Below are 72,089 nucleotides of genomic sequence, written 5' to 3'. Positions count from 1 at the left end.
TCGTTTTCAACGAGAAGATGCAAAGTGATGGTGATCTTCGCGAGTTTGTGCATCATCGGGCAAGGAAACTTTTTCTGTACTTTTTGACTTGATCACGCAAAAAAACCGATTAGTTTCATTTCTTATGTTCTCTATTCTAAAGTATCTGCTTTGATTGCTTCGATCCTTGTTTGTCGCTTTAAAAGCTAAGTTTATTTTTAAATTTTTTGTTTATATAATGTTTTTGTAGCTGAAAAGTATGTACTATATGCAATTTTGATGCTTTTTATCAATTTATAGTTTCTTGCCATCATTAAAATCCAAAATCATTTTAACGATAAGTTTCAATAAATAAAAATACATTCAGTGGAGTTTATTTCATAACAAATTATTTACTTCTAATCAAGATTTTAACTTTAATACTAAATTCTGCAGTTCTAACGTTGATATTGTTGTTAAAATTTCAGATATCCGTACAAGTCTTCTAAAACAGTTATTAGTTTATAAAATTATCTGATGTTTAAACATTTTGAACAGCAGTGTCAGAAAAAAAAAATCGTAATGATTTATATTATTTGTTAATCTTGTGATGCTTAAATTATTATATAGTAATTACAACTAAAACTGAATAATTAAATATATCATAAAACAAGTTTGAAAAGAATTTTTATGCATGATGAAAACATCTAAGTAGTTTGTATTAGTTTAAAAAAGATTATTTTAATTATCATCAAGATTTTATTTCAGTATTTACCAATCTTCTTCATTTTCAATAAAAATTTATAACAAAAAACTGTTAAGTTAGGTGATTTTAAAGATTGTTTGGCGTTTAAGCTTAAATATTCATAAATTTACTAGGTGCTATTTTTATACTTAACATGACTATAGTGATTATATATATATGTATATATATAATCACTATAGTCAATAACTATAGTTAAAATCACTATAGTCAATAACTATAGTTAAAAAGTATAAACCACGTTAGAAGGTAGATCGATTTTTGTACTGAATATTTGTAATGTACAATATTACGTCATACTGTTTTTTGTTTTTTTGCATAACTTTTGTATCTTTGTTTAGTACAGTGCTTTGTATTTTGAATTTAACTGGCTGATGATCAAAGCTTTATGAAAAATTAAAGCTTTGTGAAACATATGTTCCAGAATTTTTAAAATCGCCATTTGAATAAATTATATATATATATATATTTATTTATTAAAGGTTTTATACAAAGTTCTGATCGATAGTGCTCGACAAATTAAATTGGAGCTAAATATTTATCTAATTATATAAAAACTATAATTTAAACAGGTGTTTCACACATTGAAATGTAAAATTTCATGTGATCGTCAGTAAGTTACAGTTTATTATAAAAGTGAACAAAAATTTTGATTTTAAAATTTTTATAATAATTGTGACATAGAAATGGTACAGTTTATTGTACGATTAGCTGAATTTGAAATACGCTGTGATTGTTATTTTATGCTTTTTAGGAAAGTTTAAAAAAGTTATTTTGGAAAAATGTTTAAAGCTATTAGAAAAATTTTTTTTAGACTGTTGGGAAAAATATTATAAAATACTCGTGTTTGCCGCTTCGATTTTATTTTGTTTTAATATTTAGTTGGTTTTAATTTTGTTAAAAAAGTATTTTTGATAATGGATGCATATGTTTTGTCTTTCGCTTTTCTTGTTTAGTGTTACGTTCTTATCTGATTTTTCGATTTCTATTTTTTCTAAGTTACAAAGTTTGCAACCGAATTTAGTATTAAATTTTAATTTTGTCCTGTTTAATATTTCATATTTAATTTTGTAGTCTGTATTGTTATCTTTTAAGTTCCATATGTAATTCGCTAGTTCTGTTGTGTGTCTTTTGTTAATATTGTTGAATGATGATTTGTGGTTTCTGTATCTTTGTTTAAAGGTATTTCCTGTCGATCCTATATACTGCTTTGTTGTTTTATTTGATATTACTGTTGCTTTATAAATTATATTTGACACTAGGCATTCGTTATTTAAAGGGCAAGGTTCTTTACGGCAATTACAAAATTTATCTTTTATGGTGCTTTTATCGTCTATATTGCTTTTATTTAATATTTTGTTGTTGTGAGCTATTATTTTACTTCTGAAATTATTTGTGCAACTGTAAGATATTTTAATTGTGTTTCGGTTAAATATTTTATGGAATGGGTGGTTTTCGTCGAATAATGTAGTAATCAGGTTTAAGAATTGCTTGCCCATTTTGGAACTTATATTTAGACTGAATGGTGGGTTGAAATATATTATGTCTCTTTTTCTTTGTTTTTTATTTCTTTCTGGTAAAGTTGTCTTATCGTATTTTAAGGTTTTTTATAATTGACCGAATTTAATGCTTTTTGGTATTCATTTTTTACATTGTTGAAGGATTCTTCGTTATTAGATAGTTTTATTAGTCTTCTGTTTATTGTTTCGGGTAGTTGTTTTAGTATTCGTCGGGGTCGGTTGGAGTTGTAGTTTACGTATAAAATTGGTGAGTTTGGTTTGTTGTATGGTTGGTAACTTGAGTTTGATATGTTGAAGGATACATCTAAGAAGTCTGTTTGGAATAATCCGGATTTTATTGTTATTTTAAAGCCGTTTTGTTTGAACAGTTTAATTAAATATTTAGCAGGGTTTTCAGCTGATCTCGGTGATTTGCTTTTTATTATCCCTCGTCCGTCATCTCTATATAATCCGAATTTATTATGTATAAAAATCTTACTTTTTTTTTTATTTCATTTAGTAAAAATAACCCTATTAAATCGCAGATTTCTGCCCCGTTAAATGATCCCATACTTACATTAAATAATTGGTCTGAATTTGTTTTTTCCCATGTTTGGTTTTTATGAGTTAAAATTGCTTTACAAGAGTGTATAATTAAATTCATTTCTTTGTCTGTTATTGGGTAAAATTTTTCAGCGAATTCTAATGCTTTACTTAAATTATTTTTGGTTATACTAGGGTAAAATTTGGTGATGTCGAATTTTATGAATCTGTAGTTTTTGTTAAATTTAGAACTTTTGAACCAGGTGATCACTTCGTCTGTATTTTTCCATTGGTTTAATTTAGATGGTTTTCGTATTGTACAAAATGTGTGAAGCAGCTGTTTAAATTATAGTTTTTATATAATTAGATAAATATATATATACATATATATGTTTCTTTCTTTTAACTAAATTTAACAAAAATACTGTTCAGTACTATTGATTAATAATTTCTAAGCTTTTTAAAAGCGTGCAATCTTAAATATTAAAAACAACTTTTGTGCACACTAGACTATTGAAAAGTGTAATTACAAAATACAACTTATTAATGTTTTAAGACTTTGTACATAAAAAATGTTAATTTGTGTTGTAATTAACGTTTTATAGTACTTTAAAATAACAGTAGCTTTATTTTTTAACTTGATAGGCTGTCTGTGTACATTAAAACGATTTCTATGCACACTACTGTGCAGAGTACTAAACCTAGGATTATTTAGTCATATTAAGAAAATCAAAATAGTTTTGTACATAAACATCTTTTTTTATTTTAACGACGCTAATAACATTTAACTCTTTTTGCCGTTTACGTATATACTTTTTATTAATTTGTTAACAACTGAGGTCGGACTATGGTGGTAAGTTTCAAATAGTTTGCTACCACTTTATTAAAAAAATGGTTCGTGTATAAAAAATACGGTAGTTTGCGAGCGACTTTATTAATTTAATAGCTAGAAACTACTTACTAAATTATAAATAATTTATTTTATTTGTATTTTTTATATAAATAATTATATAAGTGTAACAAATTGATTAAACCCCTGTGCACACTTTATTTATATTTTAATATATATAACTTTTTGAGTTTTAGCTTTCATAACACTTTTTAAAGAATTTTAATTGTTATGTAACCAGTCTAGTTTTGAGAAACTGGCATAAAATTTCTTCATAAAATTAATTATAAGCTAAAAATAATTAAATATTTTTAAACTAACTTAACCTTATCTTGAAATTTAATTATTTGTATAAACGATAAGAAGGTTGCAAAGATTATTGCATCGGCTGCAGTTCTAAGGTCCCTTCTAATTGGCTGATATTTTGCTTAATTATTTTTCAAGTATCAAAACTTATTTTTCTTCAGTTTATTTCTTGGGTAAAGTGGGTTAGGGATAAGGGTGTAGATCAGGGTTCCAAAACTTTTTTTTTCATAAGGCCGCCTTTAAAGAAGTTAAAATAGCTATGGCCCCCTCCAACTAGATTACTCCAAAAACTAACGAAACGGGTAACTGTCAAATTTGCACAAGCGTACAAAATTGCACGAGGGAACGAAATTGCGCGAAGATAAAAATGCAAGGAGACACTTTTGCACGGGTTGAATTTTTTTACTATCACTGTTACCCCTAACCCTCGGTCGGTAGCTTTTTTTTCTTTTTAATTAACTTTTTTTTGTTTATTCATTCTTTATTTTCAAAAATATTTTTATTACTTATTTTTACAATCACTGTAACCCCTAACCCTTACTCTCAGTCAGTAACTTTATTTTATCTTTTAGGTTTATATTTATTTATCTTTTTTTTTCCTGTTCTTTTTTTTACTCTCGCGCAAAATTGACCCTTGATGCAAAATTTTCTTCGTGCAATTTTACCTGTTCCCTTAAACACTTTTTCTTTTTTTTATGTTTTGCTCTTCATCATCAACTCTAATGTAAGTTTGAAAAATACCATCAAAAACACCAAGCCTTTTTTTGCTCTTCGTCATCAACTTTAGAATATCTAGTCTAAGAAAATTTTCGAATATTAGCCTTACATTTGCGACTACTATTTTAAATTTTGGTCGAAAAGTTAAAATTTAATTAAAATATGAAAATATATGTATAGTAAACAAATCATTTAACTGAGGACTAAAACTATTAAAAAAAACACAAAAATAAATTAGTACGGAAGATATATCTGACAAAGTGCACAAAAACTTGAATTGAAAGTTAAATACTTAGTTGAAAATTCTTTTGAAATCTATAAAATAATTTGTGTTTTTAAATTAGTCAAAGTAAGAGGTTAATTAAATATTTAATTATAATTTTATAAAACATCTGTAACTTTTTTGTTGAACACTAGACTTTTTTTATTACAAAAAGCAGAAACTTAATTTTCTCGGCATTTAATTGAATACAAGTTTTATAATATTGAATATTTTTTAATATTTATATAATATTCAATAAAAACAAATTATACAGTTATCTTCCTTTAATGTACCAACATATGTTTCTGTGTGTTAACGAATCAACACACTACAACTGGGCTTTTAATGGAAAGAAATACTTTCCATAAAGTATTTCTTTCCATTAAAAACCCAGTTGAAGTTTGTTGATTCGTTAACACAGAGAAACATATGCTGGTACAATAAAGGAAGATTACTGTATAATTTGTTTTTATTTATATTACAGTTAACTTGTTTCACTAGGATTTTTGTTAGCAAACGATTAAATCTATATTTTGGACAGTTATAATATTCAATATAAATAAGTTGTTAGTTTCATTAAGTATATTTTGTAAAAATTTGTTTAAGTTAAAGAAAAAGGTAAGTACAATTAAATTATTACAATTAAGACAATATTCGTTTTGAGTACATGCTGTTAACCCAAACAAAATAATAAAAACATTAAACTTATACAAAAGTCTTAAACTAAAAAAAAAATTCCATATTTTATTAAAAACTCCGCGATCAAATTACAAAAATTTATTAACAAAATATCCTTTGAATAAAAAACATACTATGCAATACAAACACAAATATTGTTTCTTAAACTTTTAAAAAGTATACTATGGCTTAACTTTAGTTTAATGTTTATCAATTATCTTATGAGTTGATTTTATAATTGTTGACATACCAGCTAAAAAATTTCTGAAAAAGTAAAAAAGTATGTCAACTTAGTTTTTAACATTTCGTTACTTTTAGATTTAAAATATTTTTTTATATCAAATTATTAATTGCATAAACTTTTTTTTTTCAAACAAATTTTAAACAATGTAAAAGTAAAAAAATAATATTTAATTCATAAGAAAAAAATTGCTAAATTATCTGCTCAGTTATGAATCTTCAACATATAGATTAGAAATCTTCTTCGTAATTATACAATTATTCTAATTATTCTAATAAACCATCTGTAAAAAACTTTGTTAGCTAATTTTAATTTCTCAAAATTTTAACTTAAAATAGAAAAGCTTAATTTTAGTGTATTATTGATCAAACAGACTTCAACGTACTACATTATTTATTTTAATATTAAAAATATATAAGTATACATTTTAAATAGAAAAAAGAACTATTCTACATGAATCAAATATGCTGCACTAACCTTTTAAGGTACTTACAGCCAGGGTTGCCACTCTTTGGGGCTAAAAAGCCAGCATTAAATCCCAAAAACTAACCTGAATTTCAATAGACTAGTTATGTAAAAATTAAATTAAAAATATGAGCTAAATATTGAAAATTAATTTCTGTTGATTCAGATTAAACACAAAAAAAACTAAAATAAAAACAAAATGACTTATAAAACACAACTGTATGGAAAAAAAGGATAGAAATTAAATTAACTAGCCTAAGTTAAGCAAAAACTTATTAAAACAAGCCTGAGTCAGCCTGAGTTCTTCAAAAACTTTAAACTTGCCTGAATTATCCTGGATAGCATGAGTGTTAAACAATCCTGAGCAACTTATCAGAATTTTCAAAACATAATTTTTTAAATTTAATGCTCCTAAAAACAAGCAAAGAATTTCATGCTATCTAGTAATTAGTAGCAGCAAATTAACATAGCAACACGGACTTTAGGAAACAATAAAAAATTAATTATAATTTACTGATCACATATACTAAAACAATTGTTGAACAGTTTTACAAAAAAAAAATTAATTGCTACTTTTATATTTTTGATACTACTTTTCAAATGATGCTTACATTTTTCAATACTTGTTGAATGTTGATGTACATAATGTTTACATTTGTTTTTTGTACGATGTGTATAATGCTTTTAGGTACATTACAAACTGCATTAGCAATTAAACAGTTGTAGTACTTCAATTAACTTAGCTGAACAATATTGTAACATTGCTCACTTGCTTAGAGCTCTTTCATTTTTGTCAGTCAAAAATAAAAATATTTGCAAACGCACAACTAATTAAAAAAATATAGCTGAAGCGCACAGCTTAAAAAAAATATCGAACAATAGCTAAAGTAATTGTGCTGGTAACTGCAAGTATCCTTCAAAGAGAACAATTTCTATAATAGGGTTGTCAGGGTGATATTGCCCATTAGGACCAATTTTTGATATCAGGGGGAAAAGCTTACAAAGGCAAAAACAAAAAGGGTATTGACTAGTAAAAGGGTGATGTTAATAAGGAAGGGCGAATATTTTTTAGATTTAGTCAAGTGGGCGATTACTAACTTGGGAAACCCTGGTCTACAAGGATACAGTTAAATCTGAGCGTGAGGCAAAGTGTCATGTCGACTTTTATATTCAGACATGCCAGTCATAAAAAATATGTTAGCTGTGGCATAAATGAAATGATCTTTCAGATTATATTTGTAGCATAAATTGCAAAAACATTGACCTCAAAATAACTTGGATGGTTATAAAACAAGCAAAGTCAAAGCTGATGGTAAAACTGGTGTGTAGAACTTGTATATAAGAAGCTACTGGTTGTATGTGTGTTGAAATACAACAACTTCCTTTAAAAAAATAATTAAGTTTATGCCTAGTTGTAAGCTTATTGAAAATACTATATAAGTTCAATAAGCTATATATCTAACTTCATGACTTTCTTACAGTCTTTTATTGATAACTTTTGTAGTTTTAGTTTGTTTAAAAACTTTTCCTAAATTCAAGTGCCCTGAACAGAGTCAAAAGACCATCATCTATGTTTGTTTATGTAAAAACTTGTGAAGCTTTGCTTGGTGTTTTTGTTTTTTTATTTCACAATGAATTACTAAAGAGGCCAGAAGGTGAAATTTAAGCCTTTTTTGTAAACAAACTTTAAAATACTTATTGATAACTTTAAAATTTAGTTATGTTACAGAAAATTTAAAACATAATCATCAAACACATTTCTTTCTTTTTTTCAATACAAGCTATACTTGCTCGTAGCAATGTTAAACTTCATAACAACTTAATCTAGTATATGTGTAAATATTTTATTAAACAGGATTGCCACAACGTTTTTGAGAAATTTCTTCCAGGATTTTAAAAATACAAGTATTTTTGTCAATTTTTAGTATAAAATTAAATTTAAGAGGTTAAATAATTATCTAAATGGTATACAAGTATTAAAATGAAACTGTAATTCTACTTTTAAATGTCTTTTATGATAAATCAAGTTCTAAATGAAAGAAACATACTTTTTGTAGATGATATATTTTTCATATCCAATCCAGATTTTATTGTTTATCGTGTAAAAATTGTTTAAAATTCCAGGTTTTCCTAGGTAATTTAGGGATTTTTGTTTAAAATTTCAGTTTTTTTTTTCAAAATGTCTCATATTCAAGTTTTATTTTTTGCCTAAATTGTCAAGCTCCAGGTTTTTCAAGAATTCAAGGTATTTTACAAATCTAATAAAAGTAGTATGTAAGTGTTTTTTAATAGCTTCAATTTAGGAAAATATTATTTTCTGGTCTTGGTTGTCAAAAATTATATAAATTTAAAAATATATTTAAATACTTTTTTCAAGTATTAGAAACTTCACTCATAAAAATTATTGTACAGGTCAAAAACCTAATGACCTTCAAGGACTTTGCAAAGATTTTTTTTGAAAATTCAAGGATTTCTTAAAGTATATAAAAAGTTATACCAGGGTGAACAATAGGTATTTATGTTATAATTAAATTAATAAAGTTGTAATAATATGGAATATTTAACTGAAAAAATTCAACTATGTTTACATTAGATAAATACTATTCATTGAGTATTTTGAAATTGATATTTAATCAAACGGTCAAAATGCATTACAAAGCAAATACCTCTTACTATTTTTTGTCTGCTTAGACTTTGTGTTCTATAGCGTCCACATATTCAATAATATCAAACTGCTCTTTTAAATGTCATTCTGTTTCTTTAAACCTGTAATTATTTTCAAATTCTTGTATAACATATTAACATAAAATGGATAGACAACTAAAATTACCTTATAAAGTCTATTTTAAATTAAAGTTTAAATTCGTACTTTCGAAAATTTTGATGAAAACATCCCAGGATAAACTACTAATAGGTTATGATCTTTACGCTCTAATTTCAAAAAAACATATAACGAAAAATTGCTGAGGTAGTATATCTGAAACTTTTTTTTAAACATTTACAACTTAAATTAAATAAAAACAGTAATTTACTAAACTATTAAAACTTTCAAAATAGATACTTGTATAAATTAAATTAAAACAAACGTTTTAATGATGAAACTGAGTCCAAAGCTTTTTCGATTCCAGTTCAATCATAAGTATAAAGTCAAATACAGTTGACAAAAATCGTAATAAATTTGTTTGTCAATTAAAAAATTAACAAATTTTTATTTGGAAAAAAATGAACTACGTAATATACAATGGGTAGTATACTTTTTTCAGCTTATTAATAGCATAACTTGCTTGGTTTTTTTTTATCCAGGTCGTAATAAAATTCCATTTGCATAATTGAGAAGACAATATTTCACAAATATACTTTTTTTAATTGTACATTAATTCAAAATGTATCTAACTTAATGAAAATATTTGTGAATTAATATCATTATTAATGCTTCAAACTTATAATGTAAAAAATATATAGATACAAGTACTTTAGTAAAGCCGAAGTTTTATTAGAAAGAAATATTTATTATTTCTAAAACTGTTTGAAAAATTAAATGAAAAAAGTTTATCTACGTACACAAACAACAATATTTATCTATAAAAGTAGTATTTAAAAAACTACAACATATACTTTGCTGTAGTTTACATTGATGAAAAGTGTTTAAAAGAAAAAATAACTTTGTCAGTAAACACTATATTGTTATTGTACACTTTTAAGAATTGTTAAACTATTTAATTAAATAATACTTTATCTAAAAAGCTTATTCTTTTTTAAGATAATAATTAAAGTAAAATTAATTTAAAATTACACTAATAGAAAATTTACTAATCAAACATTGGAGTAACGAAATATTTTTTATTAATGTATAAAAACAATTTTTTTAAAGGATTCATGCGAATACAGTTTTTTATACAATTTACTTAAGACACTAAAACTTTCTACTACTACAACTTTAAATAGTTTTAAATTGAATATTTATTTTTTACCATGAAAAATAAATTGTAGTAAACATACTTATCGAGCTACAAGATATAGAAAATATTTGTATTTAAAAAACTTTTTAATTATCAGAAGATTAAAACTTATCAGCTCAACTTAGAATACTATTTAGAGTTTAACTGTATATAAATTAACATTTCGTTTTCTCTATAAGTTTATTTTTTATATTATCATTACTTCTTTATACCAACACTATTATTCTCTTCTTCGTTCATAAGTTTATCAATTTGCCCCCTTAAGAAAAATCTATATTGGTTAGTAGCAGCTACGTTGTGGGTTTTACCCATGTAAATAAATTGCGGCTGTAACTTAAGCATCATTTCCGCAACGGTATCTTTCTGGAACAAAATGTGAACCCTAGTGAAACTCTTTTTACTTTTAGTTTTTACTTTTTTATGGAATATAAGTTTCACTTCACCATATTGAGCAGCAAACTCACTTACTTTGTTTATAATGTCTGTAGTGCTACTTTTATTAGGCAAAACACGAATCCAAATATGAGAATTTCCTAAAAATATATCACTACTTTTTGGTAGTTCATCTTTTACTATACTTTTAGGTACAGGAGTTGTTTTAATTTGATCATGTTTTGGTCGATTTTCAATAAAAAACTTAAAGGATGGTGATATAATAGGAGTGTATTCAACGTCTTTGTAAACAAAATTTTGTTTTGAGTCAAGTAGTTTATCACAAGAATAGTCATCATCAAACTTTATTTGGGCTCTCCAGAACCTTGAGCCCCCTTTTGGTCTAAACTTTTTCAAAACCAAACTACTAAAAGAACCAAATTGATATATGAAACGCTTTACTGCTTGCCACAATCCTTTCCTATCAGGTGGCAGATGTGATATCCAAATATGTGAGTCTCCTTCAAAACTAGTATTACTGGTGAAACTATTTCTAGTTTTTTTCCAACCATCTTTTGTCTTTACCATAACATGACTACTTTCAAGGTTTTGTTGGTTAGATGCAAGTTGTTTATTTGTATTTCCTTGTATAGCTAGGAAAGATTTGTCAACATGACACTTCAAATTTGGATTTTGTACAAAACTGCTATTACTATTAGTTCTTTCTGATTGTGGTAAAATTATGCCTTTACCTTTCAAATATGTATCAAATTCTGGTATAGGTTTTACTAGTAACTGAAATTTCAAATAAGGCTTTTGCTGCAAAAAGCACATAGCAGCTGTTTCGTTTTCAAATTTCAAATGAGCATCATAAAAAACCTTCATGTCTAAAGTAGTTTTATCATACTTACAATATTTAGTGAACATAATCTCAGGTTTTTTCCCAAATAACTTTACTAAATCAAATAAAAATTGTCTTTGTTTAATGTCATTGCTTTGAAGATTAAAAATAGTAAGATGGTAATTATTTTTAGCACAAAAATCATCTTCATTTCCACTTGAATCATCACTATCAAAACAAAAATAGTTCTTCAACAGATCTGTGTACTTGTACCAGTATTTGTAAACTTTTCCATTATAAAGTTTAGTAATTACAGGTTTATCTTGAATCATTCTTTCAGCACTAAAAATGTTTTCAAACTCCACAAAAGCAGTAAAATATGTATTATTTGTTTGCTTTACAAACCTCAAATTTTTTATTGTTCCATATGTGATCAATATACTTTTTAAACTTTCCTTTACTTCAGTATTGTTAGATGGTAAATTATGTACTCTTAGTTGTGCACCAGCAAAGCTTTCAACAGAAAAGTTTGTAACCAAATGAGTGTTAGCAAAATCTGATACTCCTGATTTTTGTAAGTTGTTCTGCTGATTTAAAGGATGAGCTCTTGGAGGTGAAAACAAAGGAAAATTTTTATTTTGAATTATTGGTTTACTTATTGAATTTTGTAAACTTGAAGAAGGACTAATCACTAAAGGAGGTTTAGGAAACAATTTTTGTGAGCTTATAGTCTGATGTTGGATTAAACCTGAATTTCCTGAAGGAGGAAAGTAGGGAGGGAGTTTATCATTATTTTTGACTGTATTTAATTTTTTGACTTCATCCTTTCGGCTATCTCTCTCAGTTGAATTGTTTGAGCTAACATTCTTGGATTCATTCTTTACTTTGACTTTACTGTTTTTTGATAAGTTTGCTTTTATAAAAGATCTATACTCATTGGTTAATTGAAACTTATAACTTGACTCATCAATTTTTAACTTTTGATTTTTATTGAAATCGAAAACTTTTTCAACAGTTGAGTTTTCAGAAAACCTTACTAAAGCATGATAGCTTTGTTCACCTTCATCAGTTATGTTATTTTCGATGTTAAACTTTAAAATCAAACCAAAAGACTCAAGTTTTGATCGGATTATTTCTACTTTGCTAAGAGGTAGTCCAAGAATTCTTATATGAAAGCTTTTTATCGATGTTTTTGAAATATTATTTGTAGTATCAAACTCAGAAAACTCTGAAACCTCAGCATGATCAGTGGATGATGGCATATCATGGTCTGTTTCCATTACATTTTTATTTCTATTACTTATATAGTCTGCATAATTTCTAGATAGAGCAAAATCAAAGTAAAACCTATCAACTGGTAATTTTTGCTCTTTAAACTTGTTTGTGAGTTTTGTAACTGCTTCTTCATTTTTAAAAGCTACATAAACATTTGTGTTTGTCATATCTTGGTTGTGTTTTTCATAATCAAAATTACTTATTTTTCCAAAATTTTCAAGAACTTTTTGTAGCTTACTTATCATATAACTAGGTACTTTGAAAATTTCTATGTGATAAGTTTTACTCTGTGTTTCTACTTCATAGGAGCCATTAGTTTTTAAATAATCCCGGTACTGAATAGTCAACTGAAATATAAATGTGTTGCAACCCCTAGTGATTTTTTGATCTTTATTTTCAGAAAAAAGATCTTTCATGCTTATGTTATTTAAATACTTGATGAATATATGAGATGAATTTAAAGCTGTAGAGTCATGTCTTATACTTTTAACATACATATCTTCTATCTGACCATATTTTTCAAACACTGTTTTAGCATTATCAATTTGGTCGTTAGGTACTTTATCAACTCTAATTTGATAGCTTTCTGGGCCATTCCATCTTTTCTGATATCTAGGTGGACAGTTAAAGGGAATAAATTTGTTGTTATGCTGACTGTTTGGCAAGCTGTTTTTACTGAGTTTATCATTACGATCAAAACTAAATTCTTTGTTATCCCTTAAATTTGCCTTTAACTGAGTAGGTGGTGGTCGACTTCCTGTAGGGACTGATAGTAAACCTTTCCTTTTTTGTATTTGTTTTTTAAAATTGTTATTTCTAAAATTTTGTGATAAATTATTCATTGATGCTCTATTATCGCTTTCATGCAACCTTCTTTTCTTAGAGTTAGGACCATTTGAAAACTCCGACATTAGAAAAATATTTTTTTAATTCTGTAAAGTTAAGTCAAGTTAAGTATATTTGTGAAAAAAGTTAGAATCAAAAGTTGTTTGTAAAAGCTGCTTTAAAAGTTTAGTTTGAATTAAACATCAGCTTTTTTAATACATCTTTTATAGCTGCTATAATTAAAAGTAAATACTTTTTAAATATATGTACTTTTAAATTTTTATTTGATCAATTTGATGAACAGAATAGAAATGACATCAGTTTCAGTACTACTATTTTCCTAAGAATAAAGGTTTACACATTTTGATTGACTATGTACACCATGTAAATGAAATAAAAACTATTTACACAATATAAAATTATGTTTATAATAATTTTACTTATTATGGAAAATACTATTTACAAAAAAAAATTAACAATCATTGAATTATTTTTCATTACTACATACAATATTTATGGCAAATTATTAATAAACTAGTTTTTAAACAAATACGATGGAATATATATATATATCATTTAAATATCAGTACTACACAATAATATTTTAGAGCAAAGTAAAAAAATTCTAAGTACTATGTATTGTTTTGTAAAAACTGCAATCAAAATTACTGAAAAAGCAACTGAATAATAAATATGTTTAAAATTTCAGCTCAAAAAGTTAAGCAACAAAATATAACATAGAAAAATGTTTGCCTGCAAATTTTGAAAAATTATATATTTTAGTACTTTAGAATTAACTAAAAAAATTGTTAAAGCTTTTTTTAAAAAGTTGCTTAAATAATAAAAAGTAAACGTATAAAATACAAAACATATTATTCATACTCCATTTTCAATTTAAGTTGTATATGGCTTAAGATTTCCAGTGAGCTTTAAAAAAAATTAAATACTAAAAACTATGTCATTCTCTAAATTCAATTTTATAAAAAATCTTGTAATTTTATGTTATAATAAAGGTGAGATTTAGGGCCAGATCTGGTATATTGAATAAATTTAAATGGCCAGCAACCTATCTTTTAGTTACAAAAGTTTTACTATAATTTTTTTTCTAATGTATATACTAAATGCCTAACAGGAGTTCCTACTAAAATTTAAGAAATTTTTTTATCTTTAATCAAATTTAACTCAAGCCACCTTAAACTGCAAATTGTTGCAAAAGAAGTAATTGTTGTGAGCCAGTCAAATTAATCAAAAAATCTGCTTTAGAAGCACCAGCATTGTGAAATAAAAATTGCAAGTGTTTGAGCAATTTTTTCAATTTCTAGCCTGTTGACTCTGCTCCTTTTTGAAAATACCAATGAAGAACTTGTAAGTTACAGGTGCTTATGTTGATTAGATTAGGAAGATGTTGGTTATCACGTTCCTTAATTATGGTTTTAAACAATACCAAATTCACAGCTGGACTACTGATTGATTCTGGTAAAGAAGATCCTTTGATAAGTCATGTGGCAAAAAATTTGAAAATAATCTCCCTATGAGTTTTTATATTTGAGTATGAATGCTCTATCCATTTGTATCATAACTTCTTTTGCATATGGAGCAATGTCAAAATTGCAAGTGTAAGACTTAGTTGATTTCCTTTGGTAGTTTTTAGATACTAAACTATCAGTAAACAAGGTAAAAAAAATTTAAGTCTAGAGAAGTCTAGGGATTTTAAAGATTTTTAAATTTTATCTAGGGAAATGTAGTAATCTTTCTGAAAACTGCAAAAATCTAGAGAAATTGAACTCTGCATAAAAGAGTGGTTCACATTGTTTTTAATAGTCTTATCTTATTTTGTAGATTTTTATCACAACATCAAACACTTTTTATCCTTAAACTAAACTCAATGAAATTTTTGAGATATAAGGAATCTAAGTTGGAAAGAAGCAGTTTTCTTACAGAAAATGCGAGTTATTCTTCTATTTAAAATCAATGTTGTTTTTTATTTTGCTACCAATTTTCTTGAAATTTATGTAGTTAACTTTAAATTTATTTTTAATTATGTGCCAGAATTAGTATGATACTGATATAAAGTCCCTTTTTTCAAAAATTGGATTTTTTTAGAAGTTGAGGACCAAAAACTTATACATATAGCTTTTTTCTATTACAACATGCCTTCTTTGACTTTCCAAGGATGTGATAATAAAATAAGTTGAGGTTCATAGGATTTTAGAAAATTGGCAACATCTTATAAGTTAAGGCCATAGAAAGTTTTTCTAAAACTAATATTGGCTTTTATATGCAAGCTCTCTCAACAGATTTGAAAAATAACTTTTGAGTACAGTCAGCTGTGTAAAAAATTTTTGATACAAACTAATGGAGGAGAAATTTTTCATTACTAGTTTTCTTGGTATTTTTAAAATTTCACTAAAAAAATACATCTCATTAATTTTTTAATCTATTAGTCTCAAATTTTCCAAAAAAAATTATTGCATTGATAGAAAAAATCCTATTGTAACAATCTAAAAAAAAATTAAGAATTATTAAGTCCAAAAAAAAAAAAAACGCTATTTTTAATAAGAAAAAAACTTACACAAAACTCAAAAAAATTTAAAAAGGAATCATTTATAACTTTTCAAGATTAAACTGAGAAAGTTTCAGGAGGATTGCTTTAAAACTATATAAGAAAATAAACTTAATGTAATAGTTTTTTTTTTGCCTTTTACCTTGGTATTTCCATAAAGAACCTATTGAACTTTTCAATTTTTTACCCTCATACCTCACAAACTAATTTGAACTTTACAAAACAGTAAATCAACATTATTATAACAAGATCAACATGTTCAAAAAGTGCCTTCTAATATTATAATTACATTGTTGTAAATTGAAAGTTAGACATATTGAATAGTATTTTTTAATACTAGTTAAAAAAAGCAACCTGCAAAATTCCAAACTTTATAAATACAGCAGGTTATAAACAAAAGGCTTCCACACCTGACCTGCCAAGTAAAGGATAACAGTGTAGGAGTGTCCAACATTTTTTTACTAAAAATAACATTGACTGTTATATGAAAGCTTCAAGTACAAACTACAAGCTAGTTTTTGTATTATTGAAATGTTTTATCTGACTTTTGAGATATTGTTTTCTTTTTTTTTTAATTTTGATACAAACGTATGAACCGCAATTTTCTTAAAGTGAAATTTCTTGAAAATTTAAAAAGTAATAAAGGTCTATCTTTTCCTTCATTTTTTGAGCTAGAGACCTCTAACTTTCAGGAAATGCTCCTTTTATAGTTTAAAAATTTTTAATGTTACGATTTATAAAAAATTCAATACTAAAATTTTAGATTAAAAAAAGCAAGAAAAAATGGTAATTTTTTTTTATAAAAATTTTATTTTCAAAATTTAAAAAAAATCCTACATTACATCTTTTTTAAACTTAATAATGGACTTTCTGTTAAAATAGACTAATTAAAAAACTAAGGAGAAGATGGACTTTTAATGAAATAGCCTTTTTTTGCCCTTTAGTTTGTGTCTTCCATTAGGACCTAATGCGCACACGAACTTTAATTGCTTATATCTCAAAAGTAACTTTAAATTGTTTTAAGCAGTTAGAAATATATGATTGCTTAGATAAAACTCTAAAAAAATTCAACTTGTAAAAATCTAGGTTGTTCATTCAAATTCAATCATCAGACCACAAGCTTTTAGTAGACTGAGATCAGTTTTGACTCATCAGTTAATAACAACCAAAAAACTTTCAGTCATTAATTTACAAGCGGTTTATCATGCTTTCACATGAAGCAATTTATTAATCATAATTAATTTAAAATTTATCAGTGACATTAGCATTATCTTTTGCTGTGTAACGCTTAATACATTGTCCACTTGGCAAGACAGCTTGTACACTCATATTAAATACTATCAACAAAAACATAGGAGAAGCTCTTCTTCTGTCAGCAAGTTTTTTGGTTGTGACTGACTGATGAGTCCTAATAAAGACAAAACCTGTATCTGTCTACCCAAGGCTTGTGGTCTGATGATTTAATTGGTATGATCAACCTCTATTTTAAACTTGAGCTTGTCTCACGGTATAGAAAGTCCAGGCTTCTGCTCTGCAGACTTTTGCAGATGTTTATGTTGATTACAAATAAGAATGTACAAAATTCCAGACTTTTCAGGTCTTTTTAGATTGATTTTAGTTCAAAATCCCAGGTTTTATTTTCTACATTTCTGAAATCTAAATTTAAGCATGTAAAATTACCACCTTAAATGATAACAAAAGAACTTAATGTAAACACAACTAAAAAATAATAATTTGGCTGGTATAACTTCAAGTAGCAACAATTTTTTGACATAATTTTCAATTTTTCACAATAACTATTAATTTCATATTATTTATCTTTTATACGTGAGTTAAACAATAAAATTCTTTTATTTGATATTAAAGATGGGTTTTAAATCTAATCTTATCAAAAAACTTAGACAGTTAGAGATACCTTAACAGGGTTGCCAAAGGCTTTTTTAAAATTTCTTCCAGATTTTATGAATTCTTTCCAGGTATCTAAGGAAGAAGTTTTAAGTCCACTTTTAGTATAAGATTAAGTTTAAGGTAAAAAATAATCGTAACTAAAATAACAACATTGAAAATATAGTGTAGTAAATCTACTATAAATTCAATTTTTCTTATAGTTAATTTATTTTTTTTCCTTTGTGGCTAATTATTTTTTGTATCTAATACAAATATTATTACTCTACATGTAAAAATTCTTTACAGCTCATGGTTTTTTGGTGAATTTTGTTTGAAATTTCAGATATCTTTAGCTCTTTTAAAATTTCTCAAATTCCCATTTATTTTACTTCAAATGTCGGATTCCAATTTTTTTCCAGGATTTTAGGTTTTTGGCAACTCTGCCTTAAGTTTTACTTTGATACTATTTATTAGTTTTATATATTTTACGGTAAGGCAATTAAGGGTATAGGGGGGTCAAAACACTTTTTTCACAACTTTATTTTATATACTTTTTACTAAGCTACAAGATGCTTTTTACAAATTTAAAAAATTCAAAACAATTTTTGAGATATAGCCGGTCAAAGTTGGAGGCAACAATAGGTCCCTTATGGGAGACGCAAATTAAAACAGCAAAAATAGACTATTTCACTTTTTGAGTCTTCTATGTTTTTTGAGATAACTACCTCAAAATTTCAGGAAGTGTTCCTTGATATACTTAAAAAATTATGTCAGAAAGATTTTTTTTTTAAATAAAAAATTAAAATTTCACATAAAAACTAAATTTTTGTTATAAAATTTTAATTTTTTAATTTTTTTTAATTTTGTTCTGACAGAATTTTTTAAAATTTGAGGTAATTATCTCAAAAACGGAGGAGGATATAGATTTTTAGTGAAATAGTCTATTTTTGCTGTTTTAATTTGCGTCTCCCATAAGAAACCTATTGTTGCCTCCAACTTTGACCGGCTATATCTCAAAACTTGTTTTGAATTTTTTAAATCTGTAAAAAGCATTTTGTAGCTTAGTAAAAAGTATATAAAATTATATCAAACTGTGAAAAAAATGTTCACGCCCTATGCCCTTAATTCACTCAACTAAAAAAAAGTATGATTATATTTTAAGATATCAAACGAAGAAGTTATGAAACTGATTAATAATTTAATTAAAACAAAGAAGATATGTTGTTTTGTAAATCACATAGTTTACTTCTAATAAATAATCAAATACTCTGAGTTACAGTGTCAAAAGTTTAACAAAATAAGTTTTACAAATAACAAAATAAACAAACTATTTTTTTCTGATGTGTTTAAGTTAAAATTCAACTATAATGTTAAAATTACTTTTTCTAGAGATATAAAAAGTTCTAGTATAAAACTAAAAGAACCTGTGTAATGTTCAAAGTTTTGTTGTGGTCAAATAGCTAGCCAAAGACTAAAAATATCCTTTTTAGCCTGAGTTATGCAAAAAAAACAAATCCCTAAGTTTATAAAAAAAATAAAACTAGCCCGCCAACTTTGTATGATAATTTATTATGATGATATTTTTAATTCTTATAAGATTGTCATTTTTTCTAAAAACTACTATTTTTGTCTATTTTTAAAGTATTTTAATGCAGAAGAAATAATTAAAATATTATACAACAGCATATTTAACAAAAATTAAAAAATTTCTTCCTATCTTGTTTGTTGACCATCACTGGTAACTTTTAATTACACTTAATTTTTATCTCACTATTTACTTATTTTAAGTTTAGTGAATAAAAATATTATTAAATTCCTTTGGCTTTAATTCCAATTTTCCTAAAATATTTTTTTTTTTTTCAACATTCACACTCGATAACTTTAAGCAATACACTAGGGTTACTTTGGCTCGAATAGCTTTTTTTGGTTATTTTTTAAATTTACAAACTTTAAATCAAATTATTTTCCATATCCTTAAAGCTAACTTGAAACGTTTTTTTTTGTTCTAAAGAACGTTCTTTTGCTTTACTTTTCACAACAATTTCCAACGAATTGGGGTTTGACTTCAGTAGTTAGACCCTTTAAAAATTTAACGTCTTTATTAACTTTTTTACTTGCTATACCTTTTCTCCAAATAAAAATTAGGTTTTTTTCATAATTTACTAATAAACTAAGTTTTTTTTTAAATAGTTTTTTTCTTTAAATTTTATTTTTTAAAGATATCCCCAAATAAAATTTTTCAAAATATTCAAATCTATCATGGCTTTACTGTAAATAAAATTTTTATAATAAGAATTAAAAAATTATGAAATAAAGCTTTTTTGCGGAATCAGCCATTTTTTCAGCTCAGACTTACCTTTGACTAAAGTATACCCTAAATTCAGAAACATTTATAAACGCTTTTGTGGTTTCACAGTTATAAAAATATACGTACAAAAATTTTTATTATCGTATTTAAACGTTTTAAATATTCTAAATTAACATTTACCCTTTTTGTTTTTGAACTACAAGTTTCTAATAAATAGATTTTAATTATTAAATGTTATTTAAAAAAAACATTATTTTAGTCCAATTTATATTCCGATTCATTATCTTCATCTTTTTCTTTTCAAACCTGAGCCTTTGAATATATATTTTATAAATCTGGTTTCAAAAAAAACTTCTATTTTTTTCTCTTTTACTTGTCGGTTGCTAAGACTAGACAGACAGTACAGTTTAAGCTTAAAATTTATAGTGTTTACAACTGCTAAAATCATGTAACATTAAAATTCTGGCTTCTATGGTCCCATGGTTGGCAACGTTTTTAGTCGGCGGGCCAGATTAAAAAAAAGTCTGTAGCGGGCTGGAGCACTTAAATTTTTTAAATTACTAAAATGTTCTATTAATTTCGACAAATTACTAATTTGTTATGATCTTTTTTAGTTCATCTGATATAAGTTTTAAGTCTTTGTAAATTGTACATAAGACCTTTTTGTTTTTAATTTCATATTCCAGAAATTATAGTGTAAGCTTCAGAATTCGGTTTAGAGTTAATAATTGTCTAATTTAGTCTCTTCTTAAACCTTTGCAAATAGCACTAAGTGGATATTTGAACCTGTAGTAGACATATAATAAATATCACACTTAAAATAAATAAAAATTGGTCTGAAAATACGAGTAATATGCTTTAAAAAAAAAATTAATTGTTTTGAAATCTTTTTTTTGGTTTTAAAGCAATTTCTGTCTTTTTTTTCTACTTTAATAATAAATAAATTTCAATTAACAAAAAAAGAAAAATTAAGTAAAGTTTTAGGTCAAGTTTGTTTTTAATTTATTTGTTTTACCGTAATTATATTTAAATACAAGCAACAATATAAGCAACAATATAGACTTAGATTAGCTTTTAATTCAGTTTTATTTACATATACAAAGTTACATTTTTACTCAATTAAGTTTCTTTTAAATATATATTTTTTTTATTTCATAAAGTTCAACTATGCAAAAGTGTCACCTGAGCAAGTGACGACTAGTGCTAAATTGACGTTTTGTTAAAAAGTGATGCCATGCCAAAATGAAATCCGTGCAAAAGTAAAGTGTAACCTTGTAAAATGTGATGATTAGTTTAGGTGGGAATTGATCAGGTTGCAATCGATCGGGTGAAAATTGATTCGGGTTGCAACTGATTCAGGTGGGAATTGTGCGCGGGTTGGAATTTATGTTAATTGACCCTTAACAGGAGATAGACTTGATAAAAAATTATAAATGACAAATATGTTTTGTGTTGTATATTCAGCTAAATAACTGCATTCCAAAACTTTTATCATTTTATTTGCTATAATATTTTTTTGACTTGCCAACAAAAGTACATGATTCTTTTTACAAAACAACTATTTTTCATGTAGTAAATTAATTTTTTTTTAATTTTCAGATATTTTTAGCAATTAGTAGTTTAAAGTAAAGATGTAGATAAGTACGTTATTTCCGAATTTGGCCCGTTGTCAGCAGTTTGCTTACTAAAAATCTTAAGAAATTAAATAATAACTGTCATGTGCATACGCTAGAAAAGGATGTCCAACCTGCGGCGCTGTAGTCTTATTTGTACGGTCTGCAAAAAAATATCTAAATTAATTAAGATTTATATTTTATAAATATTTTTGTGGTGTTATTTCATATTATTAATTTAGGTGATTTGCGTATAATTTAATTAAAACAGTTTTTGCAAAACCTTTTTTTAAGTACAATGTACTACAAATAGTATTAAAATGTTTAATGCCTATAATATCAATTTTTATTTATATGGACAAATTCTATTTTTTGTTTTGCTTTTAACTGTTTTTAAGTTTTAATATTGAAATCATGACAGGTTTTTTAGAAGCTTTTAGTTTAAAGCCAGATACAAAATGTTTTAATTTAAAATTATTGAATATTTATGAATTATATGATGAGGCTGCAGAAATAAGAAGCTTTCGAATTTGAATCAAAACGTTTACCAAAGTCAGTCGACTGACTACAAGCTTTAAAAAATTCACCAAAATAGTTAAATAAAAAGCTAAAAAACAATCATAACACATGTTTTCAAACCGAATTTTTGGAGATTGTGCAAACGTAGGTAAGTGGAAAAACTAAATCATGTCTTTGAATAAAACTTCCAAGTTCTAACTGTTATACAACTTTACTAAGTTACTTAAGCATATTCATAATAAATGATCAGGGGCGTAGCGTGGGGAGGGACACTGGCGCATGCGTGCCTCCTAAAAAAAAAGAATAAAAGAAAAACAAGTAAAGAATGTATTATGTTTATCCTTTAAGCATTTAATTTGTTCTTTTTTAACTATGTGTATATAGTATTCAAAGACTTAACTTTTTTTGAATACAAAATATACATAACCGGTGCATAGAAATCATTGTGTACCGGCTTTGACGCAAAACTTCATAAGAAAAACTTTTTAAATTAATAAATTTCATAAGAACTAAGATTTTAGTGTGCAGATTGGTAGTGCACTGTGGTAGTATAACAGTTATGATTGACTTTTTTACAAGGAAATATACTAACATTTTGTAAACAAACCATCAAGCTAAACATGTTATATGATGATGATTCAAGAATAACAAATTTTCATAAAAATGTAATAAGTAACTGTTAATAAAATAAAACAAACTAATAAATAAAATTAAAATAATAACTAATAAAAATTATATTAAAACCTAATAAAAAATTGACAAAAAGCAAAAAAAAAAACAATTAATAGTATTCTTTAAACATAATAAAATAACTAGGAAATAAACAGTGAATACAATGTTAACATCACTATACAAAAAGACTAAGTTAAACCTCAAATATGTTAAAACTTTTAGTAAAAGTAATTTTTTGTAACTTAAGAAGTGATCAAATTAAAAAGTGTATTTGAACAACCAATAGAGTTTAAAAGTTCATCAGATTTTATAGGAAATTAGTCTGCTAGTTTTTATTACTTATTTTTTTAGATATATTCCCTAAGACACTTAATTTCTATTAGTTATTTTAGTTTCTTTGTATGTAGATATGTAAAAATAGCTAAATCAAGTTTAAACAGTTTTATTTGTTGCTTAAGGACCGAAATTTTAGCAAGTTTGAACTAAAATTAATTTTTTCTTTCATAAATAAAAAAATATTTCGTTATTTAAATCCACTGCTACAAAAAAAGGTTTCTTAATTCTACAATACATATTTAAAACAAGAAAAACTTAAATTGAGTAATGATTAAATTTTAATCAACTCGTAAGAAACATATTTTTAATTTTTATAAAGTAGATTTTATCTTAAAATATGATTTATTTTAAGTTAGGTCATAAACTTCCAAAATGTTATTTACAAAAGTTTGCTTTTTAAAAACTGTTTATGTAGCTCGTCCTGGACAATACGTTAAATGGTATCCGTTCTGGCGAATCGATGACCGAAAGGCTTTTTGTGCACCAGGTCTTATGACCAAATATTTTAAGCGTATTTTTTATGTCGTTCAATAAACTAGATATGATATTAAAAAACTGTTGTTTAAAATTTTTAATAAATTATTTTTGAAATAAAATAAAAATTAAATTTTTTGTTCATTTTAAGAAATTCTGAAAAACCGACCTTTAAGAATTTGATGATTTAAAAGAAAATGATCAGAAATTTTTATAAAACTTGTTATAACTCGGGGTTGCCACACATTTGAGATTATCATGACACTCAAGATATATTAAAGTTTTTGAAAATGTTTGACACATTACAGCTCAAAGTAAGTCAGAATTTTTTTTTTGCATTTCAGGCTGACTCAGAATAGGGTTGTTTTATAAAAGAAACTCAGAATAGTTTTAAATTTTTTTATTTTCAGGAAATTTTTTTAATAGATTTTGAATGAGATTTAGTCGATTCAGTTGCAATTTTTGTTATTTTATGAACAATTTTGTTAAAGAATTTAGTTTTATAGTTTAAAAAATATATAAAAGAATTTTAAGGATTTGTAACACCTCATAATGACTTAGGACTATTAATAGTCACTTATGACGGGTTTTAATTACCTCAAGCGATTTTTTTTCTTAAAGAGTGGCAACCTTGATGTCTTCAAGCTAAATTGTTTTTTTTTTTGTTAAAAAAAAAATATATAGTAGTCCATGAAAACTGTAATAAAAATTAGTCTTGGTTATTATTTAGATTTTTCATAAAGCAAATATGGAAACTAGTATCAGTGATATTGTATAGACTATAGAACGTTGCAAAAAAAAAATTAATAAGCTAATTGTCTAAGGTTAAAAAGATAAAGTTAAAAGATAACAGAGCAGCACAGTATTTTTTTATTACTAAATAATGCAGTTCGAATAGTATAAAATTTGTTTTATTATTTATAGTAAAATATTGTTTATTTTATAGTTTTCCTTCTACGATTTTTTACAGATCTATAGTATAAAAATCTAAAGAAAACTACGCATTATAATAAAAAGAGTCTATTAAAACTAGTTTTTGTTAATTTATTTTTATAAACAATTTGAATTTTTTAACTTTAAACTTTTTCTCTTGGTTGAAAAAAAGTTTTTAGATGTTTTTTATTTATATTTAACAATTATTATGTCTTAAATTTTATAATTTTTTTGCCAAATTTAAGTTTTTTTAGTTTACAAACAGTAAACTATTGTATTTATTTTGATTTACTTGTTTATTCTTTTTATCGAAAGCTAAATCTGACTAAATTTTACTTTTTTTTTCGTTTTTAAAAGCTTATGTGTATTTTAAATCACAACATTTTATATAATATAAATTGAATTTTTCAAATAGTTAAATAATTTTTTAAGTTTTTTTTTTCCTTTTAGTTTGTTAGTTTACAATTAGTAAACTGTTAAATTTATTTTGCTATATTTGTTTACTCTGTCTATTCGAAGAAAAGTCTGACTAAACTCTGCCTTTTATTTTTTATTTGTATTGAAAACTGTTTTAATTTTTTTGAAAAGTTTTAAATGTTTTAGATAAATATTTTTTTTATTAGGTATTATTATCTGTAATTTTTATTACAAGTTTTTTGCTGATAACTTTGGTAATGTTTTCTTAGTTACTTGCAAAGTATCTAAATTTAATATAAAAGTTGTTGTTTATAAAAAAATAGTTAATTATTAATTTTATGTTAGTTAGTTTATATTTGTGCAAGTACAAAAAACAACTATAATCGAACTTTAATAATAAAAATTAGCTATAGTTGTTTAAAAAATCCTAAACTTTGAAATAAATAATTTTTTTTTACGAGTAACTTAAACTTTTTTATTTAGTAAAATTTTTTTAATTGTAGTGCTTAAAATAAGCTTTTTATATAGCTTAAAAGAAAAGTTAAAAGTCAGAGTTTTTTTTTGAAGTTAGGAAGTTTTGCGCACCCCCTAACAAAAATACTACGCTACGCCACTGCTACTGATTAAGAATCAGGATTTGTATTTAGTCGACTGAGAGTTTATTGAGGTCTTGAGATTTTTAACAACTTCAGATATTGAAAGTTGTTAAAAACATCAGTTGACAATATTTTAGTTTTTAAATATATTAATTAAACATAACACAAATAGAAAAGATTTTGATAAACTTGGACTGTTTTAGGACAACCTTATGCAGAAAAAAAATCTTAAAAAAAACAAAAGTTTTGTTAATGAAAGTAATATCAGCAACAGATTTTTTTGTTCAAGAGAAGTTTGAGTAAAACACTTAAAAATTAGATTCGAAGAAAACTATTTGAAAAGATGACACTTCAGTCAAAAAAGAATTATTCAGGTAGTCAGTTAATTAACTTAAATTTAAAGAAACGTAAATATTTGTAAAAAAATCAAATATTTTTATATACTTTTAATAATCAATAATACTCTATCCTCTATAGCAATATTAACCAGTCAAAACATTTAGAAACCTTTACAACCAAAACTATTACAGACAATGAGTCTTTTATATTGTGTTTATTAAAATTATATAAAATTATTTGTATTAAATTTTTGCTTTAATTTTCATTAATCTCATTAGATACGGTTTTTGATGGGTAGAAGATAAAAGATAAATAAAATCAACAAAGAATAAAGTATAAAAATGTAAAAAGCCTAAGTAAGAGGTAGATTTATTTTTTAGAGTAAACTTATGTATGTATACTTTCAACAATAAACTTAAGTTAGAAATATTACAAACTTGTGTTATAGATTTGGATAATAAAAAAGTGTGGTAATTGTTGTTAATAAATTTTTCATGGTAAAATTTGTATTATCTAACTAAGTTTAACTAAAGTTAGTTTTTAATCAAAAAACTTTTAAATTTACGTGTAAAAAGCATTATAATTAGTAATTGCTCTAACTAAGTAGTTAGAATACAGAAGTACCCAGTGGTATAACTAGTGATTGATTTTTTAATAATGTTTTTTACTTAAACTTTTTAATTGGATGCTGACTTAACTTCAATTGCGGGAGAGTACAATAACTACAAAATAAGATTAAATACATTAAAAAAAAAACATTATTTCCAAAGATTCATGTGTAGGCATGCTTAAAATAAATTTTTTCATTGTTTAAGATAAAATTGAAACAGCAATTTAAAATTTTTAATCTTTGAATAAGTTTGATTGCTTTGTAACGTTTACAAAAAAACCTTCTAAAGATAAAAAACTATTTGTTTAACACATACTTCTTAAGTTTATAATTACAAGTATAACTATAATACAAAGGTTTTACAAATGCAGTAAGTTTAAAGTGTTCTAAGTGTACTCAAAATACTATATTAGATATATTTATAACAAAAATAACATTTTAGACTAATTTAAAAACTGTATAGCCCAGCGATTCTTAACCTGAGGGTAAATATTCTTGATTAAAAGTTATGTAAGTTAATGTTCATTTATCACTTTTTTTTTATATAAGTTAGTATTTAGCTGTAACTTTCTTAATTAAATAAACTCTTTAAATTTTTATTTTTTTTCATATTTAATAAGCTTTTTTTTTCTCAAAACTAATTAAAATCTTGCGTAATGGGGGTAAATGTGGTAAACTTCCAAAAAGGTTAATTACGAAAAAAAGGTTAAGAACCGCTGGTATAGACGCAAAATCTTAAAAAATATTTATTATAGCAGAGAGGTCTAGCCAGAAGTCGATAAGAGCCTTCAAAAAGTTTGCTTAGAATTCTAAACCTATTAAAGTAGATATACTTTATTTTCAAATTTAGTATTTATACATTTTGTCAATTTTTTTTACTAAATATACAAAGTTTTGTAACTTTTAATTGAGGACATTCAAGAAAAAAGTTTATAGTTTGATACTTGGATAGAATAAACAAACTTATCAAAAACGACTATATAAAAGATGGTCTTACAAAACTATATCGAAGAACTTAGTCTAAGATAGAAAATAGATAATTGTGATACGATAACCTAACCACTATTTAGATCAGTTTTTAAATTATTTTTTATTCTGATTTTAGGATAAATAAACTTTCTAAATAAACTTTACTATTACAGTTAATGTATACGTGTATAACATTATAGTTTAGCTGCAAAAACATAAAACTTAAATCCGCTAGATTTAGAAAAACTTCATTTTTAATAGCATTTTAAACTTATTTTGTCAAATCATTGTAGACCGTCAGTATTGTTTACTTAAGCCGATTCGCTTAAGTTTGATTTAGTGATTATTAATAAATTAAAAGAAATAAAAGTCATTGTAAATAAAAACTAACTTATTTAGCTTTAAATAGCTTAATACATAGTGAGTTGTCAAACAAATTGCTGCCCTACACAATAATTGTCATAATTTATTCTGAATACTAGACTGCAGGATTGTCTAAATTCGATAAATAGAGAGTTCTGAATGCTGAATATATTTTTTTCAAAATTTCACGCTTGATTAAATTTTGGCGATTAGCTGATAGCAAACCTGGTAATATCTTAATTTAGTGTATACTGGATTTAAAGCTATTTTTTAATTTTTAACGAAAATTTTACTACCTACTATTATTAAAATAATTGTTTCATCAAGTTAAAGTACATTAATAATCCAAAAAAAGATCTATTTTTTATTTAAAAGTTGTTATTAGCATAATCTTAATGATCTTAGTAATCTTTATACTTGAACATTTTAATCATAAAAAATAATAGAACTAATGCTTGGAAATTCCCTTAAAATTAATAAAAAATTTTTTTTTTAATTTCTGATTCTGAAATAAACGTTAGAGTTTTATGACAACACACTTTTAAAATTTTCGATAAAATACTTGTTTTCTGACTACTAAAACGATTTTTATTACAGTGTATAAAAAGATTTCTTCCATAATGCTTAATGAGTGAATATAAATATAGCTAACAACATTTATAGAAGTAAAACTTTAAGTATATATTATTTTAATTTCAGGTAAATGACAATAGATGTTTAAAAATATCAGCCATTTATTATATGAATTAATGTTTTGATTTATTGAAAACAAGATACAAAAATATCTATTTCTGGAGGAGAAACCATATATTACCCTTTTATTTAGAGACATGTATGATTTGTAAAACTATTCTTTATCCTACAGTTCAGGTAAACAACTTTTATATTTAATGCAGTATTTAGTTTTACACTACACAAAAAACACAACAAGTTAGCTGGTATTGATACTGTAAGTTACTTTATGGTAAAAAACATAAATCACTCTACCTTTGCAGCAATAACCGTTTTCTGGGCATGCTTAAGGGCATGGGGGGGGGGGGGGGTAAACACCTTTTTTTGGTTTTTGATCTTATTTTATATAGTTTTTACTAAGCTACAAGATGCTAGTTTTACAGATTTTATAAATTCAAAATAATTTTTGAGATATAGCCGCCAAAGTCGGAGGCAACAATAGGATCCTTATGGGAGGCGCAAACTAAAACAGCAAATAACTATAAATCACTAAAAATCTATCTTCTCCTACGTTTTTTGAGATAACTACCTCAAATTTTCAGGAAATGTTCCTTGCAATATTTAGAAATTCTGTCGGAACAGATTTTAAAAAAATAAAAATTTTATAACAAAAAAAAAAAAATCAAAAACCAAAAAATGGTGTTTACCCCCCCCCCCCCCCCCCCCCCCCCCCTATGCCCTTAAACTTAATGTTTGGTTAATTAATAAAGAAAATAATATTTACTTAGAATTCATTTGAATTTAATCTTTCTTCTTTGTTTATTTATTTGTAATTTATTAAACTTACTGGTCATTAGTTAATACATTTTTATTTACATTTTATTGCTTTGATAATAAGTATATCTCTTCATTTTAAAACAATTATAAAAAGTTATTGAAGTGTTTTATTGTCCAACAAATAAACCCATCAAAATATTTAATAGCTAGAGTAAAAATTTTATAATAATACCTTAAACAAGCTTTTTTCTGAAAAAACCTGGAATTTGTCAATTTAGACTAAAAAACCTGGAATTTTGAACAAATTTTACATTTTAAGTAGAAAATTTTGATTTGATACAAAAAATCCATCATATTGATAAAACTTGTTTGTTATCATCATAATTTTTTTTATTAAAAAACACATTTAAAGTAGCTTTACAGTATCTTTTCAATATTTTTTTACTATTTGTTACAGTTTTTTACCTTAAACTTAACTTTAAACTAAAAATAGACCCAAAAATATGTTCTTTTAAAAACCTGAAGAAATTTTGATAACCCATAGAAAATTTGCCAATAAAATTTGGCAACCCTGCTAAAAGTTTAATATACATTTATAATTTATTGTACTAAATTTACCAAAATAGTTTTAACTTTTGAAGTTTTTTTGTATTGTAAAACAAAATAGGATTATAAAAGTTTAAGTGAAGTTATCACTTTTTGCTTATAAACACACCCTGTATATGATAATGCTATAAAAAGTTTATACTAATGGTTTATTAGAAACAATTTTTGGCAATGTTAAATAAGATTCCAACAAGTTTTCCGTGTTTTGTTTCAATTTTGAGAATTATTTATTTTTAAAATTTTTATATATTTCTATAACTATTAAATAATGCCATTTTGACTATAAGGGTTTTATTGACTACATTACTGTAGAAAAACCTTAAAACTTCCATTATAGTTTATTAAAATCTATCATAGTGCCATCTCAACTATATAAAAAAAATATATTAACATTATTACAACAAAATTTAAAAAAATTGGCCCTGGTTATATCAGGCTAACTCAGACAAATTTAAATTATGCTAATTCAAAAAAGTTTATTTTTTTCCAGACTGTTTAAAAAACTTAAGCATATTCAGACATGTTTGTTTTTTTTGTAAATTTTAGCTAAACCTAATTTTACTCTAGATCTCAGGCGAGTTTATAAGACTTATTTTTTTTATATTATTGAGATATTCTTCTAAATCAGGGGTCGGCAGGTCCAAAAGGAACATTTTTTTATGTACTTTAAAAAACATATTCAAAGATAATTTTTTTGTATATAAAAAATTTAGGCGGAAGAATTTCCATTAAATATAACACTAAAATTTTATTTTTGTGTTTTCGAAAATATTAGTATATTAAACTAGTTGAATAAAAATTTTAATGTGGCCCGTGGGCCGCAGTTTGCCGACCCCTGTTCTAAATGAAAATAATAAAACCGCAAATTAATTATGTTTTTTACCAGTTTTCAGTATGTAAAATTCCAATCTTATCAAATATTAATAAAATAGTAAGCAACAATTTTCTTCTAAATAAATTTCCTTGTATTATCACTATGATTTTATCAAGTTAACAAGCATAGTGAAAAATCTATTTTGTTTGTTTCTAGCTGCTATTACTTCTAGCTGGTTTTATTGTAAACTCAGGCTGACACTGACTAGTTTAATTTCACTAAAGCTGTTTTTTTTTAAGTTGTAATCCTGGTATTAAACTCTCTTTTTAAATGATACAAGTTTAATTTTTATTTTGAATGATAAGTTTAAAAAAAATCACTTATGTGAAAATAACTAAAGTTAAGGTGACATAATTAGTTTATAGTGAACATACATAAATAAGAACTTAGATTGAAAAAAAAAATTGAAATTTCACGCTGAAATGAGTATAAAAATCTACTTTAATATAACCTAAAAATTCACAAATTCCAATCGGTATGTTTATTATTTTCCCTTTAATTTATAGAAATAAAAAGTTTATACGGTTTTATATCTTGTAAAAATTCATATATACTACTATATCCTAAGAAAAACTGTAAAGCATGAAAAATAAAAGAAGTATAAGAATTATAAGTTTTTACCTAAAAAATACTAAAACTACAATTATTGTTTACTCAGTTTTTACAATTAATTTTTTTTAGTTACTAAAGCTTTTGTATAAAGTAAAAAAAAGGCTACAGTTTTCAGCAAGTAAAAAATAATGACTTCATATATATTTTAGCAAAAAAAAACTATTTTGAAATAAAATATTATATAAAACAAGTTTATTCAGGATTGCCACTTTACTGGAAACCTGGAAAAACCTGGAATTTGACAATTTAGGAAAAAAAACCTGGAAACCTAGAATTTGAGAAATTTTGACAAAAACCTGGAAAAATCTAGAATTTTAATAATTTTCACATATTCAGTAGTAAAGTAAACTTTATTTGGCTCAAAAAATCTATCATATAAATAAAAAAAATTGTATTATCAAAAATTTTTTGTAATAAAAAACATATTTAAAGTAGCATTACAGTAGTTTTTCAATGTTTTTATACTGTTTAACACTGTTTCTTACCTTACCTTAACTTTAAACTAAAAATGGACCCAAAAATGTGTACTTTCAAAAACCTGGAAGAAATTTGGAAAACCTGGAAAAAATTTGGAAAATACAAGTGGCAACCCTGTTTATTAAAACTAATAGTAAAGAAGTATTAAAAGAAATAGTAACTAAAAATAAAAGAAAATTCATAAAAATACCAGTTTATTTAAAAAGTTAGTATAGACCAGGGGTTTGCAGGTCAAGAAAAGGACCTTTTTTAATGTGCTTAAAAAACACATTTTTATCTAATTTTTTTGAAGACAAAAAGTTTAGGCTATAGATTATCTTTTTATGATAACATTTAAACTTTGTTTTTATTTTTTGAAAACATAGTTATATTAAATTAGTTGACAGAAAATTTTGATAGGCCATTAGGCTGCAGTTTGCCAACCCCTAGTCTAGACTCTAGTGTTATACCAATTTATTTTTTTACTAAAAATAATTACTTTAAAGTTCAAAAATATGTTCTTACTAAAAAATAAATTTATACTATCCATTTATCCAGGTAACAGGGAAACTCAGGATGATTCAGGACAGTTTTTAGTTACTTAGAATATTTTTTTTGACTTAAAGAGTGGCAACCCTGGTTATTACATTTAACTTTTAAGTTCATTTGTAAAGACTTTAGACTTTATAGGTTTTAATTGAAATTTCAGTAGGAACCCTGAAAAAACACTTGAAAGTTGAACATAATAAATAAATAATGTTTAGTGTTATATTTTACACTACTCAGTATTTGTGTGCTGTTTTCAAATATTAATGTTACAAATATTAGTTCAAAAAAATCTGAGATTATTTTCAGATAATCGTTTGGTAGCTATGAATGCTTTTTGTCATACAGTAAATTATTTTCAGGTTTTTGCGCTATTATTATTTATTAGTTTTAAATGTCAGAATCTAAAAAAAAGTCATGTTTAAAGAGAGTCTTTTCTTTGTTAGGTCCGTTACCTACAAATAAGTTTGGACCTAAAGCAACATCAGTTGTTGATACAGACGATGATCAGGCTGTACAAAGTAGTGGAAAAATACTTAAATGGTCAAATGCACCTGATTCTGTTCTTATTATCAAGAAGTTTGATGTTGATCTTGTAGAACCTTTTATAAAGTGTGCCACATGGCTTTTAAAAGACCAAGGACTGAAAGTTTTTGTTGAAAAGGCTGTACTGGGTGAGGATGTAGTTGTTAATCATGACAAATTCAAGACAATTTCTAAAGATTTAAGTACATTTACTGAATGCTCTTGCATTGACCTCATAGTGTGCCTTGGAGGCGATGGAACATTGCTTTATGCTGCTTCTTTATTTCAGCACAGTATGCCTCCAGTAGTGCCTTTCCACATGGGGTCACTTGGCTTTATGACGTCCCATATTTTTAGCAATTTTGAAGAAACACTCACAAATGTTTTCACTGGAAAAGCTTCAATGATGCTGAGGAGTCGCCTTAGATGTATTTTAACAAAGTAAGTAAAATATTTCATTTTTGTAGTTTTTGTATGTAGTTTTTAACAGACTACATTAATTCAATTTTTAATATATTGAACAGTTAAGATATTATTTTATGAAGATATTCTTGAAAATTATAATAATTATATATATTTTTTACTGGTTTTATTTTACTATCTTTTATAATCTTTCATTTTATGATAGCTATAATTTTAATTGTAAAAGTTTGATGATGTAAAAAATGCTTTGCTAAACATATTTAATTACATAAAACTATTAATTTTAAGCTTCTTAATATGTAGTTTTATTTTTACTGTAAGTTAGTAGTAAACGTGATTTCAACTAAGTCTGTAAAATATTTTAATACATCTTTTATGTGACATTCAAACAACCATTGTGTTTTTTACAAAACTTGTTTATTTTCTTTAGTGTAAGAGGTTTGTTTTTACTATATGGCTGTTTTTATGACATCAAAAGTTAAACATTACTGTCATCATTTATTAAAACAAACTGATTTATATTAATATTTTTTTAGATAAATCATATACTTTTAATCAGTTTATATCCATGTAGTATTTTATCTTTAAAGGGTAATTAAAATTTGATCATTTTTAATAATGTACAACTTTGTAATTAAAAAAAAAATATTTTAAATAATAACGTTGCATACTCATTATATATTTTTTGATTTAATTAAGAAATTTGGGATTCAAACAAAAGTTATTTTATAATTATTCATTGTTTAATCATTTTCAGAGGCACAGATGACAGTGAATCTGGTGCTTCAGCCCCAACTCGTCAAAACTCCCCATGCTCATCGACAGACTCTTCACTTGAACTAGACACTTGCGCAAGTAAGTCCTACCTAGTCTTAAACGAGGTCTCAGTTCACAGAGGAATATCAAGCCACCTGTGTAACGTGGATCTCTTCTTAGAAGACAGATGGATAACATCAGTGCAAGGTGACGGCCTTGTCATTTCAACACCGACCGGCAGCACCGGTTACGCAGTGGCAGCCGGAGCTTCAGTGGTCCACCCGCAAGTCCCATCGATCATGATCACTCCCATCTGTCCCCACAGCCTTTCCTTCCGTCCCGTGATAGTTCCTGCCGGTGCAAATTTAAAGCTAAAAGTTTCGGAGAATGCCAGATCGTCGGCGCTGCTGTCTTTTGACGGAAAAGGCACTGTTGAGCTCGAAAAGGGAGACGTGCTGTTGGTTAGGACTTCAACTCACCCGACTCCATGTGTTTGCAAGTCAAACCCGTTTGATGATTGGTTCGATTCGCTCAGTGAATGTTTACTTTGGAACTCAAGACTTCAACAGAAAAAGCTTAATACTCCCAAATAGTTTTTAACTTTCAAAATGCCTTCGACTCTCTACACAGCCTTGAAGTTGTATTGTTATAAATACAACTTTGTAGAAAATACCTATCTTGTTTTCATTTGATACTTTTTTTTTTCAAACAAAAATGATTAGTTTTTTTTCTTTTTTTTTAAAGTTTAATTGTAACGAAAAATAAAAAGTTTTTTTTTGCTTTGTGTCATATAAACCTTTCAGACTTTCCTTACAAATTATTTTTACACACAACTTTTGGAAACTTAAAATACTAAAACATCTAAAAGATCTTAGCTAATTCTGACAACATGTTTTGTATGATCTAATCTTAGAATGTATTAAAGTAGGGTTTGCATTTTATTTTTCTCTATAACTGTTTATATATATGTATATGAAATTTTCATGTAATATTTAAATTTCTTTTTAAGAAAATTATTTGTATGAAAACTAAACAAGTTAATACCATAAATTATGTATTACAATATTTAATGATTTTTTGTTAAATAATTTTAGCATGTATGCACAGAAAAAGTTAATGAGATTATAGTATATATACTTTAGCGTTTGTACAGATATTTAAATACTTGAAATTATTAGTTTTTGAGATTAAGCTGTTTGATGTAGTTTAAACATAAAAATAAAACTTAAGAATTTTAAGAGGTGTGTCCAACTTTACTATATTTTAATACTTAACTACGGCTATATTGACAAGATGCTCTGTGTTGATTTTATTTATGATGTTTTCTGTGAAAGCTCTATTCATCTAAAATCTTTATAGCTTTTAACTGAAATAATGCTACAGTTTCTTTTGAGCTAAATATTTTAGTGAAAAAAATTTACAAGTTAGTTGTATGTTCAAATCGCTTATCTTCTTAATTTCTGGTATCACGAGTTATATTTCTAATTAAGTATAAAGCTTTAGAAACTTTCGACCAAGTGAGCTTTTTCAGTTTGTTTTCTATTAACAAATTTTTTACAATGAGAAGTATTACAGTTAAGCTTATGCAATATAATACTTACGATTTTCCTTACTATACATAAATGTCTATGCAACTTTAAAAGGTCGTTCTAAAATCTTTTTTATTTTATTTACTTGCTGCCTAAGATTTAATATACTTAAATTGTTCCCAATAACAATTTGTTTTTATTGGGCCTGTTGCAATAACTTGATTGACAAAAGTTACTTTTACCTTGCTTAACTGCATAGTTACGTAATTTTTATAATGTTGTTTTGAACAAGTAATAAAGATTGAAAAATTTAATCAAGTTGTACATTTATGCGTAAATTTTTACTTTTTAAGAATAAATTGAAAAAAGAATTGTATTTAATCTTAAAAAACAGTTCATTGATTACAGGTCTTTAGCTGGTTGTTAAAATTTAAAGATTTTTAAATAAGTGTACATAAAGTGTACATAACATGTACATAAAGACCTATAATAATTTTTATATACAACCTACTATATTTTATGGGATGTATTTTAACTCTAAGTAAAATGATAAGTTTTAGTCATCATTTTTTCTGTAAAAATAAAAAAACGAACAACATAATTTCAAGTAAATTTAAAATTTTTAAGATATTTTATTTATCAAAGTATTTATGGAGTTTTAAACATTGTAATGTTCAAATTTTTAATTGTATCAAAAAACATATTTCTTTTATATTTTGAAAACAATCTCGGTAACCTAAGAAAGAGAAATTTGTAAATGATAGAAAAATCAAAAATCCTCAGTTTGAATCCACCCGTTTTTTATTAAAACTAGACCTAAAGATTACGAAAGGGTAACTACTAGTTATTGCATTCTAGAATGGGACTGGGAAACTTAAGCTCGCGGGCCGGACTCAGCTTGCCAACGAAAATTTTACCCTCGACTTATTTTTAGGTTGTAAATTTCTGGTACAAATCAATTGAGCATTTTAATTTTTTTTTTTCTAACGTGCTCTTAAATATACTAATCAGAAGTGCATCAAATTATTATTTCATTGCAATTTTAAACAGTTTCTAAAGTTTTTATGTTACAATTTTTCAAAATTATCTGGCTCGCTGAGGATTTTCTTGTTAAGTCTGGTTAACTATAGACCTATTCTGGTAAATCTGTCCCGCCTACTAGTCAAGTTGCTCACCCCTATTCTAGAGTTTAGAAAAAAAAAATTATTAGAAAAGAACTGTAAACAGGATTGTTTTGAAGTCCATTAATTAGGTAATTTTTAAGATTAATAATATAAAATCGCTTAACAAAGACTGTTTTATTAAAAAAGTTTATTTGAACTTTACTATTATATAAAAAACAGAATTTATATACAATATTTATTTAAATTAGACATCAAGGCATAGTAAAATGTGTCATTGAGTTCGGTTATTTCCCTTTACCTTGTGCAAAAAACTTATACGTTTTGTATTCTTTTAAAAAGTTATAACCGCGTTAACAAAGTATTATATTTTTAATGAGGTGCATAAAACAGTTCTAGTTTCTAGCAATCAAAACTTTAACGAAATTTTTAAGCTATGCAAACTAGTCTTACTTTATGTGATAAAATATTTGTTTATGAGTAAAATATATTTTAGAAATAGTATTTGAATACTCTAAACAACTCAATTTACCCGTTAACAATTTATTATCAAAACTTAGCCTATATACTATTTTAAGTTAAAAGTAGATAAGGATCCACCTTGTTTTTCCAAGTTGATGTTATTTTGTAGAGTTTTACCTTAGCTTTGAGGCAGTTTCCTACTTAAAAAAATTTAAAGTGGTTTTTGAGATATAAGCGATCAAATTCGGGAGTTCAATAAGTTCGTTATGGAAAACACAAATGCAAAAAAAAGACTATATATTTAAAAATATACCTTTTATTTCATACTTTGGCTTATCTTATACAGTAATCTCATTACTTAGATTAAAATATTTAGATGTAGGCAATTAATAAAATTGATAAATTCACATTTTATTTGAAACTTTAAGTCCTATAATTCAAAGTTTTTAAAACAATTTAAAGAATGCTCCCTGAAAGTTTACGGCCGATTGCTTATAAAATAAAGAACAAATATTTTCTCAGGATTTTTTTATAAAATTGCCGACGAAAAAAATGCAGTCCATACGTTTGTGTTAAATAGTTTCTTACAAAAAAGAATATATCTTAAAAGTTTAACAAAATTTGTAAATTCTATAAAAACTGACTATAGTTGTTATTTTAAGCTTTCATGTTGATTAAATTTTAGTTTTTGTAAGAAAAAAGCCCATACCTTCATATGCCCTTAATAAATATAAAGAAATTTAAATTTAGTAGAACAGTTATATCTTACACTAGTGTTTTCACAGTGCTAGTTGAAAATAGATATTTAAACAAACTTTTATTTTGTCAAATCATTGTAGACCGTCAGTATTGTTTGCTTAAGCCGATCTGCTTAAGTTTGATTTAGTAATTATTAATAAATTAAAATAAATAAAAGTCATTGTAAAAAAAAACCAAATTTAATTACCTATAAATTACTTCTTTAAAACAAAGTATGCTTTCTGTTAGCTAAATAATCACCTATTGGTATTTTGCAATATAAAATCTCTTACTAAAATTTTATTTCTTTTCATAAAAGTTTAGAAAAATAAAAATCTTTTATTCACAGAAACATTTATTTCATTTAAATTCAATCTTGGTTTCTGAAATATTTAAATACATATTACAAGACAAATCTATTCCAAAATTAAGTTTAATTTACACTTTATATGTTAGAAAGATGATCACTAAATACATAATTTGAAAATCTCTAATGCAAATAAAAAAGGCAAATACTATAAATTCTAAGAATTAAAAAATGCATCCAAACAAACTTTCTATTTTGGAAAACACTCTACTGAATAGAAACAAACACTCTTTTCTATAAAATATTTTTGGAAAACATGCTGCATAAAAGTAGAGCTGTTAATTGTTCATTTGTACTTTATTAATAATAAGAAATTCGATTTTATTAAAATATTTGATGTATTAATGTTTTTAATGGTTTTTTATTAATAATTCTAAAACAACATAAATTCAAGAAAAAAACATGATTTTTTATTTTTTAAAATTAATTCAACATATTGAAAAAATTGTTATGTGTGTTACATGCAAATTACATTTTTATGCAATAGTCAGTGATTAGAAAAAGGGAGAAATAAGCCAAAGTAGGCTCTTGTGTGATCTTAGTGGCATCTCAACGGCAAGATATTATTTTCGATTTAAGTTTTGACTGCACTTAACTTTTCACGTCAACTTTCTGCACCTTATCTGCATCTAGTGGCGATTTCAAGCCGCATATGGAATCCGGTATTGCGAGCAAATTGGAATTTTTTTCTTCTTCATCTTGTGGCAGACGTTCCGCCTTCTGCTTGCGATCTTCTGCTGATTGGTTTTGATTGAAAACAAAGGATTGAGGCTGTAATGGAGAATTGAGGTTGATCAGATCGACCGCAATCTCCTGACTATCCTCGTTGCTTTCAGCTGAAATTAAACAAGGTTGTTAAGTATTCAGTTAACTCTCCACTATAAAACAACTTTTCAACAGTCCAAAGAGACAAATTAAGTTCAAACCTTTGAAAAAAAAAAAATATCATGTGTGTAATTATATACCTTAGAAATCTACAGTTGTTTGTTTACCAAAAACCTTCCTGGCTAACGAAGTTTATAAACAATAAAACTGGTTAATTTTAGTACAGTGCTTATTCATTTATCCGGACGCTCACTTATCCGGACTGTTCAGTCAGAAGAATATTCAAAAAAAATTTCAATATTAAACTTTAACATTTTTGTGTGATACAAATATTTAAGCTCTTATGCTGTAAGAAAATTTAGAGTGATTTTATAAATTCTACAATTTTGTTTATTATTATGACGTAATAATAATACTAAAAGTTACATTCTATATTTGTTTAAAACTAGCTTAATTATAATTAATCTGTAAGCATGTAAAGTAATTCAGTTTAGAATTTTTTTATTTAATCAATTAATTTTTTTAATTTATATTTTCTCTTAAACAAAAATTAATCTTTTTTCAAAATTAATAGTTAGGGCAGTTGGGACTACAAATGATAAATTTTATTTGCTTGACCCTCAAAAAACGTATATAGTTATAGAGGGTTAGTAAATCCAATTTTTTTCTACCTAAAAATTTTTTTTTTTTTGTAAAAAAACATCAGTCTCAAACTCTACCCCTTGCAACGATAAACGTTTTCTGGGGAGACTATGACCTTTTTGAGGTTGATTACTAATCAGATACCTCTAAAATTAATCGGTAAAGTTTTCTACTTTTTTATGCAGTAGTATAACAGTTTAATATTTTTTACCATAAAAAGTTCTATTGTACAGTGCTTATTCACTTATCGGGACACGTTGGGCAAGATTTTTCTGTAAACATGTCCAGATAACCAAAAAAATAACCAAAAAATAAATAATTAATCTAAAATTTAGCTTTTATTGTTTATTATTTTTTTATATATTACTCACAATTACTATTTATTTGTTTTTATTATAACACTTTTATAATGCATTGCATTATATGCAGCAGTTGTATTATTAAATGAAAAAATTGATTGTTTGTACTTATACGAATTTTTGGTTATCCGGACATGTTTACAGAAAAATCTTGCCCAACGTGTCCGGATAAGTGAATAAGCACTGTACAATAGAACTTTTTATGGTAAAAAATATTAAACTGTTATACTACTGCATAAAAAAGTAGAAAACTATACCGATTAATTTTAGAGGTATCTGTTTAGTAAAAGGTCATAGTATATATTTTTACTGTGGATTGTTTAGGCTTTTTACCTTGTGTTAATTTTTATTATACATACGTTAAATATAAAATTAATCATTTACTTATTTTCTTTTGATTCGTAAAAGGCAAAAAGGTCAAAAAAATTAAAGTTTTTATGTTTAATAGAAACAGTTTTGATTTATTTCAAATATAAATTCCTTAGTTTCGAAGTTGTTTTTTAACCTTATTAAAAATTTTCACTTTTTATTACCATATGAGCTCTCATTATTATCAGTGAAAAGTATTTAGTAACTAAAATAAAACTCTACAAAAAAATCAACTTTAAAATTTTTTTATTTAACTTATTATATATTTACTTCTAACTGATTTAACTTGCTGTTATAGAAGAAATATGTAGTGAAAATAAAACCGCAAAAAATGTTCAAAAAAATTTTACTTAAAAAACAAGTAAATAAAGTAAATTTTCATCAAACTGTAAAACTACTTTTTAGTTGAATATTGCTGAATGTAGCATAAAAAAATTAAGTTAAAAGATACCTTAATAATAATTAATTTTATAAATATTTAAGTAACACAACTTGGAACTTTTCTAAATACACAGTTAATTACACATTAACAAAATATTTAAATCTTATTATTCATTTAAAAAATACCTTGCTCTTCCAACTCCAGTTGTTGCAGTTGTGACAAAAGTTGTTCGTGTTTTTCCAGCGCAAATTTAATTAAACTTTCGGTTTCTGACATTTCGTCTACTGTTTCGTTCAACGAGATCGTAAAACTCGAGTTTGCATCACTGTAGAAGAAAAATTATTTAAATAAATAAATTAAAAGTTTATGGTAGTTGATAAAAACAACTTCAACCTTACACTTGATAATACTTAACATAATTGTCCGGTGTAAGTTTACTGAGATCTTATTCCAAGAATAAAACCGTAAAAAGTTTATTGTTCAAGAAAGTTCTTGACAGTTTTGGCATGTTTTATTTACTTTACAACTTTGAACTTAATTAAAGTTTAATTTTTTAATAAATATATAATTTTTTGAATTCAATTACACCAAGTTCAAGTTATAAATATGGCCTTGACTTAATGAAATAGTTTTTAAACGTAACGTTTTACGTGTGCAACACGTACTTTGTTGTGACTTGTGCCTTGTTAGACAAAAAGTGTATACACTTATAAAAGTTATATTTGTAATATTCACAAGCTTATGCGTTTTTATAAAAAGAAAGTAAATGCAAAAAATATATTTCTTACTTTGGTCTATAAAAGTGTATCCAAAAAAATGCAACAATTTTAAACTAAATTGTATGTTGTATAAAACTTTTAATAAGTTCGGAAACCACTGGTTTTGATACTATCGAGTTAAAAAAAACCAGCAAACTTTCTCTAAAAACCATGTTTTATAAGAAATATTAGAAAATAAATCTTAAAAATATTTATGAAAAAAATTTTGGTACTTATTTGCTAAATTATATTGTTTTAAAATATAATGTAGATATGAAATATTATCTTTTAAATCTCTTAGAAATAAACTCAGTAATAAAATAAGCTTACACAAAGTTTGTACGATAGCAATCAAATGATTATTAAATTCAAATCGTTGCTTTAGCATTGCGTATTTATAAAAACCCGTTTCAAATCCCATAGTTAAAAATGATGAATAATAAACAATCAAAATTTTGAATCTACCAAAAGATTTTATTTCAGCTTGAAAAATGTTATTTTTGGCAAAAAATTGAGCAGTTTTATCTCATTACAGATTAATAGGAATTGTTAAAACTATTAGATCATTGATAAGTTATAGAGCTGAAAACCTTTACAGTTTATTTATAAATTTCTCCCGATGCAAAACTTAAACGAAACATTGAAACTAATAGATTGCTTATTGAAAACATAACTATTTGAAGTACTTTCAGTTACGACTTACCAATATAACTTCTAAGCTAAATGAAACTTAATAAGAAAGCTTATTTCGTGATATATAGTACAATTAAAAATTTTTGCTTATAACTTATTTTAGTTTTTTTTTTTCATTTTTGCTAAGATTTTTACAGATGAATCGTACACAAAAGTACTTTTAATAATTATTAAATATGTACTTTGTTGCTTTAAAAATTTCATTTGAAAACTTGTAACTGCTGTAAACTAAAAAAAAACACTAACCTAACAGCTCTTACAATCTTAAAGTCAGAACTTTCTTCACTTTGTGTCGAAGTGAAACTCAACTGCAAATTTTCCAGAGTTTTTTCAGCGGCAGGCAATGTGGAGTTGGTGTGGTGAACGGAGGGGTGCGCTTTGTACTTGCCGCAGTTGCCGCCTTTTAGATTGACTATTTGTATTTTGCAAGAAGTAAATCTGCCAATTTAAAAAAAATTACAGTTTTATTTTTTTAAATGTTTTGTAAATAAAGGTAGTTTCTGATAAGGACCTAATCATAAGAAAAAACTCTACACATATTCATTACATATATATGAAAAATAAATATGAGAATAAAAGACTTGTTTCGTAATTAGCGTCAAGTTAGCTAAGATATATTAATCAAAATAATTTTAAATATATTTCTTACATAAAAAAAAGTAAGAATACTTGATATTTAGGCGTCGGCTGCAGTTCTAAGGTCGCTTCTGATTGGCTAATAATTTACTTACTTTTATTTTAAGTTTTAGGCAATAAAATTTTTTTTTCAGTTTATTTTTTTTCAGTTTGTGTAAGGTGGGTTAGAGATAAGGGTATAAATGTTCTTAATATTCTACTGTACCATCACTTAACCTAATTTGCAAAATGTTATGAATGAAAAACTTCCAAAACCTTACAACTGCAGCCGACCCGATATTTTGTTCTAAAACCTATTTTTAACATTATTTACCAGGAAGTTATACGTAAAAATACAAGTCTTTATATTTCATAATGATTCATAAAACGGTATAATAACATGCTGTTTATTACGTTGAAAAACATAAATGACATTAATAGTGTTTTTGTAAAATATTATGATTAAAAATGATAAAACAAGTAAACAACATCGTAATAAATCATAGAGGTCATAAATTTGTGCAAACAATCAACAAATTTCAAATTAATACAAAAATTAGTAGTACGAAAATAAATTTAGTTTTTTATTTTAGAGAAGGAATGTGAATTTAAATACCAATAATAACGGTTTTACCCAACTTAGTCAACCGTTAATAGCTATTTTTGCATATAATTAAATAAAACAACAATTGGTTGTTATTCAATTATATATTTCACCCAGCATAATAGACCAATGATATGTTAAATACACTTGTTTAATGAGTAATTTATGCAGCATGGCTAAGTATTTAAATTTTACTTATTTTTGTTGTTTGTCTTTCTCGAATTAAAGTATGTATTTATTGATAATTTCTGATTAATTTACATTTATAAATCATATTCTACTTTTTTGTAATTATTTTATTTTGGAACACGTTGCAATAGATCTGTTACAACACTTGAATTTTAATCTTTTATCAACATTTTTGATAATAAATTATTATCAAAATATTGACCTATGTCGTACTTTAAATATTTACAAAATTTGAAAACTTAAAAGATTTGTAGTATACAATAAACATAAATATTTAGGCTTATCATAAATTTATGTTTTATAGTTTATTATGTTACAAAAAGAGATGAGCATTATAAGTAGTAAATTTAATTTAATAGCTCATATTTTCATTGTTGTTGAAAAACTAAGAAGAAAATACTTACTTTTTGTATATCTTTTCATCAACACTAAGCATTAAATAAAATTAAATTAGAACTACTATATTTATTCTTTATAAGTTAGAATAATATATATTAATAAAAAATGTTGCACTAAACTGTTTTAAATGTTTAATAAATTGATTTATCTATTAAACCTTATAATAGCCTATTGGATTACCATAGCATTAGTTTTAATAAATACTTATGTTTCTTTACAAATTATGAAAATTAAATGCAAGTCATAATGAGCACGCGTGTAGTTTTAGTTGCTAGGTAAAAACTGTTAATACTTATGTTTATAAATAGAAATATTAAAAGGTTATACTCAAATTAACTTTACAAAACGACCAAAAAGCTTTAATAAGTTAAAATAATTATTATAAACTTCTCTGTAAAACTTCATACTAACAAATATTTTTTAAGAGTGAACTAAATAATATACTTTGTCAGTTCATAAAATATTTTTACAACCTTATCTTTTAATGAAACTGATATACAAAAACAAGTTTAAAAAGATTCAAAATGCTGTTCGTATATTTTCTAATAATGGCCTATACTTAATAAACAACTTACACAACCGCTGTAAAATAATATTGATATAAAATAACTTTACTGTAAATAAAATTTATCAAAATTTCAAACTTAAATTTACATTTGTAGCTAATATATTAGCATTATTATAAATACTGTTTCCAGCTAGTTAAACTAAAAAAAACTCAATTTTAACGCCATCAAGAAAATTAAAAGTGAAAAAAAGGTTTTTCCGTGTTATTTATTATATAACTAATTGATACACACATACAAAATTTAATTCTGATATCTTTAGATAAGTGTTTTACTATCTATCAATTAGGGCTACTAAAGATTTTTAGAATTAAAGTATCAAAGTTACAACGATAGTGCTAAATTTATATTTATGAATCTTAATAAATAGATCTTTTTGAAAAAAATCAATCACTTTTTTAATTTCTCATTAGGTATTTCACACACGATACAAGTTTTTGTGCAAAAAGTTATTTTTAGGGTACGTGTTATAAAGTTGTACACAATACAGAGTTAAAAAAAATTTTTTTTTTTGGTTTCTAATTAATTTCAATATTATTAAACATCTCATTACTACACCGAGCGGATATATCAATGATAGTCAAAATTGAAATTGATAAAAGTAAACTGATATAATAAAGATGCATTGTTTAGCTACAATAAGTACTCAAATTACATAAATTGCTTTGTTTTAAATTATGAGATGATTCTCAAAATTTAAAATGCACAGCAAGCTACTAAAGGTAAATTTCTATGCATAAAGTTTAGCGTGTATGTTCTTTATAACAAAGTTTGTCATTGTAGTAATCAAATAATTTATAACAAATATATTTTGGAAAATAATTTTAGACACATTATCCTTGTATAAAAGAAATTTTACTACTTATCAAAACTTTTGTGAACAGTTAGATAAACTTTACGCCTACACTTTTAACACTTTAGTATAACTTCAACATGTTATCTCTTTATCAATTATTATGTTTTTAAACTACGTGCAATCTAACTTTATTACTCACTAAACTGTGCACACTTTTATGAATAATAACGTTAACAAAAAAATTAAATAAAGAAATTACATGTTAGTTTTAAACATAAGTGTTTGAAGTATATACAAAACCTTTTTATATTACTATTGTTTCTGTAAGATATAAAATACTTGTTGATTGTAAAAAAAGTTTCTAAAGAGTAGTGATAAACTTTATTTCTAATAAACAAACTTTAATTTTTTTAGAGGGAATACTATATCTTTTTCATCTATTTTATTACAAAATTACTAACCATACTAATATATATTTGTAAACAGATAAAAAATAACCTTGTGTCATTTAAACGAAAGGCACAAAAATTCCAAGAATGATTCGAATAGTGGGGCATGTTACTGTTCTGACTGATTAGTATAGTTACAAAATTACCTTGGTATGATCCGTTGCTTAACCTTGTTGATAACTTTCTATGAATGCACTGTAATTTTTTTGATGTAAAATTAATTTAGTTAACAATTTTAATGTATTTAAATTGAAAACATTATTTTATAACAATTACACTCATATTTTAATGATTACACAAAATCAATGTCAATAGCTAAAGCAAAAACCATACATTAGAAAGTGTTTTACAAACAGCCATCACTTAAAAATATAAATAGTTGTTTCATATTCCTTTACTGGTTGCTTAACTTGAAACTAATAAAGCATTTATTTAAAAAAAGCTTATAAAAAATACAAGCAGTAACTTTTTTTAAATTGAGTTACTAGTTTCTAGTTTTTATATTGTTACTCCTTTCAGACCATGTAAACCAATTATACCATATTAACAAACGTTTACACAAACTGTGTAATCTTGTATGTTTTGAGTTATGGCAGAGTTACTCAAAAGAGCTGTAGCTTGTAGGAAGAAGATTGAAAACATATAATAATTTCAAATTTTATGATTTCAATATGTTTAATATTTCATAAAGCTGACTAACATAATAGTTGGAAAAAATATATATTGCTTCCACTTTATGAAGATATAGTTTTATGCATAAAACTAATAATTCTTTTGAAAATTTGCACATTCTTTATAATGAATAAACATATTCAAATTATATAAAAAGAATTTTTTTGTTTTACAGAGTATTTGAATACTAAGGGCATATCGGGGGTAACACCCTTTTTTGGTTTTTGATCTTAGTTTATATAGTTTTTAGTAAGCTACAAAATGCTTTTTACAGTTTAAAAAAATTCAAAATATTTTTTGAGATATAACCGGTCAAAGTCGGAGGCAATAATAGGTTCCTTATGGGAGGCACAAACTAATAGGCTAAAATAGACTATTTCACTAAAAATCTATCTTCTCCTACGTTTTATGAGATAACTGCCTCAAATTTTTAAGAAATGTTCCTTGATATATTTAGAAAATTCTGTCACAAGAAATAAAAAAAATATTAAAAATAAAAATTTTATATAAATAATAAACAAAAAAAAAACATTTTTTTTTTGTTTTTTTATTACATAATTTTTATTTTTTAATTTTTTTTAATTCTGTTCCGACAGAATTTTTTAAATATTGCAAGGGTGTGTGTGTGTGTGACAATATTTTTAACTCATTGCAAAAAATATCGAATATTTTCCAGAAAATTTTAGAACAAATGTGTAGAGTTGGATGTATTTTATAAATATGCCAAGGTGGTTCTAGTTTATAAACCAGGTAAAATAAAACATTTTAATATCTATAGACCTATCTTAGTTGCAATTTATAAATCAGGTAAAAAAATAACTATAGGCCTATCAGCAGTATTTATTAATTAAATGAATAAATTAATGAGTTAAAAATAATTGTCGATCAAATTATGTACTGCATAAGAGACAACATTGACTATGAAAAAAATGTTAAAAGATTGTTAATAACTTAATTGGAGCTAATAAAAAATAATTGTTTAATTGCACTGTGTTAATAGACTTGGCAAGTTTTAATACTATCAATCACTCTTATATAAAAAATATTATAATATAAAAGGCACAATGTTTAATTTTTTAGTTATTTCGATAAAAGTCATTCTATAACGAAAAAAAAGCTGCTAAGCCTAAAATAAATCCTGTGTATATTTATCTGGACTTTTGTTTAGATATAAGGTTGTTTCTTATACACATAAAATATATACTTTTTACCACTGTGTTAATTTGAGATTATTTTTGATGGTTAAATTTCTGTTGTATGTGAATAGTGTAATTAATAAGGAGCTAAGTAAAGTTAATAACTTTCGGAGTGATAATAAGACTTTTATAAACTATTCTGTGACAAAACATTTGCTTTATAAAAAAAATATTTTTTGATTTAGGTTTATGATAAATTTACACTAGCTTTTTTATTGAATAAAGTGAAAGTTTTCAAATATTTAGGTATTGATTTGGATGACACATTCAAGGTTCCTCAAATCAAAGCTTTCGTTTGTTTTGCGTAATTTAAAACTTTGGATAAAAATACTTGTAAGATAGATTGATATAAGTTTTTAGGTGCCTTTGCAGGCGCCTGTAATCTGGCTGCTTAGAGGTTTAACAATTTACTATAGAGAAGCCAATAGAAAGTATAAAAATAACTATTAGACATATTATTCTATATATACAACAGTTATTGCATATTAGCTTGAGGTGGTGGTGCTACTAATACTTGAAGCCAAGTGTTTGTATGCAGAAAATAGTTTTGATACATATCTTTCTTGTGCTAGTTCTGACACCAACAAATTCTGATACTAGTCTAATGAAATTGAATGAGATTTTTTCTTTACAAGTTTGATGCATAGTACTTTGACTGGACTTTATACTAACAGCAGTAAATTAACACTCGTTTTTATATGCATTGTACAGCACAAAATGTTAAAAAGGAATAATTTTTAAATTGAAAGACCTAGAACAAGACTAAACAACGCAAACTGACAAAAATTTTGAAAGTTAAAAAAGTTAAACTTAAACAAGATTTAATTAATTTCTTTAACTGTATTCTGAAACTGTACTAATAATTTAACTATTTTGATCAAATCAAAGAAAATGGATCAAATGATACTTTCATTGCATCTTTCAACATCAATAGCCTATTTACTAAAGATACCTTTAAGAGGTGATTCAAATTTACATTTTGTATAAATGGATAAACCAACAACTAGCAAGACAATTTCGTTAAACAACTGAATTATCAACCAGAGGTGTACATTTTTAATTTAATACACAAATTAATTCCCAACATGTTGGTATTGCCAATAGGTTACACTTAAAGTTAACTTTGGAAAGCATTTTTTATTTTTATTTTTTTTGAAACAAAGGTCATCTTTATAAGTTGGTATTTCAGATATGTTGATAGTTATTTCATAATGGAATTTAAAAGATATGAATGATTATATAATGTTCTAAAAGAAGCTCACCAGTCAAAAAAAATACAATTAAAAAATTAATGATGAAATAGTTTTTCATAGTCAAATAACAGAACAAACAACTGTTATCTTTTGTTTTCAATAAAAAAAATAATATAAAACTATTTGAATCATCATAAAAAATGTATTATGAATAAAAAAGTATATTAATTAAAAAACTGTGCCACAGCGCACATAAAATATGCTCTAAGAAAGTTTTATCCAATAAAATAAGTAAAATTAGAATACTAAAAATGATAAAATGGTAAACAGAACAATTACAACCTAACTTATGATTTTAAACACACTAAGTGATCTTGGCTAAAAACATTTTTGCACTGTACGACTTCAAAATGCTTTATTACCAAATATTGTTTTAAAAGGTAACAAGACACTTTTTACAAAGTGTTACTAAAGAGTTTACTTGTTTTAAAGGTATAAGAAATTTTACTATATTTTTATTATTAAGTAAAAATTTTATGTAAATATGTAAAACATTACTTGAAAATTTTAAAAACTGCAAAATAAAATTTTCTGTTTAAGTGTTAGTTTTATTACCTTAAATAAATTTAAACATTAATAAAATTTTTAATTTAAATAAACTGCAAAATAAATTTTCATTAGTTCGTTTAATTGTGAAGTTTACATATTTCAAGTAAATTTTGTGTTTAATTGCAATAACTTAAACAATTTTTTTTTGTAAAACTTCTGATTTGCAATTAATTATTTATTTTGAATCAATACTTAATTTTAATCCAAAAATGTTTCTTTAAAAGGTATAAATATGTTTAAAATATATATTTATACCTTTGTATATAAGTATAAATATATACTTATATAATACATATACATAAGTATAAGTGAGTATAAATCTATATATAGACAAGTATATATAAAAGGTGCAAAAGTTTAAAAATTTTGATAATATAAATTGTAGATAACTTTTAAATTGCCAAAGTTGTTTGAACAAAAACTAAATACAAAAAAACTGGCTATAAATCATATTAAGTATTGGAATTTTATAATCTGAAAATTGTCAATCATTATTAATAATATAAGTTTTCATACAACATTTCATTTTAACTTTTAACAAAATAAGTTTAAATGCAACTCAACTATAAAATAATTTAAAAATATTTGTTTAGTAAAAGAAAATTAGGAGTCAATACTACTCACTTTAGAAAACTTTTTTTTTGTATGAGAAGTTGATTATAAATTTCTTATATTTGCACACATCTTGAAAAAAATTGATTCATTTAAAACACCTTGCTTTTAAGCAACATAATCAAAACGTTTACCTTCTCTTTCATGGATAACTTAAGATCAGGTCTTCTACAAAACTTGTACCAGCCAATCACGTGGTTTTCATTTAATAATGGTTGCAGTTGACCATTCTCAGTAAAAATTGATTTGATAATTGAAGTTGTTGATTCAATGATGTTATTAACAGCTACAAAATAAATATATAGTAATAGTTAAAATTTTTAAATATAGTTTTTGTAAATTAAATACACATTCTTGATTTGTTTCCTTTTTAATTTATATTATTTACTTAACCAAAAACTAAAAAAACCATGTTTAAACGCAACTAGCTAGCTGAAATATTAATTTTCCATCAACAACTTTTTTTCATAAAGACTATAAGGAAATGATAGAGAAAAATTTATAAGAACTAAAGCAAATACTTTAAATATACTTTTACAAATGTTAAAATAGTTAAGCAAAGACAATATTTCAGTTATCATTGGACTTATAAAAGATATATATATACACATCATAATGATCCTTAATTATGTAAAATGAAATGAAATAAATTATTAGCTGCATTTAATGTCCAAATAATATATTGAAAACTAAATTACCTTAAACTAAACTGTTAATAACTATAATACCTTACGTTACCACTGCAAAGTTACTAGTTTTTACAGCAATCCAAAAATAACTTTAGTCTATTATGAAAGCTATAAAATTGTGTTTTTAATGCTATTTATATTCATTTTAAACGTTAATAAATTTTACATTGATGAACAATTAGAAAATTAAATCCTGATAAGTTTGACTAAATTTTCAAGTTTGTTATAAAACTAATTTTTTAAAGTGTGACATTGTAAAAATTAAATATTAAGGTTTTTATAAGATATAATAAAACAATATATCATGGTCACTTTTTCTGCTTAAACTTTTGATAAGCTGGCTTTTTTAGGTTATTAAAAATTTTCAATCTCGAATCAATAACTGTAGTTGTAAACATAAAGTATTAAAAAAAAATGTTTTAAATATATTTTATAAATATTAGCATTGATAAAAATATTAAAACAAATAATTTTCAAACTATTAAAAAACAAATGTCAGCATTCTAAATCCAAAATATACAACAAAATTTCCTGAGAAGTTTGATCTAATATGATTTAAGAAATATTAAAAACTAAAAACAAACTAATAAAACCAAAAAAAAAAACAGTTAAAATTACCAAGTTTTCAGTTTTATAAGAAGATATTGTAAAATAGATGAATAAAAAATAATAAAAAATAGAAGATAATAAAAATTAAATCAAAAGCTAGGACTAAAACCAAACAACAAATAGATAATTCAAAATTCAGGTTAAAAAACAAATAAAAACTCACAAATTATTTCATCTGTATGTGTACTGTCTCCTGCATCAGTTATACATCTAGACTCTTCAACATTAGCTTCACCTAAAAGATATCCTTCACATTGACCTGGAGACTTCGCAGTTTTCTGAAGCAACATTGATAAACATGGTGAAGGAATTCTAACCTTTGTTGTCATTCTTTTTTGCAGATATCAATTAAGTTTAACTGCTGACAAGTATCTATTCATAAAAACTATTTGTTTATATTTTATTTTAAACAATAGTACAAAAATTCATAGAAAAACACCTAACCAGAAAAACATCTTTGTATAACTTAAATTAAGTGTATGATAACAAACTTCCAGAGAAACTAATTTATCCCATTTTCTCATAGTTTTTTTATTTTATTGAACATGAAAAAATTAACGCTTAAATATTTCAGCCAAAGGATCTGTCGTAAAGAAGACATTTCAGTGTTTAAGCTACACACAAACTTCAGCACAGATAATATCAGGTGTATCTAGAATTTAGATACATCTTTCTTATTAACCGAAATGTTTTTTCATGCATCAGGTGACACTTGACATGTCCTAGAACCAAATATTAAGAGCGCTTTTTTGTCGTTCAATAAACTAGTAAGTTATTAAAGCTATAACAGTAACTTTTGTTTGGTTTGAATTTATCTCAGAAAAAGGTGAACATGTTTCTTAATTTGTTAATTAGAAATGGCCCGTTTGAAAAGTTGGTCGTTTTTGCAAATTTTTATGGGTGGATGGATCTGTAACTCCAAAAGATTTGTTACTAAAAGTATTAGTTTTAAATTTAAAGTGTAAAATAGTAATAAGTTTTAAAAACAAATCATGCAAAAATAAAATAAAAATAGAAAGTTTAAAAAGTTGTAACTTGTACTTTTGAGTAAATAATCAGACTTATAACTAATTTTAAAACATATTTACATATCATCGTAACTAAAATGAAATAGTCCTCGTATTCAGAGGAAATATCTTTGCAAGAAACTTAACAGTGCACACTTAGAAGTTCTTACTGATAAAAAATATTTTGTACTGAAATGCATTTACATAGTTTTACTGATAATGCTAACTTCTTAGGTACGCACTTTCTGTTTAGTGAGCAGTTTTATGCTGTGTTCATAATGAGTAATGAAGAAGAAAAATTCTGTAAAAATTATACAGTGATACTGCGATAAGTATAAAGCAACTGCAAATTATAAGATTTATAAATATATTTTTCACAACAATTAAAAATTAAATAAATTTACTTACAGTAAAATAGATTTAGTTGCGACCATAGTTACCATAATTTAAGCTTCTATAAGTCTGACGGTTTAAAATGATTTTTTTTTTTTTTAAATTAGGCTGTATTTTGTATTTTCTGCATAATATTTCATTTATTTTAGTAAACTGTAATACAGTTTTTTGTTTCTGAATGAACTAGTTATTATCTTTTGTTTTATTTATTTTACATGATGGATAATAAGTATTTTTCGACGATATATTGAACTTTTTTACGTGATTTTATGTTTAATACTGTTTTTAATACTTTAACTATAGTTGTAGTAATTAAGTAATATATTGAGAAAACAAAGACTTTGTTTTAAGAATATTGCAAATACAATTAATTTTTTTTATCAAATAAAAAAAACATTAGATAAGAGTTATTTTATTTAGTTAAATTTCTAGTAGCTACAATACAAGCTATTGTAACTTTACCTTATGAAAACAGAAATAAAAGCAGAGAATATTCAAATAACTATTATATATTTCAGTTTTTCATTGGTAGAACTTACAAAGATTGTTTTTTTGTTTAACAACTTTTAAAATAGACTACTTTCTTCGTAGTAAAAAAGCTTTCTACTATGTGATCGCTAAGTAAATTAAACTAATAACTTGTCTATCCTCTTTTGATACTCTACAAGTAATTTTTCAATTATTTTATATTTCTGTACAGTAGATCGCACAAAAAAAGCTTTTTTAAACTAAATGGTTGAGTATAAACTTTTATAATAAATAAATACTATTGTTTGGTTTTGTTTGTATGTATCAGTATATCAAGTACAAAATCTTATTAAGAACTATTAAAAAATCTATTATAATTAGAATAAAACCATTATAAAAGGTTTATGAATTTTTTTTTAAGTTTCTGTGCACTATAACAAAATATATGTCCGTGCAAAATACTGTATTTCATTACTTTGAAACCACTGTTTTAAAAATTTCCTTAGAATTTAGTATTTTAATAGACCAAGAAAGAACGAAGTAATTTTTTATGTTTAAATTTGTAGGACTTTTTTAATATATCTAGTTCAGAAAAAAGTTTGAATATATTTTTCTCGAGCAAGAGATAAGCTAACCCAACCAAATAGTTTTGCTACATTTAAACACAGTTTGGAAATTTTTGTTGACTACCGAAAAAACATACTAACTACCTTTGTTTTGTTAAGCTTAGAATTTTCGGTATCTGTTCTATTTAAAACGATTGCCAATGACAGTACATACCTTGCTAAAACTTTAACAACACTAGTATACTATCAGTAGTTACAAAACATATAAACTAATACAGTAAAATTACTAAAAGAGTATAAAATATACAGAATACTGATAACCGAACGTAATAAGCTCGTTTAAATATTGAATTTTCACAAACTACCAACTCATATCTTTTTTCAATAAAAATTATTTAAATTTTTAAGGTGCTAATAACTAGAGGTTGCTCAAATCAACTGATTAGTCTTCTTTTTATATTTCCGTAGACCTACTTGATTTATTATTGAATGGTTTTGACTGTCATTAACTTTATAAAACTTACTATTATATTAGAATGTCTAAATTTAAATTCAGTTTGTGTGAAAGATAACTTTAAAAAGTTTTTTAAGTATTAAGTATGTTTGTAACTTCAAGTTAGTTGGCATAAGTTTTTAAGAGTTTATACATATAGTTGGCTAAAGTTTTGAGTGGAAAAGTTTTTTGTTTACTTTAGAAAATAAAAAACTTTATTATGAAAATTTAAAATATCATACTGACAAACGATAAAAATATATATATATAGTTGAACCATTTTTCTCAACTTTTCTTTGTTATTATTTTTGTTTTATTTCTTAAATAAGTTTCTTAAATTTAAAAAAATGTACTGTAAATATAACAAGGTCGTATAATTAAAAAATTATTAAAAACTAAAACGTTTGTTAGAAAAAAAAATTGCAAATAAATTAGTAAGTTTGTCTATAAAAAAATAAACTATAGAAACTCTGTTGTATAAAAATTTGCTACAAAAAATTATAAGAAACTGAAATCAAAAAAACTTATAATTTTCAAAACAAGTTAAACATCAAGTAGTAAAACTACTTTTTTATTAACAATAGAAGTTTAATAACGCGTTTAAGAAGATTATTATATGAATAAATAAAAAATGTTTGAAACAGTTTTTTTGAGATGAAGAGCTATTAATGTCATGAAAACGAACATTCTTTTATACTCATATACTAAAAAACTTTTGTTTGTAGTAATATAACTTTTTATAGTTTCTGGAAGCTCCAATGACAAAAATCAGCACCAACAGCAGCAGTACTGGTACAGCAATTATAGGTTTTACGACATTGAAACTCCTTGTTTGGCTATCAGCCATCGATCCTTTTTTAAGGTTGATCACTTTTCTTTTTCTATGCGGTAGCGTGATTTTTATTCTGTTTGGTTCCGTTGTGTAAGTAGTTTGTTGCACTGTAGATGAGATTTCGTCTTCACGGTCAGAGCATTTGGAATATATGTTATTTTTTGTTTCATTTTTATTTCCTATATCTCTAAAATTGAATTTAAAAGTTTGTATTTTATTAGTTATAATATAACATAAAAGTATATAATTATTTAATGTCCTTAATTTCTTAAAAAATATAAATATTTTATTTAGGAAAATGAGACTGAATGAAACAAACGAAGATTGTCTTACTAAGATTACAACATAAAAAAAGAGTGATAAATGAAGTTAATCTTTCTAAAAATAATAATCAGCAATAATTTGTTAAAGTAAAAATCAAGCTTTATTTAAAAAATAGTTTTAAGAAAACATCTATTATATTTCTACAAAGGTAGACTGACCAAAACACAATCTAAATATAATACTAGTCTAATTTTACAACAGCTCTAAAACATTTATTTTTATTTTAAGTATTAATTATATAAAAAACAAATGGTGATTACATGCATTGAGGAGGTTGATCGAGTGAGGAGTGAGAGCAGTAAGTGTTGTTGAACTCCTCGCAAAAGTCAACGTTGCTACAAGCAGATACACAGGTAACTCCGACAAGTGACGGCTTCTCTATGCATTTTCCGTACGGATAGCAAAGTCTCAACCAACACAACGGTGCAACTTTTAATTTATACTAAGTTTTAAGTTTAATGGCCTCTATTTACTTTAAACAAGATAATATGCTGTAAGTTATAACAAAGAATTTTTAGCCTATACACAAAAAAAGGTTTATTTAATATCTAACAGGGGCGTCGCGTGGGGTGGCACAATGGAGCTGCAGCCCCACCTATTCAAAAAAAAAAACAAGAAAAAAGAAAAATTTCCCTTTGTTTCAGTTTTCCTGCTTTTTTTCATTGAACTTAACCATAAATTTGTTAGTTTTTCAAATTTTACATTCAATTTTCAAATATTCGTTAGATCGCTGGCGCTGCAAGCTAAAACTGTGTGCGCTGCATTTTAAACATATACAAACTTTCTATACAAAATGTTGTTGAAAAGCTTATTTTTAGAGCTGCATTCAATGCAGCGCTATGTGAATTAAACTGAATATAAAGAATATAGTGAATATGAATACACTGTTAATTAGTTTTTGAACATTATACATTGAAATAACTACTAAATGTAAACAACTTGAATACAGTGAAAGTAAAGTTTAGTATTTAAGATGATAGTCGATAGTGGAAGATCAAAACCCAGTGGTCGACACATATACAAAAAAAAACTATACAAGCCAAAAGTTCTAATAAGTTTTTTAAGGACTATATTAAAAAAATTTCAAAACTCAATAAATTTGTGTGTGTTTTATTGATAATTCTTTAAAAAATGTTCATTAAGATTTTACTTTTATATATCATAATTTTTTATTCCAGATTACCTTAAAGTATAAGAAATCAAAGGCTACCTATCTTATTTACATAAAATAATTAAATTTCTTTTTAATATAACTAATTTTGTTTTTTAATAATTTTAGTATTGAAATAAGCAATACGTAGCTAACAAGTTACATGCAAGTTTTAAATGTAACTGCCTTATATTGATAATAAAATGTGCATAAAAAATTAAAATTTTATATTTGAGATCTACAACCTAAAGTTTTCTCAACTTAGTGTAAAAATATTTAGAACAATATCATGATGAAAAATATTAAAAAAAATATTTTAAAGTAAAAAATACTCAAAAATTAAAAATTCTGTTCTTAAAAAATAAAAAATATTAATTATTTTGTTAAAAAACTTTGCTAACAATTGCTGATAAATATTGAAAAGGTAAGATTAGTGAAATAGTTTTTTTTTTTATGTAAAATTCCTTACATAAAGTTGTTGCCTTATTTTTATTTTAAGCATTTATGTGATTATGATCAAAATAACAAAAACATTTTTTAAAGAACTATGATACCACTCCATGATTTCTGTATGGTTTTCATGAAATTTAAATTGATATTAATGCATAAATTTATACAGCTTGAGCTACATTTGTAAATTTTTAAGTAAACTATAAATTGTTTTGAATTGAATTTTGACATATAGTTAAGTAAAGTTGGAGAGTACTAAAATTTTATAATGAGAGGGAAGTACAAACTGACTTAACAAAAAAAAACTAACTGTTTATCTTTAATTTGATTTTTTAGGCAAATACATTAAAGTTTTTAGATAAACTTACTTACACAACAAAATACAATTCTCATAGTTAAACTTATATCAATTTGAATTAAAACTAACAAGTTTCATCTATTTATTTTAAATGAAAAAACTGTTTAATATAAAGTATATAGAAAGTTTGTTAAGGACATAGGGGGTCTATCATTTTATATAACAAAAATTAGCATTAGAAATTATATGAAAGCGTTACTTATATATTACAAGATACTTTATTTATAAAAAATGTTAGCTTTGAAATATCAGTACCTTGTAAAAATTTTCACAAATAGTTTAACACGAGCATAATTAATTTTTTAGGTAATTTTAAAAATAATAACATGCAAACTACAAATTATAGTGAATGGACTGTGGATCAGCTTAAACGCCTTGATATAAATGCTTTGTCTGAAGTTGAAAAGCTCAAGTTAAAAAACAGCAGACCAACACCAGATATTTCAATTACCCAAGAGGTTTATGGACCAGACAAGACTTAATTCTTTGAGTGTATTAGCAATTGGTCGAGGTCTAGTTAGTGACTGTGATGGTTTTAATTCGAAGGTATTATAAATGTTTGTTAAGAAAAAAGAAAGAAGGATGTATTTTACCTATAAAGGTAAAAAATAATTTTCTTATTATCATAAACAGAGAGAACATCATTAAGATTATTTTGTTTTGTGTTTTTTATTAATATTTTTTTGTTAAGTATTAAAGTTTATATGTTACTTTAAAACTTTTAATTTTTATAGTTTGCAAATAGTGAACTACTAAAAATATTTTACTTGAAATATTTTTACTTTTAATTCTCTGTTCTGAATGCTGCTTTTGACTAAACTTTTTTTTTTTACAGATACATTATATGTTTTAAGTTAGTATTTCATTAATTAGATGCTAATGCTTATAGGTTATTTTAAAAATTTTAGTTTTGTTAGTCAACAAATTGTGAACTATCACATAGATTTTGCTTTGTTTGTTAATTTTGTATATTAAAACTAATTCTGACTCTATTAATTTATTATGTTTTTAGTAAAAGTAAGTTGTTTTAGATAATTTTTTTTGATCTTAGTTATAAATTTTTAAAGGTTATTTTACAACTTATAGTTATTTAATTTGCAAACAAAGACCTTTTAAACAAGTTTTGCTTTGTTTGTTAATTATCTACATTGAAAGCTAACTCTGACTAAATTTTGCTTTTTATTTTTTTATAAGTGATATTAGAATTATATATGCTTCAAAACGTTAGTTTAATTGTCTAATAGTTAGAATTCTATTTAATTTTTTTAGTGTGTAAAACTAATTTAAGAATAAAGTCAATTTTTTTTGCTGCTGTAATATTTATACATTTTTCTTTAACATTTCATTTCATTTAACTTTAAAATCTACAAAATAGTTATAATGATATTTTCTGATCCTCAATTTTATTTTGCTAAACATGTTTTCTTATTGTTGTTTATAAAAGAATTTATGCTTAAATATTTAATACGTAGTTTTTAAATCTTTTTAAAAGTTGTATTGTGAGAAGTTATTTAAACATGAAAAAAAAATATTTTGTTAATCTGTAAAAATAAAACTTATTTTGCTCTTGTAATTAAGTTTTGTTAATACATACAAACTTTTTATCAACGTATAATATATTGTAAATTTATGTACTGTATTATGATAAAAATTTTTAGCAACATAGTAATATATTTCCTTCATTAAGTACTTTTAAATTAATTTCTCGTATATATGAGTTTAAGTATAAAAGTAAAAAATATATATTTTTAAGTATATCATGTTTTTTTTATATTCATATTAAGAAGCATTTAAGCTAATATCTTAAAGACTTTTAGCTTAAAATTTTCCCTATTCTCTTTAACTTCTTGAGTTTTATTTTAATGTTTCAAATTAGGGGATTTTTTTGAGTTGACACTCAATCTGCAGCACCCCCTAAAAAAAATACCACGCAACGCCACTGATATCTAATGCAGTGAATTTAAACGAAAGTAACACATCTTTTTAGCTTTGTTTAAATTTTCTGCATTAATTTAGAATAATAAAGTAGTAGAAAATTTTATACTTTTTAAACAAATTTAAATGAAATGTATCGAAAATAGTGCTTTGATTATTTGGAATAAAACTTTGCAAAACAAGTACTTAATGTTTAGCTTATGTTTAGGGGATGGCTGCAGTAGTACTGTATTATTAACCTTTTATTTCTCTAATGTGACGCTAATTGCGTAAATAAGAAACAGTTCTGATACAGCAATGTAGTAACTAAACTACTCTTATACTCATTTTACTCAAACACATACCAAGTAATAAATTTGATTAATTGAAGTACTTTGAAATTAATTAAACTCAAAATTAACAGAGATCAAATTTGATAAAATCAAGTTCGACCAGTATAACTATATCCAGAAGTATACTTTACAATCTACCATACCTTTAAAGTTGAAATATTTTGAAGTTATAGGAACATAGTTCAAATCACCAGTACTGAGGTACTTAATTTCTCTAACAATATTATTTGCATTTCCAATTAAATTGATGACCAAACCGTTTGGAGATCTATCTTGAAATCGTTGAAGTTTCAAATAGTTATATTCTACTTCATAAACCACCTGTTTTTTTTTTAATTGGAAAAGATTAAGAAACCGAAATCCGATTATAAATAGGTAAGTTTAAACTAATTAATAAACTAGTAATAGATGCAAAAAAAAAAAATTTAAAACTTACTTTGACGAGTTTTGATAAAAAAATACTAAAGATGATAACTTTTATACGCTTAGATAATCATTAATATCATTAATTACAGCTCTAATGTGAATAAGTTTAAATAAAAAATGAAAAAAAAAACTAATTACTTGGTATATATGACTTAGAGTCTTGTTTATTGAAATTAGCTTTGGCTCTGATGTCTTTAGGTAACCAGGAAACACGTTCTCATAGAACTTTTTTAGCTGTTGAATTAATGGTGATTGTGAAAAAGTTTAAAAATGTTAAAAAAATCCAAGTAATTGTGTATTTTTAAATAAATTGCTAGTTATTTAAAACAGCTGAACAAACTTAAGTATTTATGAAACTTTGATACTTCTTAAGACCTAGAAAGTACTAGTTGTCAAGTAGTAAAATAATAGATTCAAAAAAAAAGTCTGTCGAATAATCAAAACAACTTTAATTTATAAAAATATATTCTTTATCAATGAGTTTCTCTACAACAGTGGTCTTTAAACTTTTAAAAGCTGTGTAATATACAATGAACTGCTTTTGTACACACAAGACTATAAAAAAGATAAAGTATTATTAGAAATTTTTTTTTTAATGTTTTGAGTGTCTTAATATGTAAACAACGTGTTACAAACTTTAAATTTATATCATTATTTTCTTTTTTATTAGAAAGCGACAAAACAAACGTCATAAAAAAATAACTTTTCATCTTAATAATTTTTCTGTGCACAGAAAAAATATTTTTATGCACATCGTGAGGGCTACTGGTCTAAAGTAAATGAGATTGGACACTTTACCGAACTCTTTGAAAATCTTACTTAATTGTTTTTTTAAAGAATTCATTAAACCATCCAACCAATTGGTATTAAAAATATAAATTAATCAAGGTTTAATGACAAAAAAAAATTAAATAGTAAAACTGTAAAGCTGAAAAAATAAAATAATTCCTTTGTAAAAATATGTAAAGTGATGATAATTAAGTAGAATTGAAGTTTTTAAAAATTATTCTTACATTTTCGTATTTATAAACAATTTTATGAACTTATCTTACTCGTTTTGAATTACAAAAAATTAACTAGTTTTATTATACAACAACGTAATTATCCTTCAAGAATGTTTTAATTCTACTTAACGATCAAGAAAGTCTTGGAAAAATTTAAAACAACCCCTTTGACTATTTGAGGTCCAGTTGTAAATGGTGTATTTTCATTGCTAACTCGAACAAAACCAACTGAAGTTGTAAACTTTATTCTGAAGTCCGCGTCTAAAAATAAATAAAAATAAATGTTAATTATAATAAAAAAAGCAAACTTAAATTACTCACCAATTCCCTGAAGATCTGGGGAGACTTCTTTATCGAAATATGGACAACTATCAACTGTTTTATTCCTATTTCCTAAAAATTATGCAAAAAAAGATGATTTTTTTTAAATGTGAGCAAGGGTCAGACTTATTATTTGAAAACTACGATCTAGTGGTTTTATTTTTTAAGCAAAAACTAAATCGTAACTTACCTAAGCTCAAGTTTATAGCCAAAAAAACTTCGATAAGACACAACAAAAATTTTAAATTCATCTTACAATAAGATTTTATATCAAGTGCGTGTCGTACAAATGTATAAAAATACTAAAAAGACTTAATGTTACGTAACTATAAAACGTACTTGTACGTTTTTTAAAGCGAAAAATTTATACAATAAAGTTTACTTTTTTGACTAGGGGTCGGCAGCCTTCTATAAGTACTGGGCCATTAAAAAAAAATTTCCTCGCTGTTTGCCATGTATACAAAAACTTTTTCTACTAGCTGTACCTATTTAGAATAATTCAATTGCTTTCTTTAAAGTTAGGAACAATTTTAAACAAAAACACAAAAAGAAAAGACAAAATATGCAATAACAAAGCACCAGTAATTTTCGATTAATGAAGTAAAAGTCTAATTGTTAACAGTTTTTTTGTTAATGTAAAATAGGGGTGGGTCACGTAATTGTTCGGCGGGCAAAGTTTGGAAAACTTTAGTTTTTGGCGGACAGGAGCATCCAGATTCATTTAATTCATGAAACCAAAGCTTTTTTTTTTGCTCTTAATTTCAAATCCAGGAGTATATAGTGTAAGTTTCAAAATTTTATTCACCGGGCTAGATTTACATGCTTGCGGGCCGTAGTTTTACCTTTCGTAAACCGGTTTTAACTTAATTTATTTTAATTATCCGGCCGGTCATTTTTACTCCGTGGGCCGTACGTTTTCCACCTCTGATGTAAAGTGTTTTTTTATCTAAAAAGTTTTTTGAGGGCTGCAGATTTTTGATTTTTTGGCTGCATTTATGCGTACCACAGTTTACCTTAATTTTAGTGTGTTGTATACTAAGTTATAAATAGATTTGTTCTAAAATTGTTTTTGCTGAGTTAAAATAATAAAACCGAAAAAAAATACTGTATCGAAAGTAGGTTATAAATAAGTCATTGGATTATTATCGAATTGTAAATAGATATAATATAACTTATTTTAAATCTGATTTCTTCGTTTGTTTGGGTTTCTTAAATGTTCCTTTTCTCTATTCTTTAGTCTTAGATACAAAGTTGTATATACAAGATTATTAGACATAAATGTTTCAATTATAAAAGTATTAAAAGTTGTCGTACAAAATGATAAAAAAAAGACTTACAAATGAACTAAACTAGCTAAAAATCAAAAGTAGTAATCTTAAAATTTTAAAACAGTCCTTAAACTTTTAAACTGATAAACACTTAAAGCGACTAATTTTAATGATATGTAGACATTGCTATCTATTTTAATTTTTGTATTTAGGTAAAAACATTAAAAGTTATCAAAGTTTCTGACAAATATTTTTGAATTAATACAAATGCTTACCTTTATTATAAGAGTTATTAAAAAATATGTTATGAAACAGCACTTCATTAAAAAAATTATATTAACTGCTATTGTAGGAAAACTAATAAATACAAAATTAAAATTACAAGTTATAAAGAAATATTTTACTTAATTAAAATTTGTTTACTCACATCGTGTCATGATTCTCAGACTAAAATTAGGATCAAAGATTTCTATATTTATTATAAAAAATTCAGATCAAACTCACAGGCCGTAGTTTGCTGTTCATTGTTTAAATTAAGTTTTACGTATAGATAGCAAAAGCAACTATAAAACTTATTTTTAAAGGTATTTTAGTCGTGTAAATAAATGTGTACAAAAATTACATTATTATTGGTATATCAAAAAGCGATAATATCTGTTATGGAAAACTAAAAAAATACTTAAACATTTTCCAACTCATCATTTCTTAAACAACTCATCATATCAAAATCGATCCTGAAATAAATCAATAATTTTAGTTTTGTTAAAAATTACTTGTTTGTTTGTTAACGAGAGCTTATTTATATGATTCAAGTAAAAGATTTTACACTATTGGTTTTTTACACTTTAAGACATTCAATTGTAAAAGCGGAAAATTAAAACAATAAACTAAATATTTAAATTTAATTGTAGTTCTTTGATGAGAAAAATGTGTATTTTACGTATCTAGTTTTAAAAAAGAAGATTGTGTAGAAAATAGTAAAGGTATGAGGATGACGGTTTAAACGACTAAGGTAAATTAGAAATATCAAACATACATATTCGGTATTTTGGAAATTTTGATTCCGGTTTAAGTGACGTTATTAAGCACACGAAGTTATGACGAAATAAACTTTTTTAGAGAGAAATAAGAAAAAGTAACGATGTATTAAAACAAAACTTTATAATTTATCTACAAGTTTGAATTTGTTCTAGCTGTTTGCGTCTAAAAAGTTAAAGATTGTTTTAATTTATAATTTTATAGCTTTATCTATTTTTAGACATAAAGTTTTTCTAAAACTTAGAGCTATGAAGTATTTATATATTTATACCTTATTGCTTCTTGCAACTTTCTGCTCCAATACAAAAGGTCACAGTTGGTTGGCTTGTGTTGATTACACTGAAAAAAATGGGGCTTACTGGGATCCTAACAAGTGCCGTGGTTTTGCTAGAGATTCAGCTTCATTCTCTGATAAGAACTCTTTTGGACAGGACAGAGGTATTAAAAAAAAACAAAAGCTTATTAAATTAAAAGTAAACATACATTTTAATTGACAAGTTAAGTTTGTTTATAAATACAAAAGCATACATAACTTAAAATTGAAGTGATTGACTTATTAAGTAGTTTTTAACACTGTAAAAATAAAAAATTAAATTGCATTTAACTTAAGAATATGTAAAATAACTGTATACTTTCCAGGATTTAATCATCAACCAGGAATGGACGGGAAAGCTTGTAAAACAGAGTTAACAGCTGGTAGTTATTCTTCAATTTATCCAAAAGCGGTATACTATCCAGGACAACAAGTTGTACTGGTTCACCCCATGAAGGTTTTTTTGTCTGGATTAAAAAATGACAATTTTTTAGATAGTTTGAAGTTAAAGAACTTTTTAGCATTTTGTTTTATTTTAATGAGCTATAAAATTAGGTTTTCAGTTTATTAATAAGTTTAACTTTATAAAAACAACAGAAATACTACTAATATATTAAATATTGTAATAAACAATATGAAAACTTTGTAACCTTAACTTTTTTCAACGAAACTTTTAAAAATATAAAATATTTGTGAATAAAATTTTTTATATAAATTTCCTTTAAAGCTCAAAGACCAATAAAAAATATACTGTATCACTTTATTAACATGACTATCAATAAAAACAATAACTATTTAAACGTTTTACAAAACATATTATTGAAGCTTATAAACATTATGCTTAATAAATTTGATTTATTTTAAGAATCTTTTATAATCAGTTTAAAATCTAAAAAAATCTAATTTTTATGAGAGCGTTCCATGTAAAAAATTTTGAGCTAAAGACTTCCATTTTTTAAATTTCTGCGTTAAAATTCTTTGAACCATTATCCAGTTGTTTTTAACAATAAAAATGTGATTTATCAAAGGCAAAAAAAGCTTTAGAAAAAGAATAATTAAACAACAGTTTAGTAAATTTTTGAAATCTAATCAATATTAGAACCATGGTGCTTCAGCAATTTGTACAAACGTTCACATAGAAGATCATGGAAACAGAGTATATCATGGAATGGCATGGAACGGTATGGAAGCTGTTGATACAAACAAACCTTATAGTTACTATCGACCTTTTCTCGTTGCCGATCTCGGAGTTTCTTTGTACGGAAAGGATTTGACTGAACCTGATAAATACCCGAAACCAGGTTACCAGAACGCACCTGCTTTTTGTGAAAACACGGATAAGGCCATGGGAACGTACAGTTTTGAAGTTCCAAAAACATTCAAACCAGGTTTAAAAAATTCGATAGTTGAGCACAAATACTACATCTAAGCGAGTTAGGAAAAAATATTTTTCTAAAATAAATTAATAAACAAGTAATGTTTTAAGGTCAGTACACGTTTGTTTGGAGGTGGTCTTTTAACAGCCCTTCGGATTTGTACACAACTTGTTTTGACGTGGTTATAGCTAACAATAAAGCGGAAAGAAACCAACTTTTAATGGTTAGTTGTATTTAGTTTGCTTTATTTGAGTTTTTCGCTTGTTTAAATGAGATAGTATTGTTACCGTATATTTTTATAAATAAAATAAAACAGTACAAATACTTAGTAATAAATAGGATTTCAGCTTACAACCAGTATAACTACTTATTTTTTAATGATTTAATCTATGAAATTAGCTATAAATTTAATGAAATTATAATTATATACAATATTGGTATTCATTCACATATGGTATGTGTAACTTATTTGTAAAATTAAAAAGATAATGTTTTTAAAACTACATAAATTTTTAAGTTAAGCTATAATCACAGTTTGTTAAATAATATAAGAATAACTAGTCCTATTACTTGAAAATCATAAAAGTTCAAACGAAAAACATGTAAGTTGATTTTATAATTTGAAAAGTATTTGTAAAATTATTATAAGATAGTGTTTTAAAATCTTTTTAATTTGTTTTTAAATTTAATTAATTAAATAGTTTTCTCTGTAGTCATCCTTTTAAGTTACAATTAAAAAACCAACGAATACGTTTAGGAAAATGGCTTTACTGATTTATCAGCTCCGTGTGGTGGAATTCTGTCAAATAACCAAGCAGCAAGTACTAATTGCAATGGAGGAAACTCAGGCTCAGGAAATGTTGTGAGACCAACAAAAGGACCTACTGATACCACAAGACGAACTACTCCAAGACGAACTACTACGTAAAATAGTTTTTAATTAACACTTTTGTTTTTGAGTATTATACGTATTAATCATAAAGTTTTGACGATTAAACCATCAAAAAAACAGATAAATTTTTACTTTCTTCAAAAAATTAGAAAATTATTATTTTAGTCTGATCTATTTTTAATTTCTAGCTAGTACTATACAAGATTAAACATTTTAAGTAAACATGATTTAAGACTGTATTTTAATAACAATAAAGCTAATATATAACTTATAGATGTTTTAGAGAAAGTATTGAAAACTAAAAATAAACATTTTGTATTACATATAAGATAACTTGAATTATTTGTATTTAATTTAAATAGAAGTTTATTAACTGAAAGTAAACTAAACAAACATAGAGCTTAAAATTTTATAAATTTTAAGCAATCAGATAAAAAAAAATTTAACATTTTTCAGAGTCAAACAAAATAGTTCGTGCTGTGAACTTTAATTTATTTTAAAGTTTTACTAGAAAGCTGCTCTTTATTAGATTAAAAAACAAAACATTATTAGGCAAGCGCCACCAGAAAATAGTGCGATCATAAACTTGTACCAAATGGCTGGCGAAATTGACTTAGGTCAACCAGACAAAGGCGCGGAGTCTGTGATAGCCAGAATATCTTTTAATTGCAAAGTTGAAGCCAGAGTTAGTTTATAAATTTTTTACCCTCGTCACTTTTTTTCCTTTTTTTCTTAATGCTATAGTTTTTTTTCAAAAAATACTGGCAACATTATTTTAATTGAGTATATAATTTCAGCTTTGAAATACATAACCAGTAACAAATAAATTAAGAAATTTTTTACTTATCGATCAAAATGTTTTGTGAAAAGTACTATTGCAAGAGTGATAAAACTAAGTTATTTGAGATTTTATAAATGTGACATGTAATATAGAACATGATAAACAAAAAACCTTTACTATTTACCTCATGATCTTTGAACTTTTACTTTTATAGTTACTTGGTTTGCTCTAAAACAGTATTAGTATAAATCTATTTATATTACCGTTTTATATTTCCTAGTTTAAATGTATATTCAACCTTTTCACATAAAGTAAATAAAAAATATACTGTGCTTTTTTATCGATTTGAGAATACGTTACATTTTGTGGCTTAATTTTAATTGGCATATGAATTTTTTAAATATAATTAGCAGAATTGTTTAGTGCTACTATTTGTAACTCATGGCATAAAATATTTTCTACTAAACTTTAAAAAACATCGATGCAATTTTTTGTAATATACCTTTTTAGTTCTGGAACGCTCGACTTGTTAGCAAAGGAGCAAGCGGAACAATGGCTGCAAACAGATTTGATTTGTTACAAGAATCTGTTGAACAGATAAGATCAGGAAAAATTTACTTTCATGCCACTTTCTTGGAGCCATGTGATATAAACAGAAACCCACCGGTTGCAATTACTCTTTAAAATAAACAATTACTGTGGATTATACTTTAGTTAAACTAAAACCGGACAATAACTCTTCGAATATTATATTTCTGCTATTATACTCTTCATAATGTGTTTTTTATAAACCTTTGATTTAAATGTTATACAATACTAATATCATAACATACATTCTAACTTTATTTTTGTTAAAAAAATAAAGTAAACCCTCTTTTTTGTGAAAAATTTGTATAAAATACTTAAATATTAACTGTAAATGTTAATTAGTTTTGTTGGTTACTTTGCTGATGCAACGTTTAACTAGTATTAGATGTTTTAATTCAATATAAGTCTCACAAAACTATGCCATAAAATGAAATAAACTTGTTTTGAAATCTTTAGAATAAACGTAACTTTTATAAATTTTAAATTTTATAAGTTTTAGTAAGTTGTAGAATGTTTAATGAAAACAGTAAGAGACATTTTTATTCCATAGACAATGTTTAAATTAATAACTTTTGTCGCCTTGGTTTTAATCCCAAGCACATTAAGTCACAGCTGGCTAGCTTGTACAGATTATACTGAAAAAAATGGTGCTTACTGGGACCCTAATAAATGTCGCGGTTTTCCCAGAGACGCTCAAAGATATGCTGACAAAAACTCGTTTGGGCAAGACAGGGGTAAGACTTTTTTTTTCTATTTTCTAATAAATTTAAAAAAAATTATCTATTTAATTTTTAAATAATTTAATCTGAAATGAAATTTAAACAAGATAATTTAAAGATATTTTTAGCGGTAAAGATTTTCACCATTGTATATAGTAAAGATAAAAAAAGTAAATAAAATTAAAAATATGTCTATAGAGTAGTTATGTTGTTTTATTTGTCTATAGAGTTTGTATTCTACAATAACTAACTTAAAGGACAATGCAGTTGTTTAAAAATTTTCCCACCTAAATTTATTTTACAAATTTTCTTTCTAATCCGAAAGCTAATTATATAACTACTTATGAAAAATACTTATTAAAACTAAAAGACTATAAAAGAAGAAAACGTTGTTAGAAGCTAAATGATAAAAATATCGTATTTGGTACAAAAGATAATATCAAAAATACCTCAACACAAAAAAGATGTGTACATCTGAAAAAAAAAAGTAGTTTAAAGATATACATAACTTTTTTTTTTTCCTATATAATAGCTTATTTCCAGGATTCGACCACAAACCAGGAATGGACGGGAAAGCTTGTAAAACAGAGTTAACAGCTGGTAGTTACTCGTCAGCTTATCCAAAAGCGGTATACTATCCAGGACAACAAGTTATACTGGTTCACCCCATGAAGGTTATAAAATTATTATTTAAAACATTTTAAAAACGCTACACAAAAAAATTGTCTAATTTTTAAAAGAAACCTTTTAAGTATGTAAAAAAATCATATTTTTGCGAGAAAACTTCGTTTTGAAATTAATTCATTTAAGAATAATTATATTATTCTAATTTATACTTTTGTCTTAAATATTAAAAGTTTAAGTTTACTTAGTTTTTTCTAAGTTTTATTTATATATAACTCCGGTGGTATTTTCTAAACTTTTTTTGAGTTAAATTTTTTTAACCTCTAAAACAAAACTTTTAAAATTATGCCTAATGTTTTTTTAGAATCACGGAACTGGTAAATGTACAAACATACACATACCAGATTTCGGAAACAGAATTTATCACGGTATGGAAGGTACTGACACAAACAAACCGTACAGTTACTATCGACCTTTTCTCGTTGCTGATCTGGGAGTTTCTGTGCATGGAAACAGTAACACCCAACCTGATAAGTACCCGAAACCCGGTTACCAGAACGCACCTGCTTTTTGCGAAAACACGGACAAGTCGATGGGAACGTACAGCTTTGAAGTTCCAAAAGACAAACTCAAACCAGGTTGCAAACTACCTAAGTGCATGAACAGATTAAGTTCAAAAACTTTTACTGTTTCACCAAATAAAATTTGAAGCTTAGTTAAGATGAGTGTAGATTTAACGTAACAAAAATACTTCTTATTGGATTATGCTCTTATTTTACAGAACTTGTTTAATCAGAGTTCAATAGCTTAGGTTAATACATGAACATACTTAACTATTTTAAATGCAGCTAAATATAGGATTCTAGTTAAGAGTAATAAATTAAAGGTCTGCCGAATATCTTGTATTTTCTTATTTTTAAACAAACTTTTTTTATTTTGAAAGATTCTAAAATTATAAATCTGAATTTCACAAGTATTTTTAAGATTTATATTAAAACATATTTTACTGTCTACTGTATATTTTATTATTCGACTACATGAAAACTAAGTTCTTTAAAAATTAGTACTAAGCATTAAGTTTAAAAATTTATATGTATTTAAATCAGGTGAATACACATTTGTTTGGAGATGGTCTTTCAACGGTAAAAGTGACATGTACACAACGTGTTTCGACGTCATTATCACAAGGAACAAAAGAGAAAGAGATCAAATGTTATTGGTCGGTAAAACATAGTTTCTGTTTTATTTTAATATATTGTAAAATTTATAAATTTGCTAACTCAGGTCTTTAATTGTTTTCTTTAGACATATAAAAAAGTTATATACTTTTTCATGTACGGCAAATTTATAAGGTAAATTGATAGATTTAAAATACTTCAAAAAAACAAAGCTTTAAAAAAGTTTTGACTAGTATGTTAAGAAATCTAACAACGTTAAGATGCTTCTCAAAATATTTGTACCGAATATTGAAAAAAAACTTTTGTTAAAAAATAAAATTTCAGAACTATGTAGAAAACAAAAATATACGTTAAGTTTTCTCAAAACCAAATTATACATTCAACTTTTACTTTAATGATACTAATTGTATAAATTATTTTGTTAATTAAACGATGGCATTAGTTGTCATTGAAAACTTTTTGAATATAAACTTTTCCATAACTATTAAAAGTATAGTTAAATTTTTAATCTGCTAATTTATATCACGTCTAAATTTTTATTCCTTTATTTTTATATATTTCAAATAGGCATTAAAATTGATTCAAAAATATTGTGTTGCAATCCTTTTTAATTAAAAAAAAATGAATAGAAAATAAAACCTAAGAACAGTTAAAAATTAAATTTTCTCAGAATATTGAATTAAATAGTTGTTTTAACTAGGTCTTTATTTTAAGGAAAGCTAAAAAATCTAATAAAAGCTTGATAAGTTAACTTAAATCGGTTAATTTTTATTCAAATTAAGTTACAAGATTTTAGAAATATTTTTTACAACTCTTTAAAAAATTTTAGAACAACGGTTTCAATGATCTGTCTGTGCCGTGCGGCGGAATTTTATCAAATTTGCAACGAGGAAGCACTGAGGATTGCGGAACAAACATCGTCACCACTCAACCTTCTACTAGCAAACTGACAAGCACAACAACAACACGAACTTCAGTAGTGACGCCAACAACGTGAGTTGACAAACATCATTTTAAAGTTTTATTTGACGCAATAACGGAGAATTGGTGCTTCTTGTATTTAACTTTAAAGGTAAGCGTAGACTATTTTTAGGTAAGTTTGATTATCTAAAATTAAAGCTAAGTCTATGATTGTTTTTGTATTTAAGAGCAAAATCTTGAGTTTTGTTCTACTTGCAATATAAAACAACTTAAACAGTTTTATTAATATTAGTTTATTATTAGTACCGTTACAAGGTATGCATGATATGTACTAACAAAAACATTCGAATATTTTTTTTTAAATTTAAACTTAGAATGATATATACCAAAGCAATAACTTATTTTCAACTTACCAGTAAAATACCAGTGGGCAACAATGTGGAACTAGCA

General features: G+C 25.0%; 3 protein-coding genes across 5 annotated transcripts in view; 2 read left to right on the top strand and 1 right to left on the bottom strand.

Moving 5' to 3' along the window:
* The first annotated feature begins 33,102 nt into the window (after positions 1-33,102).
* On the top strand, positions 33,103-36,282 carry LOC145841517 (NAD kinase-like). The gene is made up of 2 exons (XM_082948910.1): positions 33,103-33,701; positions 34,441-36,282. Exons 1-2 carry the CDS (start codon positions 33,130-33,132, stop codon positions 35,030-35,032), a joined length of 1,164 nt encoding a protein of 387 aa, XP_082805036.1. The 5' UTR covers positions 33,103-33,129; the 3' UTR covers positions 35,033-36,282.
* Positions 36,283-38,844: 2,562 nt separating this feature from the next.
* LOC145845032 (uncharacterized) lies at positions 38,845-52,253 on the bottom strand. The gene is made up of 6 exons (XM_082952455.1): positions 52,046-52,253; positions 50,719-50,870; positions 46,352-46,497; positions 42,931-43,122; positions 41,419-41,558; positions 38,845-39,492 (listed from the first exon to the last, which is right to left on the bottom strand). The coding sequence occupies exons 1-6, from the start codon at positions 52,209-52,211 to the stop codon at positions 39,248-39,250; spliced, it is 1,041 nt and encodes a 346-aa protein (XP_082808581.1). The 5' UTR covers positions 52,212-52,253; the 3' UTR covers positions 38,845-39,247.
* Positions 52,254-64,446: 12,193 nt separating this feature from the next.
* Positions 64,447-72,089, top strand: part of LOC145849279 (uncharacterized) — a 10,180-nt gene continuing 2,537 nt past the window's right edge. The window contains exons 1-7 of one of the 3 annotated variants that reach the window (XM_082954434.1): positions 64,447-64,685; positions 64,887-65,017; positions 65,660-65,948; positions 66,047-66,159; positions 66,694-66,860; positions 67,381-67,513; positions 68,120-68,745. In XM_082954434.1, coding sequence (XP_082810560.1) covers positions 64,496-64,685; positions 64,887-65,017; positions 65,660-65,948; positions 66,047-66,159; positions 66,694-66,860; positions 67,381-67,513; positions 68,120-68,293 — 1,197 coding nt within the window. In that variant the 5' untranslated portion in view covers positions 64,447-64,495 and the 3' untranslated portion in view covers positions 68,294-68,745. Of the gene's footprint in view, positions 64,686-64,886; positions 65,018-65,659; positions 65,949-66,046; positions 66,160-66,693; positions 66,861-67,380; positions 67,514-68,119; positions 68,932-69,459; positions 69,591-69,904; positions 70,179-70,646; positions 70,760-71,547; positions 71,712-72,055 lie in introns of those variants that run through there. The other 2 variants (XM_082954435.1, XM_082954436.1) reach the window with 2 other exon arrangements.

Source organism: Thalia democratica, chromosome 1, assembly GCF_965202585.1.
Source record: "Thalia democratica chromosome 1, ktThaDemo2.hap1.1, whole genome shotgun sequence".
Classification (NCBI taxonomy): Eukaryota; Metazoa; Chordata; class Thaliacea; order Salpida; family Salpidae; genus Thalia; species Thalia democratica.
Note: the sequence above shows the minus strand (reverse complement) of the source record. Positions and strands in the feature narration are given on the sequence as shown.

Bases quoted from the DNA above. Each gene is read 5' to 3' on its own strand.
- LOC145841517 (XM_082948910.1), top strand. From the start codon at position 33,130: ATGTCAGAATCTAAAAAAAAGTCATGTTTAAAGAGAGTCTTTTCTTTG. The intron at 33,702-34,440 runs GTAAGTAAAATA...AATCATTTTCAG, and splicing joins CTTAGATGTATTTTAACAAA to AGGCACAGATGACAGTGAAT.
- LOC145845032 (XM_082952455.1), bottom strand. From the start codon at position 52,211: ATGACAACAAAGGTTAGAATTCCTTCACCATGTTTATCAATGTTGCTT. The intron at 46,498-50,718 runs GTAAACGTTTTG...AAAAAATTACAG, and splicing joins AGTTATCCATGAAAGAGAAG to TGCATTCATAGAAAGTTATC. The intron at 41,559-42,930 runs GTTAGTGTTTTT...TTTCTTCTACAG, and splicing joins AAGATTGTAAGAGCTGTTAG to TGATGCAAACTCGAGTTTTA.